Source organism: Lontra canadensis, unplaced genomic scaffold (assembly GCF_010015895.1).
Source record: "Lontra canadensis isolate GAN:19392208 unplaced genomic scaffold, GSC_riverotter_1.0 scaffold9, whole genome shotgun sequence".
Classification (NCBI taxonomy): Eukaryota; Metazoa; Chordata; class Mammalia; order Carnivora; family Mustelidae; genus Lontra; species Lontra canadensis.
The window spans coordinates 17,270,438-17,331,385 of NW_022631003.1; the positions used below are offsets into that span (position 1 = coordinate 17,270,438).

Sequence of the window (60,948 nt, forward strand, 5' to 3'; positions counted from 1 at the left end):
TTCCTTGCTCAGTGGGGAGCCTGCTTTTCTCTCTGCCTGCCACTCCCCATGCTTGTGCTCTCTCCCTCTGTGACAAATAAAGAATAAAATCTTAAAAAAAAAAAAAAGAAAACAGGTTTGACAGAATTTAAAGCTAGAGCTTTATTTAATACCACTGCTACTGCCTCTGTATTGGTAATAGTATACTGCAGTGCTTTTTCTCTGGGGATAACATCTCATAAAATTTGCCCTCAGAGTCACACAAGTTAAAAAAAGAAGAAGAACATATGGTGTATCAGATAGTTTTTAGAATGTGGTGAAGGGGACTTGGAAATATCAAAGTCCAATTTAATGTTTTAACGCATTCCCAGAATTTGTATGTACACGACATTATGGACTAGTAGGTCTTTCTAATAGAATTATACCTGGATGTTCAAAAAAAGAATGATATATAGTTTTTCAATATGGAGTTAAGAATTAAATTAACCAATTTTTTAAATACCCTCCCCAATGTCCATCTCCCAGTCACCCTATCCCTACACCCCCAACCCCAGCAACTCTCAGTTTGTTTCCTGAGATTAAGAGTCTCTTATGGTTTGTCTCCCTTCCCAGTCCCATCTTGTTTCACTTTTTCACTCCCTTCTCCCCGCGACCCCCCTGCCCTGCCTCTCAAATTCCTCATATCAGAGAGATCATATGACCGTTGTCTTTCTCTGATTGACTTTAAGAAATTTAAAGATGTAATAAAACCACTGGGAAAAAATGCAGAAAGCCTGAATAATTGTTTTCTTGACGTTTAAAAAGTGTGCAGATATGAAAGAGCAAGAGAAAGATTAACATAACATTACCATTTACAATAATTTTGCATGTAATAACATTACCTAGTAAAAAAAATGATATGTCATGAACTTTAAGAATGAAAATAGGGGTGCCTGGGTGTCTCAGTCGTTAAGTGTCTGCCTTTGGCTCAGGTCATGATCCCAGGGTCCTGGAATGGAGCCCCTCATTGGGCTCCCTGCTCAGCGGGAGACTGCTTCTCCCTCTCCCACTCCCCCTGCTTGTGTTCCCTCTCTCGCTGTTTCTCTCTCTGTCAAATAAACAAATAAAATCTTTTAAAAAATAAGAATGAAAATATTTTGACAACATTCTGCACTTGTGTATGTCCCAACTGAAATAAAAATGATAAAATACAATCATTTCCATGAAATACATTTTCATTAATCTAGAACTCTTTATAAGCTCATTTTCCTCATTTGTCTTGGATCCTTGAACATTTTTGTCATAGACTATAACGGATCCATAAAAAACAATGACCTTAACCATCCCTCTATAGGGTAGAGGAATCTCTCTTTTCAAATATATTCTGGTAAAACCGATGTTACTGTCCATGTCTCTGGAATTAGACAACATAAAATTATGTTACCTGTTGAGGTGATTGTTCCAGATTTATTTTCACCAGTACAGAATTTCTCTTTTGATTCATTTTCCACTGCATTATGTCTTGCATATTTCAACTGGATAACTGATGAAAGAAGAAACATATTTTCCTAATTAAATACAAAGCATAAAACTATTGGGTTCTAGTGACTCTCTAAAGTTCAGTAATGTAGAAATTCTATTGTAAGTTAAATAATTAAAAACTTAAGGAGACAAACAATACTATTTTTCTAAGGCTTGATCTTTTCTTTGCATTCTTATTACTTTTATTAACATATTAATAAAATATGATCTGGGAGAGGAGGGCTAGTCACCTAATTTTTTTCTTGGAGTTTTCATATTTATTTTAATGAACACAAAATAACCAGCTGTGGTCATAAGCTTCATTTGTATAGTTTGGGTTTAGTGAGATATTGTTAAATTATGTCCAGTGTCACCTGATTCAGAGGGAAGATTTTATATGTTTTGGTTTGGTTCATAATTCTGGTTCTTTCAGGATTTTGCATGTAAATGCTGCATAGAGAAGGGTAGGGCGAGCCCAGAGTAATTTTTTTCCAATGAGGAAGGTATCTTTTTTTTTTTTTTTTGAGGGCCATTTAACAGAGCTTACTTTTGGTAACTTCTAATTTCATAATATTGTGTATTATGCAATTAAATCTTTAAAATCTATTTTAGTAATGAATCTATTAGTAACAAAAATATTTTATTAAAAAACTGCTATGCTAGTAACAAACAAATCTATTAACATAGCAAAAAACATAAAGAAGAGATTTTATTTTTGCTTCCCTCTGCCCTAATTTTACAACTGCAATTAGCTGTAAAATTAAAGCTTTTATTAAAGCTGTAAAATTAAATAGCTTTCTGGGGCTTAAGGTTTATATGCATTGGCCTGTTCTAGGATTTCATCTGAAAGCCTGAATTCCTTGGAATATATATAATCTGTATATTACCTTTGTTCTATAGATATATGTGAATAACTTTTCTCCAAACATTTATTCAATAATTAAAATATTTGCTATCTGAATATTGAATTATGCTCTTACGTCCAAAGTACATGAGTACAATTTTTAAATACTCAAGTTAGTTGATTAATTGTAGGCAGATTTCTCACTTATTGATACATGATTGATAGTGGCCAGGAGTAGCTAATATGAATAAACTTATATAGAAATATACTACATAATTTAATTTCCTTTCATCTGAATGTAGTTTTAGAGAAGCTTGTGTATAACTCACTATCAACCTGCATTGTGTGATTTCATCACAAAATATAAACATATTCTTGACTTCTCTTTCCTTTATCAGTGAAATGAATCCATAATGACATCACATGCTGAAGGTCTATGAAAAAATCTCTAATTTTAATTTTTTCAAATTTCATATGTTCTGTGAAGTTGTCCTGTATTGTTCAGGAAACACTTGAACAGCAAACACAATTACAACAGGTCATTAAAGAAAAATACTTTAGGATAAATGAATAATCTTGATTAATTACTTACTCAAAATGCTCAGCACAACTACTGTTACAAATAGGGTGATGATCATTGCACATCCAACTTTCAGGAAAATTCCATGGTGGTGAGAATCTACAATATTGGATAGATTGGACAGATAGAATGTAATCGTTAAGACCAGCAGTTAAATCCTTATATAATTAGAGGTAAGAGGGAGCTAAATAAACTTTCTTGGTTATCAAGCTTCTAAGTTAATTTCCTTTGAAATACATAGACCCAGCTTCTTTTTGCTCATGTTCACACACACAGAGAACATATTTGGCTTTCCGGTTTGTGAAGAGGAGACTTATAAAACTGAATGGATATGAGTTTTTCTTTGTGGGTTCATCATACATGTTTCACAGCATTAATCTTACAGTGATCTGCTCTCTGCAGTCCTTTGTTTTTATATAAGACTGAGACCCTCCAGATTCTCTTGTAAGTTTGTTGACAACACCCACCTATTTGGATTAATCCATTCTTTTCTCTCTTATGTAATATGCCTACTTTACATAGTGATACATAACAGTAATTTCATACATTTCACTCATTTTTATTTTAAAATAAAAGTACTTTTATGGATTACCTTGTCCAATGTCTACATATTTATGTGGATATTCAAGTCCACAATTACAGTTATTTGAAAAGAGAGCTGAGATCAAGCCTCGGCTCTCTTGACTACCCAAACAGTGGCTGGTTTGCTGTCCATACTACCTCATTGTCTTTGGAGTACTCAAAAGATAAAAATAAATCAGGAAAAGAAGCAAGAATTATTAGCTTTGGCCGATGGTTAAACCAACAATCTCTAATCCAAAATAACTGCAGTATATCAATGCCACTAGATACATGACATATGCAAACATATATACAATACATTGAGAAAGTAATGAAATAACTGATGTTGAAATATAACCAATTATAAAGTCAAGCATCAAGACCGATTAACCTGAATTCTTATCTATTACTACAGAGAACTTTGCTCTATGTTCAAATGACTACTGTTGTTGAATAAAACATCTTTCATGGAAGTTTATTAATTCTCAGAGCATAAAATATCCATGTATTTTCATGTATCATGTAAAACAATGCAAACTGTGCCCATCTAGGCAATTGCAAGAAGAAGGGGATTGTATCCCTACATATGTTTTTAATATAAACAGCTAGGTGTGTGGACCTAAAAACTTACAGAATAAAATTTCAGATTTCATTAGAACACTGACATAAGGATTATTAGGTCACTTTTTCAGGCCCCAAAGTAAGATTTATGAAAAGCACGAATTTCTCAGTGTTTGCCTGGGATATTCCCAGTGGAATCATACTTTCTCACTAGTAATCTGCTCAATTTTATCATGACAGTCTCTTTGTTTTATCTTAAAGAACAAATGAATATGAAGATTAAGAGAATAGGGAAAGGGTCTCAGCACATGTGAGGCTCTGAAGTGGTAAGGCATGTGTAACTTCAAGGAGGAAAGAGGACAACAGCCAGAGCAAAATAAGTAAAACATAGGGAGTTAGAAGAGGAAAACTAAGGCCATGTCATATCATATGTAGGGCTCTGTAGAACATGACAATTCAGTGTATCAAATAATTCTTTCCATTTACAATGATATGACACATGAGAACAGAAGTTTTATTTATCCTATCCTAGGGATATGCAGTGAAGTAATAAAATATTTGGCTTCTGGTCACAAGCACCATTGTGAGTAGGTAACTTAATCTTTATATATTCAGGTGTTCTCTTTTTAATATTAGCAGACTGGACCAGATAGCATTAAAAATGTTATCTCCAAATCTCTAAACCAGGAAGGAAGTAAAGTTCTATCTGTAAACAAAAAGGAAATCAAACCCTGGAATGCAGAATTGAAAATACTAGTTTTGTTCCTTGAACTGAGCTAAAATAACTTCTAGGAAATTAGACTAATAGTATGAGAGTTTTTCTGGGTGGAAGAATAAGAAGGCAACTATAGTCCACATTATTTTTAAAATTAAGTTCTATCTTGTCATTGAAAATGAGAGCACCCAGACTAGGGAAAAAAGAAAGCGGATAAGCTTTTATTGGACAAGGTCAGAGAGGTAATGTTTAAAAATAAGGAATAATATGTGTTCGCAATCAGAGAAAACCACACCTCAGATTTATTTGGTAACAGCAAATTAAAAAATATAAAAGAAGAAATACATTATTTGGAAATATAGTAAAGCAAAACATTATATTCATTACACAGTACAAATGCAATGAGACTCAAATTATGTAAACATTTTATATAAACTTTATAATATAACAAATTCTTACCCTAGAGAAAAGAACAGAAATGCAACACGAAAGTTTCCCTAATACTTTAGAGGATGAAAAAACGCACTGAATATGAAAATCTACCACCCTTTGCGGTGGCTTGTGTTTAAGGTACAATGTTATCCTTAGTTATGTACCTTTCTCTTCGTATTCCACAAATATTCTATTACTCAGAGTCTCATTAATTCTAAACTTCATGAAATAAAATACCAGCATTTCATGTCATCTTAGTTTAGTTTAACACTGTTATCCTAACATTATGCAAATTTCAAAAAGATAATTAACAATGTGAATTATAGCCAAGTACTTTTTTCCTTTGTTTAAGAGAATTTATATTATAGTCAAAGGACAGATTTAATCAGAGGTACATGAAACTGTAAAGAAAGGGGGTCATAAATATAGAAGTCACTGTATAAATGTTCACTGTAAGAAATAAAAAGAATAGAAAGACTATGAAAATCAAAAGCAAAGTTCAACTCATCCCCCTGCTCACCCTCCTTTCAGGAACCCTCAGTTTGTTCCATGCGGTTAAGAGTCTGTTTTTTGGTTTGCCTCTCTGTTTTTTTCTTCCTATATTCATTTGTTTAGTCTTTTAAATTCCATATATGGGTGAAATCATATGGTATTTGTCTTTCTCTGAATGACTTATTTCATTTAGCATAATACTCTCTAGCTGCATCCACAGTGTTATATGTAAATGATGAATCACTAAATTCTATACCTGAAACTAATATTACACTGTAGGTTAACTAACTGGAATTAAAAAAAAAACTTGAAAAAGAAAAGAAAAAAATAAAATTACAATTAATTTTGTCTGATTAAAAACATTCACTCTTATTCTTTTTTATTTTTATTTTTATTATTTTATTTTATTTATTTTAGTTTTCTTACACTTATTTTATTTTTTAAATTATTAACATATAATGTATTATTTGCCCCTGCGGTACATGTCTGTGAATCATCAGGCTTACACATTTTACAGCACTCACCATAGCACATACCCTCCCCAATGTCCATCACCTAGTCACTCTTATTCTTGCATTCAACCAACTTTTCTTGGAATCCAGCCTGCTAACTATTTAAGACATATACAAATGCAGGATAGAAATAAAGGAGATTAAAAGTAAAATGTTAATTTTAAAAGGACCCCTAAAGCCAACTTACCAGATTTCTGAAGTGAGGATGAATTTTCTAAAGAAAAAGTCCTATCAATTTTAATATCAGCATAGACTATATCTCCAGCCATTGCACATTTAAAAAGAGAGAGAAGACCAAAAATGACATTCTACTGAAGGGAGTCTCATAGTTCTGCAAATAAACTTCCGGTAAGTCAAATAAATCGAGAAGGACAATTTTCTTCTGCTCTCTCAAATTTGGTGGATTTCCTCTATGAATATAGGACAAAAACAATGTGTTCAGTCTTACCAATCAAGGAATAGATTTTTGAACACTTCATGATATGGAAGAAAACTACTATTCTTATATCAGTTTTCTTGCTCTACAGTTAGTTTTCTAAGTTTGGAATAATTCTAACACCACAGAAGATATCATACCCTTTTTGCCCCTTCTATAAACCACTTCCTCTTTTAGTTCAGACATATATTCTCTGGCAGAAGCTCTGATCTTTCAACATTTTCTCCAACATGGAATAGCAATTTGGAAGGAGGATAAAGAAAAAGATTTTATTATGGAGGTGATAGAAATAATTGATAGACTTCTCATCTTGCAAGACATTGCATTTACCTAGCTAATACTTTTTTTTTTTTTTAACACCTAGGTAAAAATTCCCTTAAACGTCCTATTCTCTCATGTGCTTTATAATATTAGCATCAAACTGAGTTAAAGCATGGATTCTGCAGAAAATTTCCAAACTGGAAAATTATGTTTAAGAGGCAGAAATAAACTCTCAGTCAAAATAACTCAAGGTTGTGTCATAAAAAAAAGTAAATCTTATGTTTAAAAAAGGTTCATAGAATTTTCCTTTTGAGCACAATATAGAAAACATAGATTTTAATCTCCTGGTTCTTCTAAACCTCCATTAAAATTATATTAAAAGAATAAAAATGTAAAAGCCTCAAACAATAATGAAAAAGAAGTGAGTTCTGGTAGCTAAGGAAAAAAAATCAGCTAATTTCTGAAAGATAGAGATATAATCATGGATGAAACAAAGCAGAAGGAAGTGAAGTCTAGAATAAGCAGAGGGAAATACCTGAGGAGGGACCAACCACCTGCGAAACCCTCATAAGACTCAGAGCTCAGAAATATCACATATGAAAAATGACAGGAGGCATTAGTAGAACCATTAGATTAGTTGGAATTCTGTGCATGAAAGAGTTGATTCCCTCAACACTCATCCAAATACATTGCGTAGTATTATTTAAAATGTAATCATCCTCATTACCTTGGATCCAAGGAATTTTATCTATGTTAATCAAATAGCTGGAGAACAGAACTTGGTTTTCTGGCATTGAGGGTTCCCTCAGTATAATGGCTAAACCACAAGGCTTCTGACATGGAGTGACTATGGGAGGACCTCTGTCTCTCAAGATGGCTGAGACACTCTCTCTTTCCTGGGTTGTCTCACACTTTATATGTTGATCTGTATTTTTTACATGAAAAACTGACTTTGAGAGGTTATATGCAAATAGTTGCATGAACAGTACATTTTCAGAGTGAGGATTTGAACTCCTATCAAACAGTCCAAAGCCCACACTGTGATGTGATAATGCTTTCTAGATTTTGAGAGTGAGAATCACATTTTATTATTCTTATTTGTTATAGTCATCACTCAATCTATGCCTGAAACACAACAGATACTTGATAATTGTATGTTGGGTTACCAAAACAGTTAATGTTATGTTGAATTTTATTACTGTACTCTTAACATTTTTCCAGAATGAGAGCAATGATTTTTGACTAAAAAGTAGACTTCTATTCATATGAAAAATACTGTTGAGAGTTTAATCATATAAAATTAAAAAAAAATACTAGCATGTAGAGAATCTACTATAAGTTAGGTAATAAATCCTTGGGATATCCACATTTAATATTAATAATCTCTGTCTCCTCTCTATGTCCAAAGTAAGTAACCAAAGAATGAGTTATGAAGTAATCTCTAACTTTGTTGAGATTTAACTTTGATTGAGCGTCATGATTCTTGTAGGTAGGGCTCCTTCAGCCAGAAAGACCATTTTATAGACAGTCAACATATGGGTTAGTTAAATAGTGGGATATTAAAAATAGTGGTGGCTTGCAATGTGTGTCATTACATCATAGAAATAAAATATGTCCAGAAACAAGGTAGAACTGTTCAGCTAAGTACCCTAGATTCATCTAATATTCATCAGATGTATATGACAGCTTAAAATGATATTCTCAAATTTGGTGACAACTATCCCAGTCTATAACTTTTTATATATTGAGTTCAATTTTAAATATTGAGTTCAGTTAAGCATTAGTGATTAAAATATGTGGTGTTGGGGTCCCTGGGTGGCTCTGCCTTCAGCTCAGGTCATGATCCCAGGGTCGTGGGATCGGGCCTGCATTGGACTCTCTGCTCAGCAGGGAGCCTGCTTCCTCCTCTCTCTCTCTGCCTACTTGTGATCTCTGTCTGTCAAATAAATAAATAAAACACTTTAAAATATGTGGTGTTATCATTATTGATGGATACCAGATCTAACTAATTAAATAGTATGCATTTGAAATGTGTCTTATCCCTAATTTTAATCATTTTATTAATCGTGTTTCTATGCATGGATTCCAAGTGGAATCTTCAATCTTGGCATATTTTCTGGAGTAAAAGTTCTAAATTCCAACTGCCTTCCAATACTTCAGACTCAAAATAATCAAAAGTAATCCAACTTCTCCTCTCCTTCCACTGTGTCACCCCTTTCTTTCAGTTGCCTCATTACCTTTGCAGAAACTCAGGCTTAATATCCCTCCTTTGTATACCTCCCTCCTGTCATATTCCAAAATGTATGTGTGGCTGAGTGATGGACAGTAGCATGTAATAATTTATTCACTTGAGATGGAGTCCTTTTCAATTTAGAGGAGCATTTGATTGAGAACAGGCTCAGAGAAAGATAATGCCATGTGGGGTGAGGAAGGAAAATACAGAGAATGATTAAAGGCTTACCAATCATGTAAGTAAACTCTTTCTGTAATGGTAAGCATGTGAAGTAGAAAAATGTACTTCTTTGTATACTTTTGAAGGGAAAAAAGTTTTATTTTGCAGATTGGCTAGACCTTGGGTAGTGGGAAAGAATTATTAGTCCTGTGATATATTTGTATCCATTTGTGTGTGTGTGTGTGTGTGTGTGTGCGCTTCCGTGTGTATGTATGTATGTGCATAGAGATTTTTAAGATTAATGATATGTGATATCTCTATCTATCTACCCAGATATAAACACTTTATAAAGTGTGTGAAAATTTTAAAAAATTTTTAAAATTTTTTCATTTGAAAGAGAGAGAAAGATAGCACAAGCAGGGGTAGGGGCAGGGGGAGAGGGAGAAGTAGACTCCTCACTGAGCCAGGAGGCTGACTTGGGGCTCAATCTCAGGACCCTGAGATCATGACCTGAGACAAAGGCAGATGTGTAACCATCTGAGCCACTCAGGTACCCCAGCTGTAAGAAATATTCAATTTTATATGGAAATGATATTGTTTGCCTTTTTTCGGTAATGTATAACTCTCTTAATTATCTAATTATCCTGGATTAGTTGTTTTCAACCTTGACTGGACATTGAAATCTTTTGGAGATCATTAGAAAAAGGACGTGGGGAAACAGGAACACTTTCGCGCTGTTGGTGGGAATATAAATTTGTGCAAAACAGTTCCTCAAGGAATTAAAAATGAAAATGCCCTATGATTCAGTAATTTGGTATTTACAAAAAGAAAACAAAAACAGTAATCTGAAAAGATATATGCACCCCTATGCTTATTGCAGCATTATTTATAATAGCCAAGATCTGGAAGCAGCCTGTGTCCATCGATAGATGAAGGGATAAAGAAGATACGCCATTTCCATCAACATGGATAGACCTAATGAGCATTACACTAAGTGAAATAAGAAAGAAAAAGAAAGACAAGTAGCATGCGATTTCACTTATATGTGGAATCTAAAGGACAAAACAAAAAGATGAAAAACAGAAACATACCTGTAAGTACAGAGAACAAACTTTTATTGCCAGAGGGAAGGGGGTTGTGGGATAAACAAAATGGGTGAAAGAGAATGAAAGATACAGGCTTCCAGTTATGGAATGAGTAAGTCCCAGGGATGAAAGGCACATTATAGGGAATGTAGTATTGTAATAGTGTTGTATGGTGACAGATGGTGGCTACACTTGTGGTGATCACAGCATAATGCTTAGACTTGTCAAATTACTGTTGTATACCCGAAATGTAGCAGTGTGTGTTACTTATGCTCCAATAAAAGATAAATTGAAATAAAAATAAGTTTAAAGATAAATAACAATAAATAAAGTTATTGCCCCAAAAAAGCCTTCAGTCAATCCCACTCCTATCAGTAAAGTGAGAAATAAAAGACAAGAAAGAAAAAAGAATAAATATATCATAGGGATGTAATGCCTAGAGTGGTGATTATAGTGATAACACTGTATTGTATATTTAAAAGTGGCTAAAATAGTTAATCTGAAAAGTTTTCCTCACAAGAAAAATAATTTCTGGTACTATGTATGGTAATAATGTTAACTAGACTATTGTGACAATGGTTTTCCAAGATATATACAAATACTGAGGGACGCCTGGGTGGCTCAGGTGGTTAAGCCGCTGCCTTCCACTCAGGTCATGATCTCAGGATCCTGGGATTGAGTCCCACATTGGGCTCCTTCATGGCAGGGAGCCTGCTTCTCTCGCTGCTTCTGCCTGCCACTCTGCCTGCTTGCATGTACTCTCTCTTTCCCTGACAAATAAATAAATAAAATCTTAAAACAAACAAACAAACAAAAAAAACAAATACTGAATCATTCTGTTGGGCACCTGAAACTACTATGTCAATGACACGTTGTTTTAAGAGAAAAAAAAATGATGTGTGGACTTTACATGAAGAATTTCAATTTTCATTTGGGTTGTGTCCTGAACATTAGAATTATAAAAATTTCCTTTATATGTGATTCCAAGGTTGAAAACTGTCAAACTCTCACTTGTGAGTTTGGAGTGAGGTATAGATTTTGCAAAAAAAAGAAGAAAAAAATCAGACAGCTGTGACAGAAGCAGAAATAGCAGCACCACTGACAAAGAAGAGACCAGGATCCTATACACCAAAGTACCCATGAAAACAAGGTTAGTAACTTTCCCAAACTGGCGAAATGTTTTAGTAATAGACACCAAACCCAAGGAGAACATGTGACTCTCCTAAGTTAGCTTTGATTTCTTTTTCAAAACAGAGCCCATGACTCAGTGCGAACTAACTGAAATGCATCCATGGATTGCTTTTGATCCGTGGGCCTCCCCCAGTTGTCTTTATGCCCTATAGAATGAGTCTTGGAAATGCTTCCTACAGAAATAAAACAACTAAGGGAGTGTGCGTGGATATAACCCTTTGCCTTCTAGCAGAGAGGTATGATGTTGCCTGTTCCTGCTCCTAGGTTTGCATATTCTAAACTTAGCAGAAGTGCAGGATAGTCAGTGCTCTGTTATTCCAGCCACCACCAATTTGCCATCTGTTGTAGCAAAGCATCTATTTTGGAGCTATCTGATGACCTGCTTACTTGCATGGAGACTTAAGGACCAGAAAAGATCCAGATGTTTTAACTGTTGCTTGTATCTGGAGGACTTCACTATGATCCCCAAATAAGGAGGGCTAAAAACCAGCGCATCCTCCATGAAAGAGGGGGGGAAACATAGAAGCCATCTAAGAGATCTATCCTCATGCAGCTAGAAAGTTTTACATTCATTAAAACAGAAGAGACAAAGTTCTGACAACAAAAAAGTTGGTTGGAACAAAGAAAAGGAGACAATAAATGAGGGCCAGAGCACTAGGAAAAAAATTCATTCTTCCAGATATTTCCCAAATATCTTCTACTATGTATGTTCTGCCTGAAAAGGTAAAACTTACTTTAGATACAACCAGAAAACACAAAGACTTCAAAAGAGCAAGATACTTAGCTTTGGTTTTCAACATAAGAAATTCCCAGAAATCAAATAAAACTATAGATTTCTGAAGTTTTAAGTGATTTTTCCATAAAAATTGGGAGCCAGTGAACAAAGAGTCTATGGCTCCTTAATGATTAAAATATTCCCTAGTCCAGAACCAGCAACATCAAGAAGTGTGGCTCCTAATTCCAGGTAGGAAATACAGTGATTTAGAACAATGGACAAGGAAATTCCTCCCAGGGGAAGGTTACTGAGGGCAGCCAGTTGGACTGTTGTTATGGAACACTTTTATATTGATACAATTTTTATAACGTGCCTATCTGGACATTTCATACGTAGTCTTTTGTTTCTGGTTGTTTCACTGAATGTTCTCAAAGTTCATTGAGGTTGTCACATGTATCAGTATCTCATTTTCTTTTATGGCAGAATACTATTCCACTGTGTGAGGATATCACATTTGTGGATATATTAATCAGTTAATGGACATTTGGGCTGTTTCCACTTTATGGCTTTTATTAATAATGCTGCAACGAACATTCATGCAGAAGTTTTGGTGTGAATGTGCATTCAGTTCTTCTAGGTCTATACCTCAAAATGGAATTGTTAGGTCATTCGGTAACTATTTTTAAACTTTTGAGAAATTGGTAAATTGTCTACTACAGAAGGCTCTACCATTTTACATTCTCATCAACAATGTATGAGTATTCAATTTCCTCCATATTCTTAGGGACACTTGTTACTTTTCACCTTTTTGATCATAGCTATTCTACTGGTATAACTTACATTTCTTTTATTAAATTTATTCTTAAGTATTTTATTCTTTTTGGTGCTATTATAAATGAAAACGGTTAAATTTTATTTCAGGATTATTCATTGTTAGGGTATAGAAATACAATCGAATTTTGTATATTGATTTTGTGTCCTGTAATCTTGACAAATTTGTTTATTTTTTAAAGCTCTAATTGTTATTTTAGTGGATTCCTTAGGATTTTCTGTATACAAGATCGTGTCAACTACAAATATAGATTTTTTTTCTTCTTCCTTTCCTACTTGGGTGTAGTGTTTTGTCTTCCTTCCTTCCTTCCTTCCTTCCTTCCTTCCTTCCTTCCTTCTTTCCTCTTTTCTCTTCCTCTTCCTCTCTCTTTTATTGCCCCAGCAAGAACCCTCAGTACAACAAACCAAGTCCATCATTCTTGCCAACATTATCATCAGGCTGAATTATTAAAGACTTGCATCCCACATTGGGCAAGGAGTCATTATTTTTTACAATATAGAGACTTAGTCTATCGATTGGAAACCACTGAAGTTTGTTTTGAAACAGCTCTTTTAGATATGAGTTTTTAACAAGGTCATCCTATTTATTTTCTCTTGATGCCAGAAGTGCTCAAATTACAATTCAAATGTACATCAATGGCCCACAAGTTATACACAAATCTGACTTGGAGACATATACATAGTTTTGACATCCTAGGGATGAAGATAAATACAGTAATTGCATTAAACTATTTCTCTTAGTGGAAGGGATATATGCTTTATGATGTGTACATTTCCATTTGTGGTTGTGGTATTTTTGGCATAAAATACTATTCCTTTGTATAGCAGGATGACATTTTGTTTATACATTCATCTGTTGATGGACACTTGGGTTGTTAAGTTTTTGAAAGGAAGGATATTTATGGTTAGTGCAAAAAGAAGACTGCTCACATGGCCTAAATATTTGAATGTGATTATAATAGTTATTGCAAAAATTTTGTATGCTAGTTGTATCATTTGCCATTTCAGTATATATTTTTATTTACATAGTTACTTGTTATTGTTCACATTTCCTGTTTCTTGACATGATAGGTAAAATCTGATTAGATGTGGGAAAATGTGACTTTTGGTTATGGTCATCTGGTTTTCTGGGCTTTGTTTAAAGAATGTTAGGTTTCTTGGGACACCTGGGTGGCTGGGTTGAGTGCCTGACTCTTGGTTTTGGCTACGGTCCTGATCTCATGGGTGGTGAGATGGAGTCCTAGGATGGGCTCCACACTAAACAAGGAGCCTACTTGAAGATTCTCTCTCTCCCTCTGCCCTTCCCCCTCTTGCACGCACATATTCACTCACTCTCTCTCTCTCTAAAATAAATCTTAAAAAGAAAAAGAACCTTATGTTTCTTGTCTTCATTGAGAATGTCAGATAGTTAAGCCACTTGCAGGTTAAGTTAACATTGTGAAACTTGTGCCTTCACTGCAGGGATAGTCTACTCCTACTGCTAAGGTCTGATAACTTCTGTAGCGATGGTAAATACTAATGACTCTACATTTTGGCTAGTAAGAGCTTGAATGTCTCCCCACCCTGTTTGGGCTCTGAGAATTGGTCTGCAGGTAACTACTTTGTTGATGTTTACCCAGCTTTGTGCATTTTTATTCTACATATAAGCATTGGAGAATTCAGCAGAATCAAAGGAGTTTCTTTTTTGAAATTCTGCCCACAACTTCCAGCTGCCCCAAACTCCTAAAATTTTTCTTTGTCTCCTCAATTTCAGTGAGGCTGCTATCTTCTTTGGATGCTCTTTCCTGTTCCTGCATTATGGAAAATTATTCCCAGTAAAATCCAGGGTCACCTTAGTGTCCACCTTACTTGTTTCCCTTTTCTGAAGGGTCAAAGTTCTGAGCTGTCTGTTGTATAATTTCTGAAATCTTTTTTTTTATATATTTGTTGAATTTTATAGTTGATTATTATAGGAAGTGAAGAATGATTTTTTTCTAAAGATTTTAATTGTTTATTTGACAGAGAGAGAGTGATGATAAGTAGGCAGAGAGGCAGGCAGAGAGATGCGGGGTGGGGGTAAGCAGACTCCTTGCTGAGCAGAGAGCTCGAAGTGGAGCTTGATCCCTGGACCCTGAGATCGTGACCTGAGCTGAAGGCAGAGTCTTAACCCACTGAACCACCCAGGTGCTCCAAGAATGATCATTGTTAATCCATCATGACTAGTGGTGCTGTATATTTTAAACATATTTTCATTCATATTATATTTTATAATCAAATATTTTTAAAAGATGAATATTATATTGTTAATTGTTTTGGTTTCATTTTTTCTATATTATTTGGTTTTGACTTTCTATCATAACCCTTATAAGATACTGAATTTGGAATTCACAACACCTGGGCTTGAATTCTGACTTCGAAGTGTTGGACCTAGACAACTTCGGGCAAATTTATCTATTTAATGGAAATGTTCCAATTTACAACAGATATACAGTAATATTAAACCACTATTGTAACACATGGGACATTGTAACCTTTAATAAACTATACAAATATTATTGTTTATCTCTTTTTTACCACTGTGAGGAAGGAAAATTTTCCTCTACCCTTTAAGCATCTTCCAGCTAGACTAAGAATTAAATTGACCTGAGACAGTTTAACAAGAGAATAAAACCCCAAAGTTTAATTACGTACTCACCGAAGCCCAATAATGAAATTGAGACCCAAAGAAATGACCAAAGCAGGAAGTTTTGATACATCTTAGAAAAAGAGACAAAAATTTGTGAGGAATTGACAGGACAAAGAGTGTTATGTTTGGAAGCTTCAATTAATAAGGAATTCTAAACAGAATTTCGGCTAAGGTAGTAAATTAATAAAAAGTAACAAGGTTTGTTTATATAACTTTCCTGGCTCTAAATCCCCTAGCTGGTGATAAGGATGTCTCTTGACTTCCTGGTCCAGGGAGGGCAAATTTCAAATGAAAAATTTATTTCCATTTGCAGAGAGGCAAAAGAGGGTCAGCGTGTCCTTCTTGCACTGGCTATTTCTTAAGTAGCTTTAATTCAAAGTATCAATATGCCTTTGGGGCAAATTCTGGAGCTGCCTGCGTGAGTCCTTACAACTGACTTTCTGTGACATTTACTCAAGTAGTTTTTTAAAGCCCTTTCTCAAGCTCCAAGGCTGTATTTCATTTGCCTGTTCCATTAATCTGGTGTTTTCAAAGAGGCATTTTTGTGTTTAGAAAAAAGACAGTATAGTAATGTTTAAGTAATAAAAAATTGTACACATTCTTAAGAATTTGTAAAGTTCCCTTTCTCCGTCAGTATCAATAAAGTACAAGGCAGAAAAATAAGATACAACATTGCAATAAAAGATTAAATGTCTACAGTGTTACAATGTAAAAGACAAAGAACAGAAAAATAGTGTGTTAAGTAATTAACCACATTTGGGGGAAGTCTGAGAAAAGAGAAGTTGTGAGATCAGGAGTGTTCGTTACAAAAAGAGGAAATATGTTCTAAAATAAAGAGTAAAATTTTAGCTTAAGAGAAATCATAGAATCATAGAATCATTAATTTCAATTGTGGATAAGAAATTAGGTTTAATCAAAGGCGAAAGGTCCAATATTCTCTAACTAGTCAGTGATGTCAAAAGTAACTCAAAGACATCTACATCTCAGCACAGAAATTTGTTCACATACAGTTAAGATATTTTTGTCTAGTATGAGATACATATGAAAGAGAAAAAGAGAAAGAGATTAGAGTTTCCAGTAATTTGTCTGAAATAGATTTTTATTATACTTGTGAACAAGAAGTACAGTTTGGATGTAAAGTTAAGTAATCGTGTTTTCTCTGAATTTTAGTGGCACTTTCTGTAAGACAACATATTGTTATTGAAAAATACATTATCATTCCAATTTCTGATTCTGTCTGTGGCCTAATTTTTCTACTTGGAAAATAAGAATCATAAAATAATAATAATAATAATTAATAATAATAAAAAATAATAATAAGAAAACAAGAATAATAAAATAATAATAAAAAATAAGAATCTTCAATTTCTCCCTGCAATTCTGAAATTCTGAACTTTTAAAAACAACAATAAGAAAAAGAACTCATGGATACAGAGAACAGATTGGTGGCTGCCCAAAGTGGAGCTTCATGGTGGAAATAACAGGTGAAGGTGATCAAAAGGTACAAACTTCCAGTTATAAAATAAATAAGTTCCAACAATGTAATTTACAGCATAGGGACTATAATTAATAATCCTGTTGTATATTTGAAAGTTGCTAATAGAAGATCTTAATTCTCATTACAAGAAGAAACTATATGTGCTAAAGAATGTCAACTAGATATTACGATGCTTTCACAATATATACATATATCAAATCATTATGTTGTAAACCTAAAACTAATATATATTATGTGCCAATTACACTTCAATTGAAAAAAAGAAAAAAACCAATTCTCTCGTTTTTGGCCTGGGTGATGTAAGCCAGTCTCTTAAGATCCTGAAGCTAATTAAAATATAGTCAGAGTCTCTGATCTCATTAATTATAATTCCAGTTAATTTCTCTCTTTTTAATAAAATGCTTCCTCCTTTAGTGTTTCCTAAAGACTCCCAACCTGAATTCAGATTTCTTTTTGGTTTAGTCATGCCAGCCAGTAAACTTCCAATTTTCTACAGAGATGTCAACTTGCACTTTGGTTGTTGAAGGTGGAAAGGATCTCAAAAGATTAAAATGTTCCTTGTTATGTCTTTTCAACTAATACTCTAGTTTTTCCCCTTATTTTCCCTCTATTGTATTAGTTTTCTATTTCTGACCAACAAATCACCATACATTTAGTAGTTTAAAATAATTTTACTTATTATCTCACTTTATGTGTGCTAGGAGTCTAGACATGACATATACATATATAATGTGTATAATTATGTATATATAAATTCCATTACATTTTAGAAATAACATAGACATGTTACTCTTTTTATGTATATATATATTATATATTATATTACATATATGTATTTTTATACATATGTATTTTTAAAAATAGATATTACATATACATTATAATATATTATACATTATACTATATTATTATACATTGTATGTATTTTATATTATAAATCTAAATACATTATATGTATTTAGATTTATATTATACATATATGCATCATATATATTATATATGTATTATATATTTATATGTATATGCATTATATGTATATACTATTACACATTATATGTATTTTTATATGTTTGTGTTATATGTATTATATATATAATATATATAAAAAGAGTAATGGATTTTTTTGTTGTTGAACGAAGATTACTTAAAAATTCAGTAGGGGACTTTCAGATGTCCTTGTAATATTAAATAGCTGTATTTGTCTCTGCTTTCTTCAAGAACTCCATTAAAACAACATTCATTGAAAAATAAATTTAATGGAATAAAAAGGATTAGGAGGAAATGAACACAAAAGATAAATGTTCACACATTTTAGAATAATATATCAAGTGACTTAAGCCACAGAACTCCGGATGCTAAGGAATTAGAGAGAGCATGCACTACTAAGATGGATGTTGTGGAAAAACTATGACCGCCCCCCAATCCCTCTGTTCTGGTCCTCCTTCCCTTGTATGATCCCCTCTCCTTAAGTGTGGGTGGAACCCAGGACTTGCTTTGAACCCACAAAATGCAGGAAATATAATACATTATCTCTAGTGTTATTATTGTTGTCTCTGAAAGCAAAACAGTTGTCACTGACGTTTTGGACAAACACCTACAGGAATTAGAGAAAGACTACATGGTTTTTTACAAAGTCTAATTTGAAGTCAACTAGGCAAGCTTTAGTAGTAAGAGGGGGCAAGCTGGTGGAAGAGAAGATGTTTTGCCAGTAGGGGGCCCTCTGTGATTAACTTCAACAGCAATGAAACTTGCTCCTTAGTTTGAAACATTCTTTATTTTTATATGCCAAAATAAGTCATGTTTTCCCAAAGTGTCAGATTGCCTCCATCTAAAATTTTAAGGCCTGGGGCAAAGAACTTACTTTCTTTGTAACTTGGTTTCCTTATATATAAAGTAAGATATTAGTAACACCCAAGTCATAGGACTGTTGTGAGGAATCAGTGAATTAATTATCTGTAACGTGTTTAGTCTCTGACATATAGAAGCACTATGTAGTGTTGGTTATAATTATTGCTATATTTTATTATCCTTTTCAATAGTCGTATCATCCATCATTCAATACAAACTTTTGTTACCTTTTTTTTTTTTTTGGTGCTTTGAATAATACAGGGAGCAAATGTCCTTGCATTTAGCAAAACAAATGGATTAAAAGCTGTACCATGTGGAAGCAGGTATAAATCAGCAACATGTGATTAATGGAGCACAAGTTTTTAAGCGCTCCCTGAGCCTGTGCATTACCCAAAAGAGGAGATTTTTTTTTTTTTTTTTTTAAGATTTTATTTACTTATTTGACAGAGATCACAAGTAGGCAGAGAGGCAGGCAGAGAGAGAGGAGGAAACAGGCTCCCCGCTGAGCAGAGAGCCCGATGCAGGGCTTGATCCCAGGACACTGGGATCACGACCCGAGCCAAAGGCAGAGGCTTTAACCCACTGAGCCACCCAGGCTCCCCCAGAAGAGAAGATTTCTTAAAGGTAGGATGAGACTTCAAGTACTTTTTTTTTTTTTTTTTTTGACTCTTCAAAGGAACATGGAAAAATCACTCACTAATACCAACCCTCTCTCCACCAAGGACAACCTGTAAAGCTAGCAAAATATTTGAAATATATTAAAGACATTGGCGAGGGACACCTGGGTGGCTGAGTTGGTTAGGCGTCCAACACTTCATTTTGGCTCAGGTCATGAACTTGGGGTCATGAGATTAAACCCCACAATAGGTTCCACATTCAAATTGGGGTTCAATCTCTCCCTTTACCCCTCCCCCCACTCACATGCTCTCTCTCTCTCTCAAAATATAATAAATAAATAAATAAATAAATAAATAAATAAATAAATAAAGGCACTGGTGAGATAACGGATTCATGAATAAAGCAATGCAAGTCCAAAAGAAAGCTGAAACCCGGAAAGAAGAGTTATCTTTCCTATATAAGTTTCTCAAAGTCAGAAGGAGAAACAGGACCAGGGCAAGGCTTTTGGCAATCTAAGAGCTAAGGTGGTTCCAGTCCTCAAGCAGAGATAGAGAGACTGAAAAATCAATATATCTGGTTGATTCACCAAAAAGCTACACCTCAGGGCAAGATTTTCCAACTTTGACACTACGGACATTTTGAGTCACATGTTTGTTTTAGGAGTTGTCTTGTGTGCCCTGGATAGTTTAAAATAATCTCTTACTTTTACCATCTAGAAGCCAATATCAAGCCTTTCCCAATGTTGGCTGCTTACCATGTTCGATAATCAAAAATATCTGCAAACACTGCTAAATATCCTTTGAGGGGCAAAATCATCCCAGGTTGAAAAACACTGCCCATGGAGTAAGGCTGACGAAGAGCGGACCAGTCTTTGAAGGAGATGGAGCTCAACTTCGAAACTTTCCATCAATAAAATTGAAGGGAAATGATCCCAGATTGCTAGTGTTGAGGGAGGAGAAATTTGCTTCTTCCTTCTCTCCCAGGGTTATTTTCACTAAATAGGAATTAAATTGTTATGAGAGAGATTAATAGGGGGAAAAGGGACAAAGTTTTAGGACATGCGCATGGAAACCCAATAATGAAATTGAGCCCAAAAGAAATGACCAAGGCAGGCAGTTTTGATACATTTTAGACAAAGAGACAATAAATTTGTGAGGAATTGACAGGATTAAAAAAAAAAACACAACAGGTTTTTGGGAACTGTAATTAGCAAGGAATTCTAAGCAGAATTTGGGCTGAGGTAGTAGATTATAGTTAAAAAGTAATCAAGGTTTTTCTACAGCTTTCTCAACTTCAAAGACCCTGTTTCTGATGATAAGGATGTCTTTTTACTTTCTGTGATGGGGAGGACATTTTTCACAGGGAGATTTTTTTCCTGCTTTCAGGGGGACATAGGAGTGTGTGTCTTTGTATTCTTTTTTTTTTTTTTTTTTTTTTTCCAAATAGCTTCAATTCAAAATAATCAATATGCCATTGTAGCATATTTGGGGATGGCTTGCCCTGGACCCCTTCAGTTCCTGGCTCTGAAACTTCCCTGGAATTGTCAACATTAAAAGCTGAGCTGGTGACCGTGGAGAGAGAAAGTGAATTAGTAAAGGCTTGGTAAGAGATCGGCAAAGAGTAAAAATATGATAGATTAGAATGAGGATGAATAAACAGAAAAGAACAAATCAGAGCACATTTCCCACATCCCATTAAGCCAGTGGAATATAATTTCTGTGCTGCTTTCACCTGATGAAAAATATTAATTATTTAACTGATGTAAGTTAGATCTCCTTTGTTCCGTTTGGTTTACACAGAAGTGACATTTTTCACTGAGGATTGCCCTGTTCCTTCTTTGCTGAGTAATCAGTGTATCTAGAGCATAAGGACGTTGGTGTACCATAGAGGCTAAGCTGTGAATTTCTGAGTTTTTTGTTTTTGGTTTTTTTGTTTTGTTTTTGTGCAAAAGGGTGGTTTTATTAAAAGTTTACTTTGTGGGGGCGCCCGGGTGGCTCAGTTGGTTAAGTGGCTGCCTCTGGCTCGGGTCATGATTCCAGGGTCCTGGAATCAAGCCCCGCATCGGGCTCCCTGATCAGCAGAGAGCCTGCTTCTCTCTCTCCCCCTCTCCCTGATGCTCTGCTTACTTGTTCTCTCTCTCTAGCTCTCTGTCAAATAAACAAATAAAATATTTAAAAAAAAAAGTTTACTTTGTGCTTTGAACTCCAGTCCCATTACTATGGAGAGATGTAGGATTGCTTTTCTAATTCATAATCTCCCAAACTTGACTAATGAGACCCTTACTGCGGAATAGAATTTGGAGTTGTGCTATACTAGCGAATTTTTCTATGATTTCTTGATGGACATGTTCACATGGCACGAGTTTGTAATTTGGCTGGCGTTTAGGGTGGAGCGCTTAGTGACAAAAGGGAGCCAGGTATCCAAGATCACATTGTGCTGACCGTGTAAGAGGGAAGCCCATTTATATTTTGTTGCCTCATAAAATAGACCAGTGTGGTTTAGAGACAAGATTAAGTTGGAAACCTGAAATATTCAAAAGTCTGAATTATTTCATGAGCTCAACCACCGATAATGTTAACATCCATATGCCTCCATTTTTCATGCGGTCCTGTCAGTCCGTGAGAGCAGAACAGGTTGAAAAATAAATGATAGAATATGCCTGTAGCTTGGTTCTGGCAGCTAGTATGCTTAGGGGTTTTTTGTTTTTGTTTTTTTAGGTTTTATTTATTTATTTATTTGACAGAGAGAGAGAGAGAAAGAAGAGAACAAGCGGATGGAAGGGCAGGCAGAGGGAGAGGGAGACGCTGACTCCCCACTGAGCAGAGAGCCTGACTCAGAGCTCCATCCCAGGATTCTGGGATCATGACCTGAGCCGAAGGCAGACATTTATCCGACTGAGCCATCCAGGTGACCCAGAGAGCTTAGTTTTGTCACCCAGCCAAGAAAGTCTAGATTTTGGTCCACTCACATATAGCTTGTGGTATTAGGTGATCTAACATGCTGGGCAGCCCACATTGTACCTGCCTGATCTGTAAAACATTTGGCGATTTGACACACCTCTATGGTAGAATTGTTTTTGATCTCCTTGTCACACCTGAGAATGCCATTTTCAACATCAGACTTCAGGGTTTGCTTGCAATACAGTCTTGCTATAACTCTCAGGAGAAGTCTAGTGGCATGTCTGAGTCCATTGCAAAGGGAAATTTTTTTCATCTCATGTTTTTATGATAGTGATGGAATCAGAGTGACAGGGGGATATTCTTGTGGTTTTGGATACCATACTTTTTGTCCCTCTATCATCTGTGCTCAGCCAAATGCCTCTCTTACAAAAGGATAACTTCTATTCAGCTTTCAGAGATTCACCTGTGTCTGCTATTTCTTAAAGAGGCATATTTTGGGGCGACAAATTCTGCTCCCCTTCACCTACCACAGATACCATTTACAAGAGCATTATTCATGTACTATACATAAGAATAAATTTAAAGAGATATACAAGATCTCTATGCCCAAATCTGCAAAATACAAAAAGAAACTAAAGAGAGAAACTAAGGAAGACTAAAATAAAAAGAGAATTATGTGATAGGCAGGGATTAAAAGATTAATAAAGATATCAATTTTTGCCAACTTGGTTTATCAACTCATTCAATCAGTTCCGCAGGTTTCTTGTGGAAATAGTGAAGATAAGTTTAAAATTTATTTGGAAAAATAACATGTCAGGAATAATCAAGATGCCCATAAAGAAAAATAAAGTAGGGAAAAGTTGCTCTATTAACTGTCAAGGCTCTTATAAAGTGACAGTGGCTAAGGCAGTATAGTTTGTCAGAATAATAGATAAATATATCCATGAAGGAGAATGACAGCCTAAGCCTGAATACTTGACTTATGATCATAGTAGCTCTGTAGAGCAGTAGAGAAAGGATAGCTCACCAAATGGTGTTGTTGCAACTAGATACTCATTTGAGAAAAAGTACAAATTGACCCATACCTTATACCTCACACACAAAAGACTAATTCCAAGTGGATTATACATGCAAATACGAATGAATCATAAAACAATAAGGCTTTTGGAAAACACACAGTTGCAGTGTAGGAAAATGTCTCTTTGGAAAGCTAAAAGTACAAAAATAAGGAAAAATGCATAAGCTATATTATCTTGAAATTAGAGACTCCTATTTATCAAAAGAAACAATAATAGAATGACCAGGAAAGCCACGGAGAGGAAGATATTGTAACACATGTAATTGATAAAAGCATCTGTCTATCTATCTATCTATCTATCTATCTATCATCTATCATCTATCTGAAAATCTATGAACCAATAATAAAAATACTGGGGCACCTGAGTGCTTTAAAGCCTCTGCCTCTGGCTCAGGTCATGATCCCAGGGTCCTGGTATCAAGCCCTGCATTGGGTTCTCTGCTCAGCAGGGAGTTTGCTTCCCTTCCTCTCTCCTTGCCTGCCTCTCTGCCTACTTGTGATCTCTTCTGCCAGATGAATAAATAAAATCTTAAAATAATAATAATAATAAAAATACTGGAAGAAAAATATTCAAGAGACTTGAAAGGGCACCACACAAAATATAATAGTCAAATGGATTGTAAACCTATGAAAAGGTACTCCACTTCAGTAATAATAAAGGAAATGCAAATTGTTTAAAATACAATTAGATACCTCTATGTATGTACTAAAATAACTAAAATTGAAAAGATCGAGCTGTCACATTTTGGCAAGGTGTAGAGGGCTACAGAAATGCTATATGGTTAATGGAAATGTAAACTGATAAAACTACTTTGAAAATTTAAGATTATTATATCTAGGATGATGCAGGTATATGGCCAATAGAAATTAAGAAACACACATATATATATACCTAAAGGAAAGGTCCTGGAATACCAATCACAGCATTGTTTAAAAACAGTAATGAAGGGGTTCAGAGAGAATACCAATCACAATTCTAAAATGTGCCACTTTGGCAAATGGACTATTTTTTTTTAAAGATTTTATTTATTTGACAGAGATCACAAGTAGGCAGAGAAGGATGCACAGGTGGGCGGCGGTGGGGGAAACAGGCTCCCTGCTGAGCACAGAGCCCAATGTGGGACTTGGTCCCAGGACCCTGGAATCATGACCTGAGCCGAAGGCAGAGGCTTTAACCCACTGAGCCACCCAGGTACCCGCAAATGGACTATTTTGAGCTGAAGGCAATCAAGACTCAGCCGACTCCAGAATACTTTTACCACTGCCTTAAACTACCTAAAAAATATTTAGCTAGGCAGCCTGGCTCAGAAAGAAAGCCATCACTAAGAGACTACTAAGAGATAACCTTTTTACCTGAATGACTTATCTGTATGGCAGGCCAAACATCTAATTACCAAATATCTGCTCTTCTCATTGTCTTGTGATTACTCTCCATCCCTTTGAAGCCCTAGGCTCTCTCCCATTTTTTGGCTCAAGGTGACATGTAAATCTTGATGACCTGGCTTGTCCTTGGACATTATATTTTCATGGGGCACCTGTATATTTGTGATGACATTTCTTTCTCTCCTGTTACTCTGTCTTATGTTAATCTGATTAATAGACCAGCCTGAGAAGGGTAGAAGGAAATTTTTTTCTTCGTCAATAATAGAAAACAACCCAAATATCTATCACTATTCCCTATTCATGCAAGGAGTAATAAAAAGTAATAGTAATGAAAAGTAATTAACTACATCTACACTTACCAGCATGTGTGAAACTCATGCACACGATGTTGACTATGAGTTTTAGCTTGAGGTATGTGGAAGGAAACTAGACACAGAAGAACACTTACAACATAATCCCATTTATAGAAGTCTTAAAAACAAGCCTTAGACATCAGTCTTAGAAATTATGAAAACAGATATCTCTGTATATCTGGGGAAGAGGAAAGGGATAGAGATTAAGAGAGGAGAAAAGGGTGATTTTTTTGGTGCTAGAATGTTCTGTTTTTTGATTTGGGTAGAGGTTTCACAGATGTTTGTTTTGTAAAAAATCATTAAACCTACATTTATGTCCTGTGCAGTTTTCAGTATGCTGGCTGCAAGTTATTAAATATATTTAATTAATATTAAGTAATACAGTCTTGTGTTCATTGCAAAGCTGTTAAACACATATAACATATAAAATAGAATATATTATGTAATATATAAAATAATGTATTAATTCTCATTATTTCAATATATTCTGTATTAATCATTAATATTATATTAATAATTAATTATTATATATCAAGAAAAATGTGACCTTCAGGTTTCAAAAAGTAGAAATTTTTTGAAGTATGTTTTGGTAGTATAGGCTTTAGCATATACAAAGTGTTTTAGCGTATTTGCACATATTACCTAATACCTGTATAAACATTTTTACATGTATTATTTTAATTAGATTTATCATTTACCATAAAAGATGTTTAGAAACATGGTTGGGTGAAGTCTTATCGGGGATTAAGTTGTCCTTTTCTAGGTTGCAGATATTTCCTTTCGTAACTAGAAAAAAAATTAAAATGTATTGTTGAGAGAGCGATGACCTCTACTGCTTTCATTAATGAATCTGAGAAGGAGGCATTACTGAAACCAAGCATCATTACCACACACACAGAAAAGAACCTAGATGTCTTTTCCATGTCTTTTCAAAAACAAAAACAAAAACAAAAACAAAAAACATGCATTCTTCTTTGGAGAAATGTCTATTCAAGTCTTTTGCCCATTTAAAAATCACATTGTTACTATTATTTTTTTGCCATGGAATTTTAAGAATTTCTTATGTAATTTTAAAATTAACACTTTATCCAGATATATGGTTTGCAAATATTCTCTCTTGTTCAGTAGGTTACCTTTTTATTCTTCCATTTCCTCTGCTACATAAGAGCTTTTAGTTGATACAATCCCACTTTTCTATTTTTGTTTTTGCTGCCTGTTCTTTTTGTGTCATTCAAGAAATCATTGTGGAGGTACCTGGGTGACTCATTGTCCAAGCAGCTGACTCTTAATTTCAGCTCAGGTCATGATCTCAGGGTTGTGGGATTAAGCCCTGGGCTCCAGGCTCAGTGAAGTGCCTGCTTAAAATTCTCTCTCTCTCTCAAATAAAATAAAATCATTAAAAAAGAAGAAATTATTGTGGAAAGCAACATCAAGAAGATTTTTCCCCATGTTTTTCTTTCTTGGATTTTTATAGTTTCAAATCTTACTTTCAAGTCTTTAATCCATTTTGAGCTAATTTTTATGTATGGTGAAAGATAAGGACCCGATTTCATTCTTTTGGATGTGGATATTCAGTTTTTCCAACACCATTTATTCAAGAGACTATTCTTTCTCTGCTGTGTATTTTTATACCCTTGTCAAAGACCAACTGTCTGTGTATCCTTTTTTTTTCTGGACTTTCTTTTTAGTTCCACTGGTCTACATGTCAATTTTCATGCCAGTACCAAACTGTTTGGTTACTTAGGCTTTCTAATATATTTTGAAATCAGGAAGTGTGAAGCCTCTAGTTTTGTTCTTATTCAAGGTTACTTTGCCTATTTGGGGTCTTTTGTGGTTCCATATGAACTTTGGGATTTTTTTCTTCTATTTCTATACAAATGTCTTTAGGATTTTGATAGGAATTGCACTGTATTTGTAGATTGCTTTGGGTAGTATAGACCTTTTAACAATATTAATTCTTACAATCCATGAACACAAAATATATTTGTATGTGCTCTAATTTATTCCATCAGTGTTTATAAGTTCTCAATTATTATCAAGTTATTCACCTTTATGGTTAGATTTGTTTCTAAGTTTTTAAAAATTATTTTTGAGGCTATTGTAAATGGGATTGTTTTCTTAATTTCCTTTTGTTTGTTGTTGGTATGTAGAAACACAAGTGATATATGTATGTTGATTTTGTATCCTACAACTTTATTGAATCCATTAAGAGGTTAGATGTTGTAATCTTGCAACACAAACAAACAAACAAATCCCAAAAGAACACAAGCAAACTTTTGGAAATGATGGATATGTTTATCATCTGGATTGTGGCAATGGGAGCATGAGTGTGCCCAAACTCACCAAATTGTATACATTAATTATGTGCAGGTGTTTTTGTATACTATTTGTACCTGAACTCAATCTGGAAAACAAAACAAACGGAGACATAAAGATACATGTTAGGTATTACTATTTGTAGTGTAGGTCATTTCCTTGGTTTGTACTGTGGGGCAGAAACCAGATGAAGTGTCTTTCTAACAAAACACGTAAACCTTATTATACTACCCACGACTTTAAACTGTGTTTAACTATATTTAAAAAGAAAAACAAAACTATATTTTTCCCCCAGGTTAAATATATCTCGTGGACCAAGAAACGAAAGAAAACAAAACTGCAGTGATTTTGTCCAGTCACTAGATGGCACTGCAGCTTGTGGCTGCCCGTAGCATTGGGGGAACTCGAGTTTTTTTAGGGTAGAGATTTTTGAAACAAACTCATTTTGGTTTTTTTCTTTATTGAAATATGGTGTCAAATATATTATTCATTTCAGGTGTACAACATAGTGTTTGGACAACTCAGTATTTTGCGTGGTGCTCACCACAAATGTAGCTACCTGTAGCTACCATCTGTCACCGCACAGCGTTAGCACGTTATCATTGATTATATTCCCTGTGCTGTGAGTTTCCTCCCTCTGACTTATCCATTTCAGATATGGAAGCCTGTAACTCTCACTCCCCTTCACCCATTTGCCCATCCCACCGCCCTCTCCCCTCTTCAACCATTTGTTTGTTCTCTTATTTCTGGGTCTGCTTCAAAGCAAACTGATTTTTAATATTTGTAATTGGTCACTAGAAAATAGGTTGTATTTTAAATAATAAAACAATTCTTTAATGATATTATATTTGGGTTTATTTAAAATGTAATTTTTTATAGAGTATCTTGAAACTATAAAGGAACATAAAGAAGAAAAGAAATGCTATCTTTACTCTTATTACTCTGGGAAAACCATTGTGCTTACCTTCATAGTTTTCTTTTTAAGCATATAGAAACACAAAGCATATCTATTTTCTTTTTTTATTTCTATTTAATATTTAACAGGATAGAATCTTGCTAGCTATATTATTTTACCTGGTTTAACAATAATAGTGTGTATGTTCCCCCATATACCTAAACATTCTTTTTACTGTTATCTTTCATCGATGTCAAATTTCTTCATCATGTAGTAGAATCATACTTATTTAACCAAATCTTTAATTTTGATTTCCAATTTATCACTAGTAAAAATAGCTCTTTGACAAACATTTTTGTGGTTATGTCTTGAACATCAGAGATTATTCCTTTAGTGTCCTTCTTCCTCCCTCTCCCCCAAAATTATCACATCAAAAGAAATATGGAATCTTTTTAGGGCTTTTGATAAGTATTTTAAAACTGTATTCTAAAAGTCAAACTATACCAATTTATGTGATCATCTGCAATCTTTCTGGTCATATATTTTCCCACATTTTCTCTAGAATTTTACTAGCATTTTAATCTCAGTTATGATAGATTTTCATGTGTTAAAATCTAGTCAAAATTATGAAAATTGAGAACAAGCTTAGAAAGATAATTTCTATAATAGTATCATAAAAATTTTGAATCAATTCAATACTGGCTCAAGGACCTAACACATCAATGGCATTTGATCATTTGAAAAATGCTTTTAACTTTATTGAATCCCTATATTTATGTGAAATAAGCAGGAGTTATTACCCTTTTTAGAGGAGGGAATTGCAATTATGTTGCAAAAGCCAAATAAAACACAAACAACTGCTACTTACCTTCAGTACATATTAACATAAGTATCTGGGGTGAATATAGTCTATAAATTCAATATTTTGAAAATTAGCTAAAAGCTTGCACACAGGAGCAAATCAAGTATATATGTGTAATATACTTCCACAGCCCCCTACACTTTCCCTACTATACACTTCATCATTACCCTAATGTAATTGTTTACTTTACTGTTTGTTTTACAAATAGCCCCTTCAAAAGGAAAGACAGGCTATGCAGAAGTATACATGTTATGTAGAAATGCTGCTTTATGCCAATACTGCAAACTTAATGACATGATTTGTCCATTTATAACAATCATCACTAAAAGTTAATACATTACTTTGAGCCAGGTACTATTCTAAGCTCATTTTCATGTATTAATTAATTTAATTTCTACCCAATTTGGGGGCAATTTCTCACTAACACCAGCTAAAACAGCTGGGCAACTAGCTAGTGGCAAAGATGAAACAGTATTTCTTTTGTGCTCTGGTTTTTAGTGTCCCTTTCCATTTACACATTTCATAACACATAAATTAAGAGACATTGTCACATGTTTTCTCATGTGACTCAGGAGCATATTGTTGTTACTAATGATAGGATATTAGAGATGGAGGCCATTTGTTTCATTTTACAGCTGTGGGAACTGAAGCACATGCAGATGAAGGAACCTCTATATTTTGTATCACTAAACAATGTCTGGAATCCACATTTTTTTTTCAGTATGTTATACTAAGGACAACAGTTTAGAGATCTCAGAATAGCATTCAGAGAAGCTTTCAGAGAAGAATACTGTGAAATACATTCACAGAACCTTTTTGAAAGTAACAGGATATTTCCTTACTGAAGTATCTCATAGAAATGAACACAAAGCCTTGTATCTCCTTCATGGATTACTTTGGGTCAATTACTAAATTATGCCGGGGGCTTCAAAATTGAATAAGATGCTTTCAGACCATCAGTTATGAGGACCAGTTAAACTTTTATTGGAGAGAAGGTGAGCTTTATAAACAGGTCCTCCCAAGATGACTCTAGGGGTCTCCTAATTTCCTATGCCCCTTTAGTATGAGGGTGATGAATAATGACAGAAAGGAAGAAAATAATAGAGTTAAAAAAAAAAACCTTAAATGACATATATTCTTCCCAAGTCAATTAGAACATTCACTGAGCATCGGGTATACAGAAAAATAAATATAGTTCTTTTGGAAATGCATATGAAAACAGTTCAAAAAGTACAAATTTATAAAGCTAAGGATTTACTATAGATAAGTTTTAAAAATTATTGTATTTTGTTTTCTTTTTTTAGAATGATATATAATTTTTAGTGTATTCCAAGAAATGAACATTTCTTAGAAACCAATTGGCAATTCTACTTTTATTTTAACATACATATAATCAGCTTATAATGGCACTGAATACAAAAGACAAACAAAGAAACACTATTGCACTCAGAAAATACTTCATAAGAAGCATTGCACATGGTAGAATTGATTAGGAAAGGTACACATTTATAGTCAGGTTAAGACTATTATTATTCCAAGTTTGAATAATATGGAAGTTTTTCTGATAGGAATTTGCCACATCACATATTGCACATTTTCCAATACTTTCATCCATTTCACAAATATTCCTCATATTTGTTTTTGTCTGTATCTCTGTAAAATGCTACATGTAAGATTCTTAAGACAGCGAATTATGCATCATTGAAAAAGATGAGTTACACAGAAGTAAAAACAACAATATAAATACATGATCACCCCACACTTTTTGTGGGAAAATGATTCGTTAACCTGGCAAACTTCTCTAAAAAGAGAAATATCACAAAGCTTAGTTTCGTAAGCATTTGTCTACTTACACATGTTCTCTGATTTAAAAAAAAAAATGCATTTAGGCTAAATGTCCGTGTGACCAGTTAAAATTTCTTATGTTTACATTCGGTTTTTAATACCACCACCTAACATTTTCAAATAGTGCAAATACACGAAGCACACTCAGTTTTGGTAGTCATCTAACAATAAATAATAACTCTAAGCCTAGTTATTTTATTATTTCTAAATTCTAAAAAATATAAAGTGCATCCATAAGATTTAAAGTTGTTCTTCTCATTCTTGGATGTAACGATCAGTCAACCTGTGACTTTTTCAGCTCATGGCAGGAGTGTTCCACACTGCAGATATTCCTGGAGTTTCCCTTTCTTTTTTCCATAGTCTTGTTTGGAAGAAGGTTTCCAAAATAAGACAAAGTTTTTTCACCAAGTCTTTGTGGAAAATTTCTGACCGTGGAGCAGCATTGATCAACACAAATTTTCTCGAGTTCATGTTATAATAGTCTAAAGGCAAATAGGTTTCCTTGCTATTTAGCGGCTTTGCTGCATATTGAGTGTAAATTCTTTCCACAGGCTGTGCTGCTGACCCCCATACTATTCAGATATGCACAGTTCTCAGATCCTGTGAGGTTGAACCTGTCAAAGGATAAAGAAACTTAGAATTATTTTCAGTTCATCCTTTCCATTCAGTTACATGAGAATGAACTTTGCGAGGGTAGCCTCCAATTTCTTTTTTGTTTGGTAGGAGTTCATGAAGCAAGTCAGGTGATCAAGTGACCATAAACTAATCTATAGAGACACTAAACAAAAATTGAGTGAAAGGGTCTGTGGAAGGAAGATAAAAAGCTAAGAGCAAAGACTTCCAATTATCTGGGTGGCATAGAGGACTGACTCCTGGCTGTTTCTCAGCTAAACCCCTGGAGAAACAGTTCCCAGAAAGTTTACACATTCAACTGTTAGGCATACAATGTTAGAGGGTGGAAGGCCCCTGAAGCCAATCTGCATGTAAAGAACCATAGGACACATATGAAGAATGCCTTTTCTAGAAATTTGAATTTATTTTCCATATCAGGAATCATCATAAACTTATTTAGAAGGCAAGAAATTTATTCAGTTCCGGGTTTTCAGATGGCAAACATTAACACTGACTATACAAAATGTTCTTCAAACTTCAAAATGTACATCAATTACAGGTAATAAAGTCAGCATCTTCTGTTCTGGGGCCAGTTTTCTGTGAGGTTCACAGAAGCTTCTAATTTGCTATTAGAAATATTGTGCTTTATTCCTCTGGGGATGACAACTGGGAAAGAGTAAAAGGGAATTATTTTTTAAAAAGTCAGCTTATCAGGAAAAAATGTATATGAGATTGTCAGTGTTCTGTGTTTCTTTTTGCATCATCATAATTATTTATGGACTATGTTGAGTCTATTATTCACACTAAAATTTGCTGAGACAAAGTTACTAGAAGCATTTATTGTATGACTTCCAAGTAGATAAAAAGAAAAAAAAGCAATATTAAAACCCTTCTTTAAAGAATTCAAAGGAGTATAAGCATGTAAATCAGATTGATAATGCTCTGCTCATATCCAACAGTGCTTTGAAAGAAAAATGGCTTCCCTGAGTTGCCACGCTGGGGAAGATTAAGAGACGTCTTGATCCTATACTGTTGGTGGGAATGCAAGCTGGTACAGCCACTCTGGAAAACAACATGGAGGTTCCTCAAAAAGTTGAAAATAGAGCTACTAGCTACCCTATGACCCAGCAATCGCACTACTGGGTATTTACCCTAAAGATACAAATGTAGTGTTCTGAAGGGGCCTGTGCACCCGAATGTTTATAGCAGCAATGTCCACAATAGCCAAACTATGGAAAGAACCTAGATGTCCATCAACAGATGAGTGGATAAAGAAGATGTGGTGTGTGTGTGTGTGTGTGTGTGTGTGTGTGTACACACACACACACACACACACACACAAGAATACTATGCAGCCATCAAAAGAAATGAAATCTTGCCATTTGCAATGACGTGGACGGAACGAGAGGGTATTATGCTGAGCGAAATGGGTCAATCAGAGAAAGACAATTGTCATATGATCTCCCTGATATGAGGAATTTGAGAGGCAAACTGGAGAGTCTGGGGGGTAGGGAAGGGAAAAATGAAACAAGGTGGGATCAGAAGAGAGACAAACCATAAGAGACTCTTAATCTCACAAAAGAAACTGAGGGTTGCTGGGGGGAGGGGAGTAGGGAGAGTGTGGTGGGGTTATGGACATTGGGGAGGGTATGTGCTATGGTGAGTGCTGTGAAGTGTGTAAGCCTGATGGTTCACAGACCTGTACCCCTGGAGCAAATAATACATTATATGTTAATAATAAAAAAAATTTAAAAAAGACATCTTGAAACTTACCAGTTGTTGAATTCTTTGCCATCTGACCATTTCCATGTTTGATTATCTTCAGTTTTCAGCCCAATCCAGTGATTAGTTATACCCACATATCGTTTTAAAAAGCTCTTTAAGAAAGCATAAAGGAGATGTGTATTAAATAACCCCTCTGCGTAAGTATATAATTCATCCTATTTTTGAGAAGCTTCAATTCAAGGCATGATTGCAAAGCTGATCACTTATTAGCTCTAGTTAGGACAAGCTCATTTGGATTTTTGGTCTTTGACATTAAGTAATCAAAGCAAATTTACAAGATTAAATGGAACTCTGATTGCAACCTCAGACTGATCATATGGCTTTCTGTGACTAAATTTTCCTACAAGGGCATTAGGTACAATGGAAACAGAAAGAAATCACAGATTATCTCTCTTAAAAAATAGCAATAGTTTATTAAATTGTTTTTGAATACTATCTTACCATGTCCTTTTCAGAATCAATGAACGCAAGAGTCGCATCTTGTTTGTAGCAAAAGTCTTGGGCCAGCGTCCAGCTCCTCTTTTCAGTGGAAATAAAGTAGCATTTCCTCTGGTATCCAATCCAACCATCTGAGCATGAAGAAACGTGGCTCTTTGATGGAAATAGGGACATATCTTGGCCTGGACAATTGTATTGGCCCACTGTGAACAGGAAAGTGGTTTGTTTTAGTAACAAAAGAAAGTAAATACTCACAGTATGCAAAATCAGTTCAGGGGGTGCTGTGCAGTGCTAGGTGACAATGTTTAGGATGAGAGACAAGGAGTGAATTCTGAGAAAAGCAAGAAGAAGGCAGGTTCTCACCTTGTCTAATCTGTTCTGCCTCATCATTATTGTCAGGGTATAAGAAGTAAGAGGGTATCTTTGGGGCCATAATCTCAGAAAGGGGTAGGAAAATAGAAAAATCTTGCAAGTAGTCTTTGGACTGGAAAGGGGAAAGGGCATTATAAATTACAATGAAGTCAATATAACACTCTTTTGGGAGATGAAGGACAGAATGATTTGCAGGGAACTAATTCAGAATACAGAAAGATCTCTGGCTCAGGATGTTTCATAAAGTTGTAAAATTTCCTGTTTGTAAAGACACAAACATATCTTGGTGTTGCTATATGTTTTGAATACCATATCACAGTTGACTCTTAGGGAGATTCTAGATATATTTTAAATTATCCATAACCACCGTTATGTGGTCTTGGAGATAAAAGACAAAAGACTGATCAATTCTTGATTAATTTGTGGATTAGATATTATTTTTTCCTATCAACAATGAATGTGAAGCCCACATTTTTTTCCCTAACTAAATGTCTATTTATTTTGGATCTAAATCAGTCCCTTTAATCCAGATCTTAAAATATGTTCAAATGTAATTTTCCTCCACAATAATTTATAAAACATAGACACTTTTAATACTTATAAAGAAGTTCTCAAAAACTCAGAAAGCACTGCACTGATCATCTAAGGAATATGGAATTATATTTAGTATTCTCGAAGAACTCAGCCATATATCATGATTGGGGTGATTCTAAATTAATCAGAATTTCTCATTAATTAGACCAAGTAATCCCTGTTTATTTCAGTTGGACATGAATGCTAACAGCAGAGAGTCAACGAATTCATGAAGTACAGACCCACCTGATATAGCGACGAGAGCTATGATCAAAACAGTGATGAAGACTACATTCATGACAGCGCATGGGACAGGAACTTGAAGGCACCCTTCACGCTGTGTTGCAAAATGAGGCCTGGCTGCATTATCTGAAGAGAGAAAGTTGATGATGAATTCAGGCAGCATCTACATTTCAATGTCTCCTTATCTTCTTATATGAAATTTATAAGTTAATTTCTCCCAAATTTTGAGTGAGCTGGGAGAGTGAAACAAATCAGGGATGATAATGAGATCATAAAATATCTTCCCAATCTGTGCACTTAGTAGCTTCAAAAATTCTAAATATATTATAATTTTATTGTTTGAATCACAAAAACATTTATTAAGTATATGATTATCCTAGAAGACATATAAAATGGACATCGTAAGCATAGTACTTTAACCTCTGTGTAGTTATTGTTTAAGAGAGATAACATAAATACAATATATGTGGATAATGAATAAAAAATACTGTATTGATATATAAATAGCTACAACTAGCATGACTGAAAATTAAAAAAAAAGATTGGTGGTACTTTTTGGTGTGATTGGTGCAGATGTGAAGCAATTGAAATTTTCATGTATTACTCATGGGAGAGCAAAATGGAAAAATAACTTGGGAACTTCTTTTATACAATAAATATACACCTACCCTATGATCCAGCACTTTGACTTGTACAAAACAAGAATGTTCATAGCAGCTTTACTCTTAAGAGCCAAGTCTTAGAAATAACCCACATATCCATCAACAAGAATAAAGATAAATTGTTATATCTGAATACTATTTAGCAATTAAAAAATTAAATGCAACAAAAAGCATGAATATCAAACAATGTTGACTAAAGAAAATGCAGCTACAATCATATACTATATATTTCCGTTGATATGACTTTCAAGAATTGCTGAACTATAAGTGAAATAAGTCAGACTGAGAAAGACAAATATGGGGTGCCTGGGTGGCTCAGTGGATTAGGCCACCACCTTCAGCTCAGGTCATGATCTCAGGGCCCAAGATCTAGCCCTGCATTGGGCTCTCTGCTCAGCAGGGAGCCTGCTTCCCCCTCTCTCTCTGCCTGCCTCTCTGCCTACTTGTGATCTCTCTCTCTCTCTGTCAAATAAATAAATAGAATCTTAAAAAAATAAGAAGTCTTTTTTTTCCACATGATTTCAGTCATGTGTGGAATTTAAAAACAAAACAAATGAAGGAACAAACAAAATGCAGAATCTGACCTATAAATATGGAGAACAAAATGATGGTTGTCGGAGGGAAAGAGGATGAAGGTATGGGTAAAATGGGTGAAGGGGGAATGGGAGATACAGGCTTCCAGTTATGGAATAAGTAAGTCTGAGTAAATTGTGGGGATGAGAGGCACTGCACAGGGATTATAGTCAATGATATTGTAGGAGCGCTGTATGGTGACAGATGGTAGTTACACTTGTGGCGAGCACGCATAACATTAAGGGATGTAGCAGTACTGTGTTGTACACCTGAAAATAAGGTAACGATATGTGTAAACTATGCTTTAAAAAAATAGTTGAACTAAACTATAGTGATATAAATCAGAAAAGTGATTGCTTTTATGTGTGTAGGAAATGTAATTTGACCAGAAAGAAACACAGGAACTTTCTAGGGTGATAGAAAATTTCAGGGGTGCCTGGGTGGCTCAGTCATTTGAGCATCTGCCTTTGGCTCAGTCATGATCCCAGAGTCCTGGGATCAAGTCCCCCATCAGGCTCCTTGCTCAGTGGGGAGCCTGCTTCTCCCTCTCCCTCTGCCTGCTGCTCCCCTTGCTTACGCTCTCTCACTCTATCTGTCAAATAAGTAAATAAATTCTTTTTAAAAAAAGAAAATTTCAGTGTTGATTGGAATTGTTATAATTCATTAAACTGCATATTTAAGATTTGTGCCTCCATTGTACATAAATTATACCTCAATTAAAAATATGTGAATAAGGAGTCAGATATTTGAACTTTCCAAGAGAAGTTAAAATAATAGAAGAAACATAACAACACTAAACAACATATGGTATGTGGAAGTTAATTATTAAAGTTAATTTAATAATTAATTAATTAATAATTAATTAATGGAAGTTAATTTACCTTCCATATAATGCTGGAACAGAGTAAAAAATTTGATTTCACCAATAAGAAATATTTTTGTGGAATATAAATCTCATGTGAATGATGATTCTTAGTTTAAAGAAAACGAGAAGAATATCTGTTTCAGAATATAAATAAATAATTGAGGAAGACGTGGAGTGGATTCTGTGTCCAGAGTTTGAATTTGATTTTTGCTAGGATGAGCTTTTAGGATTTTTAAAATTTGGCCTCACGAGAAATCCATATTTCCCTATTACGTTCTCAAAACCTGAAATGTAAAATGACCACTTGCATGATATTAGAGTTTACCATACAAAATAGCTTCAAATGCAAACAGACCCTATTTTTCAATGTGTATGACTTTCATAATTAAAAAGATGTTAGCAGAGAACATATCTTGAAATTTTTGTATTTCTTTTCCTTAAACATTTCTCTAAAGTCAAACTGAGCAAAGAAATGGGCTTTCTTTCATTGTTTATTGGTTGCCAACTCAGTTTTTGCTGCTGGGGATTGTTTTTCCCAGTGTAGGTCTGCATTCAGATTTTGCAAGAGAAGCCTTTACCAAGCCCCTATCTACTTCTATTTCTCACAGCTTCTCAAAGCAAATCTTCCTTTTTTCCACCAGTCGATCACCGGAAGCAGCCCTTGGTAGGTAGGGTAACAAGTTCAGAGCTGTCTAGTTTCACTTCTCCCCATGTGAGAGTCAATCATGCCACTTAGACTCAATGAAGCAACAGTTCTGGTTCCTTAATGCACACGAACCCATCTGGATAGCTCATGGACTCAGAGCCTAGCCCAGTCTATTGGCTTATCCAGTGGGTAAGCTGTGGACATGATTCTCAGACTGTACATTTGTTTTCCATTCGTGAGGGCTATTTTTACTCACAGTTTGACTTATCACCTAGGTGACAAAACACTGCCCCAACAGCAAACTTCCGCTCTGATTATGGTCCTTGTTCACTAATGAAGAAACTGAAAATAAATCCACAGTTGTATATTGAGACATCCAGAAGTGATGCTCAAGGATTGTTCATACTAATAAAGCAGCCACAAGAGCAGCATAAACTAAACACTCAGCAGGAAATTAGATGAACTCAGAAAAAGCTGAGGATCCCTGAATTAGGTCCTTTCGACTATGCTCTCTATTTATTGAGTAGTTCTATTATTATATTATTATTATATTATATTACATAATAGATACTATGTTTTATTATATATATTACATTATTATAGTATATATTATTATATACATTTCTTCTTTTCAACAGCTCAACTGGGCCATGAAAGTATGATTACCTAGCCACCAGAAATCTCTGTGGCTTATAGTTGCTATCTACAGTCGATTCTGTGTTCTTAGGTAAAAGATAGGCTTATCAGAAGTGGCTGATGTCTTTTTAAAGTAAATCAGTCTAAGAGACACACTCACAAAATAATCCCTTCCTCCAGATTGTTCAGCTCTGCTGTTCGTAACACACCCCTTTATTACTGGATAACTTTGCTTATAAGTAAACTGTCCCTGCCACATACTAGTGTTTTGGAGCATCTTATTAATTAGAGAGGAAGAGATAGAAACAGAAGAAGTCAAGAAGAGATCCAGAAACATATTATAGGAGAAACAATGAGAGCATTCTAGTAATAAGAAGTAGAACAGATCTGTGGACAGAATAGATGAACAGAAAAGAGGAAGAGGTAAATAGCTAAGGTGATCCTATTTTGATGTATTTTGATGAAAAACAAAAGAAAGGAAGAACCGTGTATGATTCCCATAGAATTTGAAGCCCGAGATTGAAAGGCGGAAACAGAATGATGAAACGAAGCGTTCCGAAGAGTTCCATGAAGAGTACAGAAAACAGAAGTTTGTATTTTCAAGAATTTCTCATGACATTCTCCTAAGAAATTACCTCCGGACATGGTTAATGTTCAGATATGTTTATAGCTATTCTTTCAAAGATTGGAAACCCTCATTCCCAGCAACTGGAGGGTGCTGTCATGGGAATCCAAGCTTAAGCAAACAGAAAGCATACAAGGATGCAAGGTGAAGACAATGAATGTAATTGGTTACCGGGAAAACCATTGCTCTAAAGAGGGGCAATGCTTCCAAAAGCACATACAGATGGATACGAAAAAATGGTGGTGAACACATGCGGTGGGCCAGTGCAGGGAGTTTTCTAATTAAATCTGAAGAATTGATGTGATATAAACTGAAACAAAAACAGATTTCTAACGATCTTCAGAAATCCACCTTTGTGGTTTCCTCAAATCTCAGGTATCCTGTCTTCTCATGGATAGAGAAATATTTACTTTTTCTCATTTTCTCCTTTACCTGGACCGAAGTAAATCATAATCAAGTGTTTCTAAAGACAAATGCTCATTTAAAAAAAAAATACTGCTAATATCAGAGGACAGAGGGATAGATGATAGATGACAGTTAGATGATAGATTGATGTGTGTGTGTGTGTGTGTGTGTGTGTGTGAGAGAGAGAGAGAGAGAGAAAGAGAGAGAGAAAGAGAGATGACAGGTAGATGTGTGTGAGAGAATGAGAGAAAGAGACCGACCAATGTATAACAAAGGTCTGACTTACTTTGTTGTCCACCCTCTGGATGTAAGGAGCTGTTCTCTGTTATGGAACAATCTTCAGAATTCATCTTTGTTCTAGTCACGATTCCCTGGTTAATCCCAGGCCAAGCCAGTCTAGAACGAAAGTCTTTGCTGAAGCTCTAGTTGAGTCTCTTGAGTCTATGACCTATCTCAGCCTTTATATTCCGTTGTATTGTCTCCACCCTCTTCCTCCTGCCTCCTAACCACTCAACTACATCAGTTCTCTTTAATTTATGCTCCAGAGGCCCAGACAATTTACAATATGTTATTGTGGTGAGCTGCGGGTTTTCCCTGTTGTCTGCAATGTGCTTTCTCACAACTGTAGGTGTAGCATGAAGAGACTAGCGGGGTTTTCCCAGGATCTGAGACATCCTTCTTTAAATTTGTGAAGAACACAAATAACTTAGGAGACGACATATTAAGTAAAGAATGAAAAGTTAAGGATTCTTAACTTTGAGATGGAAATAATTTGGAGAGTAATTATTTCCCTTGGAAACTCATTCATTTATTTAATTAATGACTAATATTTATTGAGCATGCGTTATGAACCTGACACTGTTTGGGGTGAGAGTATTTACTGTTCAATGAGAATTTTAAGATCTCTGTCCTCATGAATATCTCTCCACTCTGGAAGAATTTTACTTTAGAAACTATCAATTGGCTGTCAGAAGGGTTATCGTTCACTTCATCCCTAGGGACTAGTTCTTTTAAGGTATCATTTAGTACATACTTGCTTTAAGGAAATAGAAACCTTGTGGTCTGGAACTTCCTATGTTCTAAAATTGTTTATCTTAAATTATCTGTTTCATTTATCTCCTGTTAACTTTTTGGTCATATTTGACTTTCATTTAGATTGCCCTAATATGTCCTAATAGCTTATTCTTCTCTGAATTTTCCCTATTTTAGATGATTTTCCTGTATCTCTGAGGTGCCAGACATTTGGAGTGTGATTATTATAAAAAATGTATTGCCATGGTATCAATACCATCCCAATGAGCTATAAAGGCAGAATGTCTGTGTGTGGTGATTTAAGGAGGGGATCAAAATATCACTCTGGTTACTGATATTGCTGCCAGAATTTTCATCATAAATAGCACCTCTTTAAAGACTATGTGTTTTCAGATTAAAGCCTTCGTGGAAGTATTATTCTTAAGTGGGTTGGGAATTATCATCGACCACAGCTTAGTTTGGCCATCGTATTTATTTGTTAACCTAAGACATGTAGAGGTACATGTTGGTATTAAGGGCTCTCTTTGCTTCCACTCCATTTTTTCTGTCAATTTCCTACACACAATAGCAAGAAGCGTTGTTTTACAACTAAGTCATATCACTTTGGTGAGATGTTCATCTTCCTCCCCCCCACCCTGTCCCCACCAAAGGCTTCTTGTCAAAATTACCATAAGATCCAAAGGCCTGCTTACAGTTAGAAGGTCCATGAGCTTCCCCCTAGCTACCTTTCTTGCCATTTTCTCTATTAGTCACTGTCTTCTTCAGCTGTAACCTCTGCTATACCACAAAAATGTCAAGCACACCCTCACTTCAGAGTCTTTGTATCTTCTCTAAAATGTTCTTCTTCCATCTCCTGGCAGGTCTTGCTCTCCCTTCAACTCATTTGATTCACTATTCAACTGTGATCTTCCCAGAAAGGTCTTTACTTACCTTCTCTATGCTCTATGCCACTGTATACCTTTATCTTTCTTTACATGATTTGGTGATATCTGATATTATACCATTGTTTATTGTCTACTTTTCTTACTAGACTATAAGCTGCTTGGGGACAAGAACTTCTTCTGGCTTGTCCCTTCTGTGTCTCTAACACCTGACATAGTAACTGGAACCTGGTACGTACTCAGTACATACAGTACATATAGTACAACAATGAATTGTTGAATGTGTTGAGTAAATAAATATGAACTAATGAAAGAATATGTATAAAAACATAAAATTTCTAAACTGTAGTGTGCTACTTGGGGACATATGTAGGATTATAGACGGCCACTGGATAGCAAGTGCACACTTGAATATTGCAATGAGGATGGAAGGGTCAAGTTGGGTACTTATGGGAAACAGCTGATACTTTTGCTAATTTCTTTGGGTGAAAGCAACTTAGATCAGATCTGTATTTTCTTCTAAAGTTGGGACATCTGGATTAATGTCCACATTCTGATACTAATCCCATACCCTATATTGTGAATAATGCATGGGAACGAGACCCTATAGGAAAGCAAAGGGGACTTAATTCCTCTAAGGCCACAGGCCTGAGGCAAATGTCTGAGGTTAAAAGTTTCCATATTCTTAGAGACAAATACCTCCTTCTGGGAAAGCAAACAAATGAGAAATAACAGCTTTTAGGGATTAATGGTGGCCTGGGCAAAATTAGAAGTCACAATTTAGTCTGCTTGCACAGGTATTTCTACTTTCCTGGAGCCTTAGGAGAATGTTGACTGTGGAGAAAGGTATCCTGTGATTGTCTCATGTCCATTGAAAAGTAAAGATGACAGATAATGACCATGGGACTGAAGGACGCTTCCCACTCCCAGCCCCTCCTTTGGAAGAGCACCTTTATAAGACTTGCACTCTACCCCTTTGGGGAGCGACATTCCTCCTTCTTGTTGATTCCCTCATATACAAGCTATTTCTCATAAACTCTGCCTGGCTATCTTTGTCTGGTGTTCAGTGTTCATTTTTATGACATTGAGGCTCAAGAACGGTTCTGGGGGTCCGGTAACAGGATAATAGAGCAGTTACAAATATGCAACAGTATTTGAACTCTCTCAAGTCTCTCTATAAAGAGATAGAAAGAAAGTATCTTTACACACACTGGTAATCCTTGCCTTGTGTGTTCTCCACATGCAGAGCAGTTTTCAACAGCTGCTTGGACTACCCTAGGCATCGTGGTCCAGTTTAACCACTTACTAATGTGGCTTTTCCCCTCTGATGACCCCATATTTGTGTGAAAAACATACCTTTCTTAGTCAGACACTAATTATTTTTGAGATGTGACTATTCCAGAACAATTAGGCTGATTAGCATAATTAGAAAAGTATAGATTTTACAGACAAATAATCATTTTCCAGGATTTTCCCTCTTACTCCCAAAAGTCACTATGATGGCTTTCTTTTTGTTCCTTGAAAAAGTTCAATTTATCTTAATTTTATGAAGTGTGTTCTTGCTCTTGTTCTCTCCACTTTCGGATTTTCCATGGCTGACACTTTCTTCTGATTTATGTTACTTCACATGTCACCTTCTCAGTAAGAACTTCTCCAACCCCCTGTATAAATTACCTCCCATCGGCCACAACTTATTACCTTACTCTCTTGTTGAATATATTCTCGTCTGAAATTTTGTAGCTCATTAGATATATGTGTATGTTTATCTCTATAGTTTTAAAAATAATCATTATTGGAGCACCTGGCTGTATAAGTTGGTTAAGGTTAAGTATCAGTTGGTTAAGGTTAAGCATCTGACTCTTGATTTCAGCTCAGGTCATGGTCTCAAGGTCATGAGATCAAGTCCCACATCTGGCTCTGTACTCAGTGGGTAGCCCGTTTAAGATTCTTTCCTTGTCCCTCTGTCCCTCCCTGCTCACACACTTTTTCTCTCAAAAAATAATTATCATGATTATTATTATTTCCCTTACTAGAAAGTAACATCTTTAAGAGCAGGGGCATGGCTAATTTATTCAGCAATGAATCTCTAGGATAAAATAGTACCAAGAACACAGAAGGAATCCAATAAATATTTATTGGGTAGATACATGACAGAATGTATGTGAATATCAGCTCAAACTTTTGTTAACTCTGCAGCTCCATTGAGCTTTGGCTTTGTTCTCTGTAAATTAAATTAATAGCATCCAACTTATAAAGTTTTGTGGAGAAAAAATAATAAACTAGAAAATTAGTGTTATACTATGGTGTTTGGTATATATTAGGCATTTAATGATGTATAAAGGAATCGGTTTGACATAGTCATAAAAAGGGAAATTTCTGCATTTGATGTAAAAGATAAAATTAAGAAGTCACAGCATTCTTGCTGCAATGATGCAATGTGGCCCGTGTCTGTCTAGGACACAGGCAGAGGAAGTTGCACCTAGTTCCACCTCTGACAATGATCATGATACTAAGACACTTATGTGTGTGCTCAAGTCTTCTTGTTTCTTCAGCCATAATCAACTGAATGGATATTAAGTGTATATATTTTTATATGCTAATATTTATAAACACATGTACATATATATGTGACATCTATTATATACTTCATATGTGTAATATGTACTATATATATAGACCATTGGACACAGAAAAATGATAATGAGATCTTATTTTAAGAAAATAAATATCTGGGGGCACCTGGGTGGTAAGTCCGTTAAGGGTCCAACTCCTGGTTTTGGCTCAGGGCATGATCCCAAGGTCGTGAAATCGAGCCCAGTGTTGGGTTCCGGTGCTCAGCCCAGAGTCTGCTTGAGATTCTCTCTCTCCCTCTGCCCTCCCACATAAGTTGTCTCTCTCTCTCACTTTCTCTCTCTCTCAAATAGATAAATCTTAAAAAAAGAAAATAAATACCTGTAAACATTATAACATTGATCAAAATCTGTTACCTTTTTCTGAAGTAATTTTTCTGTTTTTATGGGAGCAGCCAAAGTATTCTACTGAAATAACTCTTGTATTGGTGGAAGTAGGCAGCCTCCACAAACATAAAAATGAGTCAAATTACCGAGAACATATGCCATCTGTGGGGCTTCTAGGTATCCACCAGATCTCCTGCTATTCAAGTCCTTTACGATAACCTGAACTTCACTGCAAAATTAATATTTTTCTATGGACCCTAATCTGCTTCTCCAGTCATTTTTTTTTTAAGTATAAGAAACTTCCCATAGATTTGAGAAAGCAATCGACTGAGATTCACATAAAGCAGTGGAAGAACAATGAATAAGGTTTGCCTACCCCAGTTCTTGTTGACACTTGTCCTGATGTCATTATGATAAAAGGTGCCACTTCACTCACCAGAGTGTCTTACTATATACAATAAATTGTATGTTCATACTACTAATCAGTATTTGTTAAGTCAGAGAAAGGTGTCTCTACATGTGGAATTATAGTAAATAGGACAAAGCCAAGTGTAGAGAGTCAGGATACAATGCAGGAAAGATTTTGGGGTCAAGTTTTTCAGTTGCCCCTTATTCATCTAAATATGGAAGCAAGCTTCCTGTGTGGTTAGCCCAGATGCATTCAATTCTCCAAATCAAAGAAACACATGAAGAAAACTAAAGAAACAAAACTAGTGCAACTAAACTTTTTCAATCTCCTATATACATAACAACGTATGTGTATACTTTCAGAGATGTATGTCTTATTTCATGCATAACATATCAAAAAGTTGAGGGATATCCACAGGTAGAGACTATTATTAACATTTCATAGTTCATTTGAGAAAAGTGAGGCTTAGAGAAATTAGTGTCTGGACAAATTTGGAAGAAGCCACTCAGGACACCAGAAGTCAGTGCAGCTCTTGACCTTATATGAAGAATCCGGGGCAAGTCCCAGAAAGGAAATGAAGTAATATGAGCTAGATGCAAAGTGATGCAGAGAAGACAGGATGTACAGTCCTTATCAGAGAGCAGCTCAGGAGGAGTTTTTGGTAGCACACGTTCATAGGGACCGCAAACTTCCGACCTAAGACAGTTTCCGGAGACTAAGTGTTCATCATTTTCTTTTTTCCTGAAACTTCTTTTTTCTTTCAATGGGTGAATTAGGTTTCTGAATGGCTTTTAATCTTGGAAATAAAACCTTTAGTTTTTAACATTTTGTCTCAAATTAGTATAAATTATGCAAGTTGGTAAAATTTATGTTTAAATCACAGGTGTGCATGTGCTTTCTAATTGCTTACTGTAAAGGGTCAACACAGGTAACCATGAGTAAGTGGGGGAATTTCCAGTTCTCAACACTTTCCAATCTTCTCTGCTTGCTGACTTTTCTCTTTGAATTTTCTAAGTTTGGAAAGTATGAGCTGTTATAGTTCTTCTCCCTGACTTGAAACAGTGAAGGTTAAATACAGTGTTCACATATACATAAACTTGGACTCTGAAAAATTTGGCTATTTTTGAAAGTAAAAGATGTAAAAGAACTGTAACAAAGATGAGATATAATGCATAACCATATCTTAGTACTTTACAGAAATTAGTCCCAGGCTTTTTTACATGTAAATGTAGAAAACATTTTGGGGGAATATTCTCAAAAACAATAGTGTGGAAATGGCAAATGTAACATAGAAATTTTAGGCAGGTCAAGGCTTGATCCAGTAAGTGATTTAAAATATATCTGTTTGGGGGCATTTGGGTAGCTCAGTCAGTTGAGTGATGAATTTGGACAGAACTACTTATACTTCTTGTAGATCTCTTTGCACCTGCTTACATACTGGGAGAAAAACCTGCAGGTAGAAGACATTCAGGAATTATTACCATTCTTTTGCCCAATCAATCTGAAGTTTAAATGCATTAAAATTTTTTTTAAGATTTATACTTATTTGAGAGACAGAGAGAGAGAGGAAAAAACACACTGAGTGGGGAGGGTCAAAGGGAGAGAATCTTCGGACAGATTCCCCCCTGGAGTCCTATTTAGAACTCAAACTCAAGGGCACCTGGGTGGCTCAGTGGGTTAAGGCCTCTGCCTTCGGCTCAGGTCATGATCCCATGGTCCTGGGATCGAGCCCCACATCGGGCTCTCTGCTAGGCAGGGAGCCTGCTTCCCTTCCTCTCTCTCTGCCTCTCTCTCTGCCTACTTGTGATCTCTCTCTCTCTGTCAAATAAATAAATAAAATCTTAAAAAAAAAAAAAAAGAACTCAAACTCAAGACCCATGAGATCATGACCTAGCCCAAACCAAGTCAGTAGCTTAACTGGCTGAGCCACCCAGGCACCACTAACACACTAAAATCTTTCTTTCTTTCTTTCTTTCTTTCTTTCTTTCTTTCAAGATTTTATTTATTTATTTGACAGAAAGAAGACAGCAAGAGAGGGAACACAAGCAAGGAGAGTGGGAGAGGGAGAAGCAGGCTTCCCACTGAGCAGGAAGGCCGATGTGGGGCTTGATCCCAGGACCCTGAGATCATGACCTGAGCAGAAGGCAGATGCTTAATGACTGAGCCACCCAGGCATCCCACATTAAAATATTTCTGATGGATTGGATTGGTCTTTACTGAGGCAAGATGTTAGGAAAGGAAAATGGAGACCCTTAAAGGGAATTTTCCAAATGTAGGAGAAGTCAAGGCAAACATAAAAAATCATAATAGTGTATTATGAATAATTTTAGGCTAATATTGATGACAATGTAAGTAAAATTGACACATCCCAGACAAACACCTCTTCCAAAATTGAAACAAGAAGAAATATTTAAAACATGGCATAGCTTTGTAACTATTAAATAAATTGAATCCATAACTAAATACATCCTTTTGGGAAAAAAATAAAACATGAGAACAAATCAACAAAAACTCCATGCCCAGATAATTTCATGTTCCAATTTGCCAAACATATAAGGAAGAAATAAGAAATTACAAATTCTTTCAAAGAAGATAAAAAGATATTGTCAGTAAAACACTGTAATCAAAACCTGACCAGCCCATCTTACTCATGAAGATAAATGAATAACTTTTCTAAAAGTAAGTTTAGAAAATTGAACTCAGCAATATATAAAATAATATACCACACAGCACTGGTTTTATTCCAGGAAAAAAAAATGTTGTTTTTTCATTCAAAAAATAATCACCCAAATTTACCACATTGACAGATTAAAAGGAAAAAAAAACCTAACTCAAAAAATATAAAATAAAGTATATGCTATATTTAACCATAAATTCATGATTGATGACTATAACATACTTAGAGTTTTGTGAACTTCTTTAATTTATAGATTATAGAAGAGTGTTTATAAATATATTGTACTTAAGGATAAATAATTGAGAAAACTTTCCTGTAAAATCAGAAATGAGGATGTTGTAGTAATGCAGGGAGAATGAGTATATACCTATAAAAATAAACAGATAAAAGTTGAAGGGTCAAACATTTTTAATTAATTTTTAAAAATTTTGAGATAATCTTAGATTCAAATGCAATTGTAAGCTTTAACCAATTCATCCAAATGGCAACATTTTGGAAGACTATAATGCAATATCACAACCAGGATATTGACATCAATGCAGTTAAGATTATGGAACAAATCCATTACCCTATAAATATTTTTGATTGTTCTTTAAGAGGCAAATGCATTTCCCTCTTGCCTCTCCCTCATCTATATCTGCCCTTGCCCCTGTCCATAAGCCTTGACAAACATTAATGCATTCTTCATTTCTATGATTTTGTCATTTTAAGAATGTTATATGAATAGAATCATACAGTATGTAACATCTGGGGATTTTTTTTTTAATATTTTATTCATTTGTTTGACATAGAGAGAGAAAGATCACAAGTAGGCAGAGCAGCAGGCAGAGAGAGAGGGGGAAGCAGGATCCCTGCTGAGCAGAGAGCCCGATGCGGGGCTCGATTCCAGGACCCTGAGACCATGACCTGAGCTGAAGGCAGTGGCTTAACCTACTGAGCCACCCAGGCGCCCCGGCTTTTTTTTTTTTTTTTTCCACTCAGTATAGTTCTCTGTGAATTGATCCAAGTAGCTGCAAGCATCAATAGTTCCCTCTTTAAAAAAAAATATTATGTTCAATTAGCCAGCATATAGTACACCATTAATTAACTAATTAATTAATTTTTATTTATTTATTTGACAGACAGAGATCACAGGTAGACAGAGAGGCAGGCAGAGAGATGAAGGGAAGTAGGCTCCCTGCTGAGCAGAGAGCCTGATGTGGGGCTCAATCCCAGGACCCTGGGACCATGACCCGAGCCGAAGGCAGAGGCTTTAACCCACTGAGCCACCCAGGCACCCCAACACCATTAATTTTTGATGTAGTGTTCAACAATTCATAAGTTGCATATAACACCCAGGGCTCATCACAACACATGCCCTCCTTGATATCCATCACCAGTTACCCCATCTCTCTACCCTCTTGTCTTCTGTAATCCTCAGTCCAGAGTTTCTCGTGGTTTGTCTTCCTCTCTGATTTCTTCCCATTCAGTTTTCCCAATAGCTTCTTCTCTATTGCTAAGTAGCATTCAATTGTAGAGTTTTACCACAGACAAACCTTTCAAAAGATGTTTGGTTTGTTGCCAGTTTGGGAGCTCTTATGAATAAAATTTGTTGCTACAAACTTTTGTGTTTACATCCTTACATGAAATTAAGTTTTCATTTCTCTGGAATAAATGTTCAGAGGTGTAATTAATGGGTGGTTTGGTGGTTTCATATTGGTTTATTAAGAAATTGTCCAACTCTTACAGTGGCTGTATCATTGTGCATTCCCATTAGCACTGCATTATACGTTCCCAATGGCTATACTGATAGTATACAGTGACATCTCATTGTGATTTTAGTTCATATTTCCCTATGGGCTAATGATGTTGAACATCTTTCATGTGCTTAGCTGCCACTTGTATGTCCTCTGAAATAAAATATCTGTGTCTTTTGCCCAAACCTAGATCCTTTGTTTGATATATGTTTACAAATATTTACCTCCAGTCTGCAGCTTGCCTTTTCATATTCTTCGTGGAGTCTTTTACAGAGCGAAAGTCTTCTGTTTTTATTGAATGTGTATGGTTTTTCTGATTTCAATTTCATTAATTTTTAATCTTGCATTTATTATGTGCTTCCTTCTACTAGTCCTTAGTAGACTAGTTTACTAGTCTACCAGTCTTTCTATTTAGTCCTGCTAGGGGTTTATTTTGTTCTTCTTTTTCAATTTCTTGTTGTAGAATCTTAGATCATTAATATCAGACTTTCTCTCTTTTATAATAAAAGCAGGTTATTTGTATTTCCCTGATGCCAAGTGATGTGGAGCACTTTCTCATGTGTCTGTGGCCATCTGGATGTCTTCTTTGCAGAAATGTCTGTTCATGTCTTCTGCCCATTTCTTGATTGGATTATTTTTTCTTTGGGTGTTGAGTTTGATAAGTTCTTTATAGATTTTGGATACTCGCCCTTTAGCTGATATGTCATTTGCAAATATCTTCTCCCATTCTGTCAGTTTTCTTTTGGTTTGTTGACTGTTTCCTTTGCTGTGCAAAAGCTTTTTATCTTGATGAAGGTGGCTGGAAGGGTGGGGAGTGGGAGGGATGAGGTGGCTGGCTGATGGACATTGGGAAAGGCATGTGCTATGGTGAGGAAATGGAGTGTGGGGGGTAGGAAAAGAATAAATGAAACAAGATGGGATTGGGAGGGAGACAAACCATAAGAGACTCTTAATCTCGCAGAACAAACTGAGGGTTGCTGGGGGGAGGGGGTTGGGAGAGGGTGGTGGGGTTGTGGACACTGGGGGGTGTGTGTGTTGTGGTGAGTGCTATGAAGTGTGTAAACCTGGTGATTCACAGACCTGTACCCCTGGGGCTAAAAATACATTATATGTTTATAAAAAAATTTAAAAAATTTAAAAAAAAAGTGGCACAATAAAAAAAAAAAAGCGGTTAGCACTATAAATTCCCCTCTCACCACGGCCTTCGTTTAATCATCCCACAGATACTGATAGATTGTATTTACTCAGTCCAATATCTTTGTCAATTTTCCTTGAGACTTCCTATTTTATCCGTGGATGATTTGGAAATATGTTGTTTCATTCACAAGTATATGGAGACGTTCTTATTGTCTTTGTTTTCAATATCTAGTTTGATTCCATTGAGGTCAGAGCAAATTCTCTGTATTGTTTTCATACTTCCCAATTTACTAAAGTTTGTTTAATTGTCCAGGATACAGTCTACCTTCATATATGTTTATCAGGTTTTTGAAAAGAATGTTCTCCTCTTGTTAGGTTGAGTGTTATATAAGTGTCTATAAGATCTTGTTGGTTGATGGTGCTGTTGCATCTTTCTATAATATTATTTAATTTATGTTTATTCTACCAATTGTTGAAAGAGAAGTGTTAACATCTTCTACTATGATTGCAGACATGCTTTCATCTCTTTTCTTTCTGTAAGTTTTTGCTTCCCATATTTGACAGATTGTTTTTAAGATTGCTCTGTATTTTTGGTAATGGTTTGGTAATGGTTTTTTAAAAACTTAAAAGTCATTTTACTTGTTATTAAATATTAAATAGCCACTCCTACTCTTTTTTTTTCAAGTTTTATTTATTTATTTGAGAGAGGGAGAGCACAAGCAGAAGAAAGGTAGAAGGAGAGGCAGAGAATTCCATGCAGACTCCACTCTGAGTGGGAAGCCTGACTCAGGGCTTGATCTCACAACCCATGAGATTGTGACCTGAACCAAAATCAAGAGCTGGCTGCTTAACCAACTGAGTCACTCAGGTGCCCCTCTTGTCCTCCTTTGATTAAGGTGCCTATAATAGGTCTCTTTCTACACTTTTTCTTTCAACCTATGTACATTATAATTAAAATTAATTTATTTTTACAGCATATTTGTGTCATATTATTTAATCCACTCTGTCAATCTCTATTTTTTAAGTGTTGTATTTAAACCATTTATATTCAGCATAATTATTGATATGTTAGGGCTTAAATTTGCCACTTGTATTTTTTGATATGTGTCTGTTCTATGTTTCTCTGTTTTCTTTTTCCTATCTTCTTGTGGACTACTCGAACATTCTTTTTAGAATTTCCTTTTGAAATTATTATTTTGAATGGATGTCTCTTATTGCTTTTTTAGTGATTGTTCTAGGTATTGTATTTTATATATAAAAATTATCACAGTCTACTGGCATTGACATACCAACTTGAGTCAGGTGTAGAAAACTTACATCTCTTTATTACTCTTTGTCCTCTCCTAATTAAATATAATTTACAAATATTTTCTGTAGATACATTTAGTACCACATCAATCATGAAAAGACTTGGAAAACACAAAATGAGAAGTCAAGTCTATCATATTTACCCATATTTTTGCTCTTACTGTGTTCTTTCTTCTGGCTTTGTGTTCAAATGTTCCTTCTTGAAATGTTACCTTTCTATTTAGAGAACTTTCTTTAACTATCGTTCCTTCAACTATTATTTATTCAACTACTCCACCTATTTAGGATAGGTCTGTTGGTGACAAATTCAAAGTTCACTTTCAAGAGAGAATGTCCAGATTTCCCTTTCTCTCCTGAAGGATATTTTCATTAGGTATAGGATTCTGAATTTTCAGTCCTTTATTTCAGCACTTGGAAAATGCAATGGTACTCCCATATCCTGTCATTCAGTTTTTCTTCTTTATACGTAAACTTTTTGTCTCATTACTTTCAAAATTTTGGTTTTGTCTTACTTTTCAGAAGTTTGATTATGATGTGTCTTGCCATGAATTTCTTTATATTTGCCCTTTTTCAAGGTTTGCCCACCTTCTTGAATATGAAATCTTCTATCTTCTGCCAGATTTGACATTCAACCTTTAATTTTTAGAGTACTTTTTTAGCTCTACCTTTTCTCTTCTCTTTCTGGAACTCCAATGTTATGGATGCTACATCCTTTATAATGGTCCTACAGATCTCTGAGGCTTTGTTTGTTTGTTTTTTCCCCCTCATCTATTTTCTCTCCATTGTTCAGTTTATTTTCTATTTTACTATCTTTAAGTTCACCAACTTTTTGACTCTGTCCCTTGCATTCTGCTGTTGATCCTATTTATTCATTTAAATGAAAAAATTTGGGGGGGTTATTTTCATATTAGGTTCTAAAATTTCCATTTGGGTCTTCTTTATATCTTGTACTTATTTGCTGAGACATTCCATTTATTCATTTGTTTTGAATGTGTCCATAATCACTTGTTGAAGACTTTGTATGGTGGTTATCTTAAAATTTTTGTCAGATAATTCTAATATCTAACAACTCTAAGATTATTTCCTCTTATCATAGTGATTTTATTTTTGTATTTTCTCATGCAAAAATCAATACACAAAAATCTATTGCATTTCTTTACACTAAAAAATGAATTGTTGGAAAAATATTAAGAAAACAATCCTATGTACAATTGTATCATAAAAAATAAAATACTTAAGAGTAGATTTAAACAAGGAGGTGAAAAACCTGTATATTGAAAACTACAAGAAAAATTTATATATTGAAAACTATAAGGCATTAATGAAAGAAATTGAAGAAGTCGTGAATAAATAGGAAAAATATTTTGTACTCATGAATTGGAAGAATTTGTATCATTAGAATGTCCTCACTGCCTAAAGCAGTCTATAGATTCAATGCAATTCCTACCAAAGTTCCAGATGTTTTTCACAGAAATAGAACAAACTATCCTAAAATTTGTGTGGAACCACAAAAGACCTTGAGTAGTCAAAGCAATCTTTAGAGAGAACAGACAAGTTTTTGGCCACTTCATTTAAGTTGTTGAATTTGTTGGTTTATTATGTAATTATATGCTTTTATTATTCTTTTAACGTCAACATTCTAAATATTCAACCTGTTACTTCTTAGACACTGAGATTCCTCTTTAGGATGGTTTTATGTCTGTCTATTCACTCTTCATCTTCAATATCTCTGAACTTGCATTCCAGTAAGAACAAGGGCGACTTTAGTTGCAAGAAACAACAGCAAAAAAACATGTGTCAGTTGACTAAAACAATTAGGAATCAATGTCTCCTGAAAAAAGAAAGTCAAAGGAAAAGTATCTGTATTAATCATTTGGATGCACATAACAGGTAATTTGACTCAAGATGGCTTAACATTATCTGGGTAGTTTCAGAGAGAGCAATTTCAATAGTTCAAGGATCAAGAGCTGTCCATCTTTTTATCTTGTTATTTTTATTTATTAATTGGAATTATTGTCACCAATAATTCAAAAAAGGCTCACAAAAGGCTGTATCTGTTCCAAGAATCACATACAGACAAGGGCAACCAGTGAAGAAGAGGAATATATACATTCTCTAATAGCTGATCTTTTGCTTATGCTGCTTGGAAAAAGTGAAAGTGGTCTGTCAGTGAGAGTTCACTAGACTTTATAAGCATTTCTATTTTCCCTGGTCTCCTCAAATTCTCACAGCATTCAGGTTATCGTTATTACCATATCCTTTGAAATAACCTTCTTTTCCAAGTCTTCCTAATTCTTACTCTTCTTCCTGCCTGGAGATAACTCACATTCTAGTTATCAGCGTATTTCTTCTTGGGCTTTTTACACAGGTACCAGAACCTTTAGTAATTTCAAAGTTCTAGACCAGATGCAACATATTTCTGAGAAAGTTTATTTTAGATAATCTGCCCAATTCCTCTTTATCAGGGTTTGTCAAATCTACAATAATTAAATTCCAGTTATTCTAGTTGTCCATCAATTATATTAAACTTAAAGTGGAAATAAGTGTAACTATCATATGAGGCAGTTGCAAAAGTTCAATGTAAATCACATAAGAGTGCATGGCCGAAAGTTGGTGTTCAAAAAATGTTAGCTTTTATCCCTCACTAGTCTTTCATACCCGAACTGCTGGCAAAGAATGCATATCACCATGATTATTGAACCAACTGGGACTCATCTTCTGAGTTAAATGAGTGTATTTATTGTCCCTTGGAACACCATAGCCACATGGAAGAGATTGAGTGCCTGAATAGACTCTCAATTTGTATTAGAAAAGAAGAAGGTAGAAATTGCCTACTGGGTAGAAAATCATAACAACTTGCAACAATTATTGAAAAGATTTGCTAAAAAGAAATCTTTGTTACTGATCTTCATATTCAAGCTCTGGAACTTTATGTCCCTAGCTTACATTTATCTTAGTCTCCTAACAGGAAATTTAAAACCACATCGGGTAACTTGAAAAAAAAAAAAAGTTTAAAGTGCTATTGTCCAACACCGTAGAGTTTTTCTCAAATAGAATTTAAAGAAGTGGGTGGGGAGTAGCAAGATCAGATAAAAAGGAAACAAAATAGATCTGGCTCACTTCAGTAGTAAAAGCTTGAGATGGAGAAGCTTAACACATCTTGTGAGGCAAGTGGTAAAATCCTGGGCTGGAAATCATAAATGGATGCAATTTGAAGATTGACTGCTAGTAATGTATAAATGTAGGGAAGTCACTCTATTCCACTGAGTTGCACTCGTTCATTTATTCATTTATTTATTTAACAAATATTTAACAGACTGCTGCTTTGTGCTAAACACCGAAATAGGTACTGGAGACACAGAACTGACAATTCAACCATGATATCTCTGCTTTTAAGGAGTGTGCAGTCTGGCAAGTAGGACAGACAATAAGGAATTCAGTCTTCTTTCTTTTCTCTTGGTCATTCTAGCTGAAGTTTTAACATTTTGCTGATTTAAAAAAAATCAAATCTTGTGGTATCATTGATTTTCTATATTGCTTCTATATTCTGTATTTGCTCTCAAATTTTATTTTTCCTTTGTAACTTCTTACTTCTGGTTTAGGTTGCTCTCCTATTTCTAGTTAAGGTAGAAAGCTAGGTTAGTGATTTGGGTCTCCTTTTTAAAAATATAGGTGTTTATGGCAATACATTTTACTCTAAGAACTGCTTTCTATGCATCCTCTAAGGTTTTTTTTGTTTGTTTGTTTTTTGGTATGTTATATGTTTATTTTTGTAAATATTACAGTATTTTCTAATTCTCCATGTGATTTCTTCTTTAACCCATTGTTATTTAGGAGTGTGTTGTTTAGTTTATACTTAATCATGAATTTTCTATATTTCCTTGTTATTATTTGTTAATTTCATCCCATTGTGGTAAGAGAACATACCTCATATGATTCTAGTCATTTTAAATTGGATTAAGACTTGTTTAAATGTGTTTCGACCTAACATATGGTCAATAGGGAGAGCATCCACTTGAAAGAATTCTTATTGCTAAGTGAAGTGTTCTATGGATGTTTATCAAGCCTTGTTGACGTAGAGTGTTGCTTAAATCTTCCATTGTTTGATTGCTTTTCTGTTTAGTTTTATTTATTACAGAAATTGAGGCACTGAAGTCTCCAATCATTGTTAGCAGATTGATATTTTTACTGAAATATAATTGACATACAATATTATGTTAATTTCAGGTGTATAACATCATTCCATACTTGTATATACTGCAAAATGGTCACCACTATAAATCTAGTTAACCTCCATCACCACACAGTTAAAATTTTGTTTTCTCATGATGAGAAATTTTAAGATCCACTATCTTAGAAACTTTCAAATATACAACACAGTATTATTAATTAACCTAGTTACATTTAATGTAATAATTGGTTCATTAGGGTTTAAGTGTGCCATTTTGCTATTTGTTTTCTATAGGTCTCATGTCTTATTGCACCTCTACTGTTCCATTACTGTCTTCTTTTGTGTCAAATAGTTATTTTCTAGTGTGCAATTTAATTATTTTGTTTCACATTACTATATATTTTTTTCAGTTATTTTCTTAGTGGTTGCCCTGGGGATTATGATTAACATCTTAATTTATAACAATCTAGTTCCAATTAATACAAACTTACTTTCAGTAGTATCAAAAAATTTTGCTCTTGTATGGCTCAGTCCCCTCTCCCTTTGTGCAATTGTTATCATACAAGTTACATCTGTATGCCTTAAACATCTGCACAAATTTATAAATTATACATTTTTACCAACTGACATTATGTTTTATGAAATTTTTTTATTAAATAAGATAGAAGAAAAAGAATTATAATAAAAACATATTTATGCTGCCTTTTATATTTACCCATATAGTTACCTTTACCAATGATCTTAATTTTTTCATGTAAATCCAAGTTATGATTTAGTGTTTTTCATTTCAATCTGAAGGACTCTCTTCATTCTTGTAGGGCAGGTCTGATTGAAAATCTAATTCTCTAAGTTTTTATTTATCGGGGAATGTCTTTCTCCCTTATATTTGGAAAGATAGTTTTTATGGATATAGAATTCTTGGTTGATATTTCTTTTATCACTTTGGATTTTAAATATTTTGTCTCTTTCATCACATACATGTTTTCTAATGAGAAACAAGCTAATCATTATTCTCACATGTTCTTTTAGTTCTTTAAGTTTGCTTGCACTAGTCCTTTAAAAATATTTAAAACAGCTGATTAAAATGTTTGCCTTTCCCTGCTTTTGCAGAGCCTTAAGTTCAGTCAGATGAGAATTTAGGGCCTTCTCAGGTCTTTCTTGGGTATCTACACAGCCCTACACATGGATATAGAATTCTGTATTTCTAGCAACATGTTATATCTTTTCAAAGCCCCTCCATCCCCCAAATTTCCCTCATAATTTTTTTGTCAATCTTCCTTTGCCCTGTTACTGCCACCTCAGGCAGCAACAAGGTTCAGCAATGGGGGCCAATGGTTTTTGACAAATGCCCTTGGAGAATATCTGTTTGCACTGAACAAGCTCTGTATGATGATTTCAGGTCAAATAAAAACATGACCTACAGACTGGAATTTTCAGAAAGATGCCAGATAGTTCACTGAATGACTACTCTGAGAGTTTTCTTTTGAAAACTTCCAAATTCTTTCTGCCCCCTCTGGTTTCTGTTAAGGTGCTGTTTTCCACAACTACTGCAGTTGTGAGACTGTTGGTTTTCAAAGATAACTGTGAAACTGAGAAGGGGATGGGAAAAGAGCAAATCAAAACACCACAAATAGCACTGTTCTTTATGAGATTCACCTATTTTCTTGAATAAATTCTTTTAGATTTTTGCAACTCTTTAGTTAATTTGCAACCTCTTGGGAAAGTTGGTATTGACAATTTTTGTTAATGTTCTTGTTGATTTTGTGAAGGGATAGCTTTATGTAGGTCTTAACTCTACCATCTCTGCTGATGTCTGGCCAGAGAATTAAACACGTAATTATGATGAAATATACTTAGCATTTTGATAGGAAAAAAAAAGATAGCTAAAGAGGTATATATTGGGGAATGTGCTTAGGATCAATGTAGCTTTATATAAAAATTAACATTTAATATGAGAAGTGAAAAATGAGCAGAAATTTTCCAGGTGAATAGGGCAAGGGAAAAGCCTTTTAGATAGGAGCAAATAGTACAAGCCTCAGAGGTGAGAGGAAGGATGGTCCAATAGAGAAACTGACAGAAATTCAGTAAAGTGGGACTCGAGAGAGAAGCAAGAAATAAAAAACCAAATAAATGCAGTTAAATAATCTAGAATTATTCCAACCACAGTGCAAAGTCTCTAAAGTGTTATAAATTGGGGACTGACTGAGATTAGATACTTATTTTTAGAAGTATCACTCAGGCTGAATAGTACAGGGCAGGTCTAATAACCATTAGGAGTGAGAGATGATTGTATTCAAGACTAGGTTGGGGGCAGTAGAGAAAAAAGAAAGTCATGGAATTAAAGACATGATTAGTAAAGATTCATCTGACTGATTGGATGAGGGCATTTAAGGAAAGGAGGTAATGAGAGAGAGTCAGAGTCAGAGGTGGTCCTTATATTTTGATTCACACAACATTGGGCAGTATTCCTTAAATAAGATGAAGAATAGGAGGTTCCTCAAAATGTTGAAAATAGAACTACCCTATGACCCAGCAATTGCACTGCTGGGTATTTACCCTAAAGATACAAACGTAGTGATCCGAAGGGGCACGTGCACCCGAATGTTTATAGCAGCAATGTCTACAATAGCCAAACTATGGAAAGAACCTAGATGTCCATCAACAGACGAATGGATAAAGAAGATGTGGTATATATATACAATGGAATACTATGCAGCCATCAAAAGAAATGAAATCTTGCCATTTGCGACAACATGGATGGAACTAGAGGGTATCATGCTTAGCGAAATAAGTCAATCGGAGAAAGACAACTATCATATGATCTCCCTGATATGAGGGAGAGGAGATGCGACATGGGGGGTTAATGTGGTAGGAGAAGAGTAAATGAAACAAGTTGGGATTGGGAGGGAGACAAACCATAAGTGACTCTTAATCTCACAAAACAAACTGAGGGTTGCTGGGCAGAGGGGGGTTGGGGGGGGTTATGGACATTGGGTAGGGTATGTGCTATGGTGAGTGCTGTGAAGTTTGTAAACGTGGAGATTCACAGACCTGTACCCCTGGGGGAAAAAATATATATATATATATATGTTTATAAAAAATAAAATTATAAAAAAAATATAAAAAAAAATAAAATAAAATAAAATAAAATAAAAAATATGAAAATGGAAAAAAAAAAAGATGAAGAATAAAGATTCAACTAGGTATTTTAAGAGCAAGTTGGATATATGGTTTTAGCCTGACACAGAGGAGTCTGATCAAGAAAAGAACCTGTCTTCCTTATCCTTTGGTTTATTTATTTCTTATTTTTTAAAAAGATTTTGTTAATTAATTAATTAATTAATTAGAGAAAGGCAGAAACAGAGAAAGAGAATTGGGGATGAGCAGAGGAAGAAGGACAAGCAGACTTCATGCTGAGTGCAGCCTGATGTGGGGCTCGATCCCAGGACCCTGAGATCATGACCTGAGCAAAAATCAAGAATTGGTCACTTAGCCAACTGAACCACCCAGGCATCCCTATCTTTTGGTTTAGAAAGTGTCTTTCCATCTGCAGTGGATGCAGTGATGTATCCCCACTCTGGACTAGGTACCCAATCCTTCAGCTGCCTGGGAGTTGGCATCTGAAGGTTTTAGTTGAAACTCTATGGCATGGCTTTTAGTCAAGGAGTACCACCTTCTCAATATCACACACTCTGTTGGGACTGACTGACTCAAATGACTGGTTCATGTTAGACTTTGGAAGCCTGGACTTCCTCCCTTGTATTGGAGCAAATATTAAGGGTCCACTCAACTCGAGTTCCCTATAGTGTCCGCTATAGCTTTTGTTGGGATGGAATCACTGTTCAAAGTTTTCCTTTGCCCAGACAGAAGTATCTCCCAGGTTTTGATTTTGAAATAGCTCCTTAATTAGCATTCTGCATGCAGACCCCCATCTGAGAGTGTTTCTTTTCTTTTTTTTTTTTTTAAGATTTTATTTATGTATTTGACAGAGAGAGACACAGCGAGAGAGGGAACACAAGCAGGGGGAGTAGGAGAGGGAGGAACAGGCTTCCTGCTGAGCAGGGAGCCCGATGTGGCGCTCGATCCCAGGACCCTGGGACCATAAACTGAGCCAAAATCAAAAACCTAATGACTGAGCCACCCAGGCACCCCTTAGAGTCTGTTTCTTGAGAAACCTGACCTACAATAAAATCTGAAGAAATATTGGTAATATATCCTACCAAAAAAAGTTGAGTTCCATCCTTGATCTATTTATTTTTTGAATGATACATGCAATCTTTGCTCCCTAGGAACAGTACTACAAAGGAATAAACAAATGTAGAATTTCTCTGCAGTCTATATCTTTTTTTTTTTTCCCAAGCTAGAGAGAGAGAGAGAGAGCCCAAGCAGGGGGAGTGGCAGGCAGAGGAGAAGCGCACTTCTGACTAAGCAAGGAGCCTGATGCAGGACTGGATCCCAGGACCCTGGGATCATGACGTGAGCCGAAGGCAGACACGCTTGAGCCACCCAGGTGTCCTGCAGCTTATATCTTGATGATAGGTGCTTTTCCAACTCCTCCTTGAATCTGACATTCTTGAGGAATGATGATAATGAATATTTTGACTCTTTAATAACACCTGGATTTGAATATTTTTCAGGAAACCTATCATATTTGTAGAAACCATAAAAATGATTGATACAAAAGAAAAACAAAAATGGTTCTATTTACTGAGATCAGAGTGTATAGATTCATATTTTATCTCACAACATCTTCGTTTGTCCATTTTAAAGTAATTACTTTAACCAGAGGAGTGGTATACTCTAGCTGACAGCCTCCTAAGACCATATGATGTAAGCAAATGATTTTTTCCAATGAAA

General features: G+C 35.1%; 2 protein-coding genes across 3 annotated transcripts in view; both read right to left on the reverse strand.

Moving 5' to 3' along the window:
* The window catches only part of LOC116866186 (killer cell lectin-like receptor subfamily B member 1B allele A), a 17,339-nt gene extending 10,675 nt beyond the window's left edge, over positions 1 to 6,664 (reverse strand). The window contains exons 1-3 of the mRNA XM_032854946.1: positions 6,364 to 6,664; positions 2,916 to 3,002; positions 1,403 to 1,501 (exon numbers count right to left, since the gene is read on the reverse strand). Coding sequence (XP_032710837.1) covers positions 1,403 to 1,501; positions 2,916 to 3,002; positions 6,364 to 6,445 — 268 coding nt within the window. The 5' untranslated portion in view covers positions 6,446 to 6,664. The remainder of the gene's footprint in view (positions 1 to 1,402; positions 1,502 to 2,915; positions 3,003 to 6,363) is intronic.
* Positions 6,665 to 30,846: 24,182 nt separating this feature from the next.
* CD69 (CD69 molecule) lies at positions 30,847 to 40,271 on the reverse strand. 2 transcript variants are annotated; one of them, XM_032854947.1, is made up of 5 exons: positions 40,070 to 40,247; positions 35,375 to 35,497; positions 34,187 to 34,386; positions 33,734 to 33,837; positions 30,847 to 31,962 (listed from the first exon to the last, which is right to left on the reverse strand). In XM_032854947.1, the coding sequence occupies exons 1-5, from the start codon at positions 40,131 to 40,133 to the stop codon at positions 31,854 to 31,856; spliced, it is 600 nt and encodes a 199-aa protein (XP_032710838.1). In that variant the 5' UTR covers positions 40,134 to 40,247; the 3' UTR covers positions 30,847 to 31,853. The 2 variants fall into 2 exon arrangements, with proteins under 2 accessions (XP_032710838.1, XP_032710840.1); XM_032854949.1 differs by lacking the exon at positions 30,847 to 31,962 and adding an exon at positions 32,536 to 32,626 and having other exon boundaries at positions 40,070 to 40,271.
* Positions 40,272 to 60,948: the final 20,677 nt, after the last annotated feature.

What these genes read in the sequence shown, in the direction of transcription:
- CD69 (XM_032854947.1), bottom strand. Translation starts at nt 40,133, where the DNA reads ATGAATTCTGAAGATTGTTCCATAACAGAGAACAGCTCCTTACATCCA. An exon ending in AGCTCTCGTCGCTATATCAG is followed by an intron (nt 34,387 to 35,374) that starts GTGGGTCTGTAC and finishes TCCTGTTCACAG; the next exon opens with TGGGCCAATACAATTGTCCA. An exon ending in GGCAAAGAATTCAACAACTG is followed by an intron (nt 31,963 to 33,733) that starts GTAAGTTTCAAG and finishes ATCCTTTGACAG; the next exon opens with GTTCAACCTCACAGGATCTG.